This window comes from Scleropages formosus, chromosome 13 (genome assembly GCF_900964775.1).
Source record: "Scleropages formosus chromosome 13, fSclFor1.1, whole genome shotgun sequence".
NCBI lineage: Eukaryota > Metazoa > Chordata > Actinopteri > Osteoglossiformes > Osteoglossidae > Scleropages > Scleropages formosus.
This window is the reverse complement of record NC_041818.1, coordinates 21438809-21494484: the sequence shown is the minus strand read 5'-3', so window position 1 is coordinate 21494484 and position 55676 is coordinate 21438809. Positions and strand designations below refer to the sequence as shown.

The following is a 55676-nucleotide window of genomic DNA, read 5'->3' as shown; positions in this document are numbered from 1 at the left end:
AATGAAGGACATGTAACCACAAAACAGTCAAATACAGTAACTTAAAATTCAGGGAGCAAACCTGAGGATAGAATGTTCCTGCCTAGTACAGTGAGAAGTACATCAACAGCAAATACAGAGCTCTTGAAAAGTATCGTTGATGATGACACAATTTCTGGTGAGGATACAAGCGAGAGAATTGAGCAACTTTAGAAAACTCATCTTTCACAGTGTTTACACCAACAGGCTTTACTAAGAGCACTGTATTCACAAATTCAGAAGAAATGCATGATGCTGACTCAGAGAGAACTACTGGAGTTTCAACAACTACAGAAACCACACCTGATCCATCACAGAGAGGAGCCTTAGAAAACATTCAGCCTATGACCTTAATCAATATAACTACAGAAAGTTCATTTGCAAGTGATAGAACAGTTTCCACCACATCAACAAACACACACAATGGGCTCACATCATCGCAACAGCCCAGCATGATAACCTCAAGTCCAGAAAACACAAATGAGTGGAAAATATGCAACACTGAACTAACACCTCCAACAGCCACTGCATTATCACCAACTTTGAATTCCAGCATTAGTGCTTCTGTGGTATCACTTGAAACACCCCCAGAAGTCACCACACTGACCGACCCAATATATTCTTTCTCAGAAAAAGCTACCACCTCTCTAGGGGCAGCGTCAACTGGCACCAATGTTGAATACACATCTACAGAAGCACCAGATGAGACAACTTATCTACCAATGAGTGCAACAGAGAATACAAAGTCAACAACAAGACTAACAAATAGCACCTTTGTTTTTCAAAGTCCAATTGTCACATCAACAGACACTACTGGGCTCTCGAAAACCACTGCTGCAGAGCCCGTGAAAGCATACAAGCTACAAGCTACAAGCATAGCCCCTGAAATTACCACAGACCTCTCCATGTCCACCACTCCAAGGAATGCTTCTGCAGAAACAACAGTTACAATGTCGACGATTGTGACTGACAGACAGGTGAATTTAGAGGAATCCACTGTTAAAAACTATCCACCAACTGCTGGAGAAACACCAACATTTACAGAACCTTCAGCTGTGATATTGTCTCAACCATCGAATACAACGGAGGACACAATGACAACAGCTGGATTTACTGCTAACACAGCTCTTCCACAAACTATCACTCATTCATCAACTACTGAGCTTTCCAAAATGACTAATTCAGACAACACAAGTTCTACAACCGCCCAAAGTTCTACCAGTTTTACATCAACAATTATCACTCAAAGACCTGTTTCCAGGAAAGGGTCAACAACTAGTAGTGCAAGCTCAATTACTGCAATCTCTGTTATGACCAACAGTACTAATACTACTACCATCACAAGGATGACTCCCACTCCTAAAGTTTCACCACCCTGTCATAACAATGGCAATTTGGAAAATGGTGTCTGTAAATGTGCTCCAAATTTTGAAGGGGAACGATGTCAGGTATATCAGCCTTCTCTGTCATTTGGTAAGTAATCAGACAACAAAAATAAAAAAAAAAACAAAGATGATACTTCCAGCTCATGTGAATTAATACAAATGTGATCAATTTGAAAAGAATAATAGTGGAAATTTAACTGCAGTAGAAAAAAATACTACATTTAATTATATTACTTAAATTTCATTGTTAGTAGAGTAACATTTCTAAAAATTTACAATAACTGCTTTTTACATACTTAGTAAATCCACATGGTTAAATGACTTAGTTAAAACTTGTATTTGTTTATTTACTGAACCAGTTCAATAATGCTTTAATAATAGTGAGTAACAGCAGACTTTTAGGGTTAAGTTCTACTTCATTTACCAAGGTAAGGCTCCAGATTGAATTTTATTCAGCTGAGTCTACACAGTACTGTAATGCTTTTGTGCTATGGTGATTGAAACAAAACTATAAATTAGGAAGAACTAAGATTTACATGTTTTTTATCAATACAGACAGTATTCTAATAACATCAGAGGTCATCATCAAAATTAATGAATCATTTAAGGAGGAATATGAAAATCCAGAGTCAGAGGACTACAAAGACTTTGTTATTAAATTCACCAAAAAGGTATGACATGTAGTTTCATGTAGAAAAATCACAAATATATATCTGTAAATTGCATGTATGTAAATAATGTGAAAACTAAAATGTTAACCTGAATACAGACTGCAATACATTAATAACTGTATTAATAAAAATTAAGTGCTGTTGAGTTGATGTTGACTCTTGCCAGTCACAACAGCTATACTCAGGAATGTTATGCCCTCCACTTGTGTCCTTAGAGTGAAAAGGTGTGTGCTTGTTATTGTTTTCATGGAGTCAATCCATCTAGCTGCTAGTCATCCTTCATCTTTTCCTTCATCTTTACCAAAAATTTTTATGTTTTTCTGAGAATTTGATCTTCACATTATGTGTAGAAAAAGTAAAATAATCAGTCTCCTCATTTGTGCTTCTAATAAGAGTTCTGGTGAAATTTGGCCCTAGATTCATCTGTTTGTTTTCCTGGCTGTTCAGAGTATGCTTAAAAGCCGCATCCAACAGCATACTTTTCATATTCTACCTCTCCTGTTTTTTTTTAATTTTAATTCTAGCCCTCACACGCATGCGGTGTTACAGAAAATTGTGCTGGTTGAACAAATCTAAATCTTTCTTGTGGATTCATCAGCACGTTTGAGAACCATTTCCAGATGTTGTGTAATTGTAATCCACAACTCTTAACTTCTAGACACCTTGATTTTGATTATTGATTAAAGAGACTTAAGTTGTCAACACTAAAGTTGCCTGCTGTTCCAGCAGTCACTGTGCTGTATTAGTTAATTCAGATTCAGTCAGTCCCATTTTCTGCCATCTATTTTAATAGGATTGAACAAAAATTAACAAAATTAAAAAAAAAAAAAATTGTCTACGTTCTTCAGTCAAATTAATAACATGTACAGAGTTGTTTGCTTTGAAATCTGACATACTAGTTGCACGGTGCATTACTTTTATATGTCTTGAATGCTTATTGAGAATATTTTGAAATTCTCAAGCAAGTAGGAAATGAAGGTATAAAATGAATGGGGCCATCTTAATGAACAAATGAGTTTGAATATTTGTACTCATAAATTATCCATCTGCGTTTAGATTCTTCAGACTGGATATTCATTTGCGGAATTTAGTTTTAGCAATGCAAATTTTATAACACAAAGTCAGGTTAGCATATAGAATATACACACACACACACATTTTCTGAACCGCCTGTCCCAGACGGGGTCACGGGGAACCGGAGCCTACTCGGCAACACAGGGCGTAAGGCCGGAGAGGGAGGGGACACACCCAGGACGGGACGCCAGTCCGCCGCAAGGCACCCCCAGCGGGACTCAAACCCCAAACTCACCGGAGAGCAGGACCCGGTCCAACCCACTGCACCACCGCGCCCCCCCATATAGAATATATTTAATTTTTATTTAGCGTTTACTGGTTTATATAGCTACAAAGAAGGAAACTCTTGTTAAGTATGCAGATACAGAAGTTGAGTCCTCTCTTGTCTTTCAGATGGAACCAGTATATCGAGACACAGTTGAAAATTACGTGGGACTGAATATCATAAAAATCAGGTAAGTAAAGGCCCAAAGAAAGAACAGGAAAGCTCAGTGCTTAATTAATTCTGAAATAATTCCACTTTTACAGAGTGCTCCAAAATTTTAACAGTACTGGACATTTTGACTTTTTGTCTGTCCATCATCTACACCACCACTTCTGATTGACACCACAGGCAAGGCAGTGTGGTGGTGGACCATGAGGTGATACTGAACATATCAAATGGACAAAATACATCAGAAATGGTCATTCAGGCTCCTAAGCAGATTGAAGAGGCTTTGAATAAGGCAAAGAACTGCACAGAAGGTGAGCTACATGATATGAATGAACAGACACATGAAATTTTGTCAAACAAATAGTAAATTAAAATAACTGCTAGCATATGACTATAACACTTCCCATTTCTGTGGTTTTTTCAGGCTCGGGTGAATGTCTTGCAATTGTTGGAGAACCTGTTGTTGAAAAACTAAAATTTTCCCCAGGAAGTGAGTTAATCAGTGAATGTGGAGAAACTGCACCCAAGAGAGGGAAAGATGGAAAAGTAACTTGAAGGCTAAGAGAGTTCTTCAGTTTTACCAAAATACTCAAGATTACAATCTTAATAATTATTTTACTGAAAGTGACAAGATTAGGGCATATGATGGCTGACATTATCCAAGTTTGTCAAATTAGCACTTTTAGACAGAAGAAAATGAACAAAGAAGGTTTATTCTTTTTTTCTTGCAATTCCAGTGGTCTGTGACCAGTATATCGCCAGTGATTTTAGGAGGTACTACATTGCAGTCCAGCTGCAGGACAGAATCACCTGTGTCTCTCAGTGCAATGACTTTCACAGCAATGCAAAGAATTGCAACACAGGCACCTGTCACATCTTGATTACTGGCCCAACCTGCGAGTGAGTCTAAATATCAGTTTTACTCATACTTGGAGCGCAGGAAAAAACCTTCATTTCAGCTGATGACTGCTCATTTTTTTAATTCAAAACCACTGAAAGCTTTGTAAAAAAAATTGCAAGGGGTTGTGACACCACACAAAGAGCACGGGTACGATTAAATAGAGAATGTTATACACCAGGGTTTGTCTGATTCAATAAGTGACCAGGCCTGAGGTGGTAATGGCTTAACTTTTTTTTCTACACCAGAAAAAATAAAATAAACAAAGTAAAAGTCATAAACACCAGAAAAAAAGCACATATCCAACATGAAATACGCCATTTTCAAAAGTTGTTATGAGGGTCAATGCCAGCACCTGGCACTTATTTCCCTCTAATAAGCTCTCTCTTTGCTTTTGGTTTAGGAGATTGGCTATGGCCTGGACTACAGTTTAAATACTATGATAAATAAATAGCTATTTTTCAACTTGAACATATTGTGACCACTGTGTCCTTAGTGGACACAATCATTCATTATTAAAAATGTTAACCACTTCATGACATTAATAAATAATCCTTTCTACTAAATGAAAAATTACACTGTTCCCAACTTGAAATTTTCCTTATAGTTAAAGTGTTTGAGAAACATACATTTCCAAGATAGAACTAACAATGTTGTGTTTAATATTTTATGGTACTTCAGTACTTGCGTAATATGAAACTTTTTTTTTTGTTTTTTTACATTTTCTGCTGCAGATGTAAAAAAGGTTACTGGTACTCTGGAGCTGATTGTTATGGGGCCATCCAGAAGAACGCTGTTTTTGCTGCAGTCGGGATTCTAGCTGTGGCCCTGGTGACCTGCCTGGTGACTCTGACTGTATTCCTTGTCTGGCAAAAACAAAATGTTAAAAGGCAAGATACTACATATAACAACACTTTACACTGTGCAGAGAATATTCAAAGCAGACACTGATGTAGCAGTGACTAGGGCCACCTTGGCCAATTTTAAGTAAACCAGCCCCAATAAATTGTTAATATTTGTACAATTTTGAAAAGATCCCATCATCCAGGCTTCATTTGTCTTAACTGCCACATGTGCTCACAGGTTATGTGCATACAATGAAAATGAACAATGTGCCATTCTCTTTTTCCACTTACTGCACCCCACCTTAGGAGGAAGGACTGTAAAAATGATCAGGTGAAGGAAAGGTTAGAGGATGACTTTGAATGGCCTTCCCCTGAGAAGCACCACCCTCCGGCAGGTAATATCTGCTAGTAGATTTTAACTGGCAATGGTTAGATTGTTATTTTACAAGATTTTTGATTTGCTCCACATTTCTGGGTTCGGATGGAAACTTTTTATTTTTTCTTTTTCACTCTCCAGAAAGTGATTTTGCCATTACTAATGGTGGATATATACAGCTAGATGATTTCATAACCAACCCGGTACATTCAGGCACACAGCCTTCCTTTTATGGTTCCATGCATCACCTTTCTAACCAAAGAAATGGCTTCAAACTCTACGACGAGTATGGCAAGCAGGAATGCACATTCCAGAAGGCCAACAGTATGAACAGGCAACATGCAAGTAAGTTGCCAAAACTTGGAACAGTGAAATAGTGAAACCACCCTTGAACCCTTACCATAAACAGTGAGTCAAGATTCAAGCATGAAAATATGATTGTGAAAAATAGCAAAAACGGTAACGATTAGAGGTTGGTTGTTAGTCTGGATTTATGTACAGAAATTGAAAGTGGGAAGATTTGACACTTGGTAATCCAGTCTCTTTGTTGTTGTTTCTCCTCATTCACTTCTCTGTGTTTCTGTTTTAGTTTCTCAGGCCAAAGTTCCAGTCCTCTTTTAACATTTAGCCATCTTTGCTCAACTTTTTCTGCACGTCTGCTGAAAACATTCTGGACAACATAATTTTCAACAGTCTTGTAACAGAACTGCACAACCCCAGGCTGGAAAGCATGGAATAAAATACAATAAAATGTAAAAACCAGATTTTCCAAAAATATTTCTAAAAGGACAGGTATTACTAGTTGCTTTGTGTTAGTATAAAGTGATAAACTGTGATGAGAATGCGCCAGTATTTGTGCTTTGACATTTTTAGCATCAGATGACTCATTTTTATTTTTGAACATTATTTAATTAAATATATGTATTGAAATGGTTGAAATGTGCATTTCATGTTGTCTTTTGAGGTGTTTTCAAAAATGTATAATAAAGACCACAGAGCAGCCATACCATTGACCAAAGACAATAAAGATCAGCAGTCTATCTACATCACTACATGATCTCACCATTATACCAGACTTATGAAAACAAGTACTTTAAGAAATTTGTCAGGTTGGTCTTAGGAGTAAAAATAGCATTGATCAATTGAAAGACAAGTAACACTAATAAAACCATATTTGAAATGCTGTACCTTTCAAATACTTGTTTTGCATTTATCTCTTCTCAGCAGGGGGGCGCAGTAGGTTGGACCGGGTCCTGCTCTCCAGTGGGTCTGGGGTTCGAGTCCTGCTTGGGGTGCCTTGTGATGGACTGGAGTCCCGTCCTGGGTGTGTCCCCTCCCCCTCCAGCCTTACGCCCTGTGTTGCCGGGTTAGGCTCCGGTTCCCCGCGACCCCCTATGGGACAAGCGGTCCTGAAAATGTGTGTCTTCTCAGCAGTGTTTTTCAAAATAGTCACAACTTGACACAATTTAGAACCAAATCATTTGTTTGGGATGGTTAGTTTTATATGATTATTGGAGGTAGTGGATTTTCATTTAAGAAACAAAACAATGTATGACTTATTTCAAAGAAAACTTGTCAAGATAATGTTCTCTAAAAACAACCTTGGTGTCTGTATAATTAGAACCTGCAGATAGGCCTTAAACACTTTCCATATTAATCTTCTAAATTTCACAGATAGAACAGATCGGAAGCCGTTACTCGATCTGGAGACCCCATATATATTTTCTGGCTTTTGTCCAAACAGAGATTTTTTAATTAGCATCGATTGTGCTTTGAATAGGGGGGTGCGGTGGGTTGGCCCGGGTCCTGCTCTCCGGAGGGTCTGGGGTTCAAGTCCCGCTTGGGGTGCCTTACGACGGACTGGCATCCCGTCCTGGGTGTGTCCCCTACCCCTCCAGCCTTGCGCCCTGTGCTGCCGGGTTGGGCTCTGGCTCACCGCAACCCTGTATGGGATAAGCGGTTCAGATGTGTGCTTTGAATTAATAAAATGATACAAGCAACGCAGAAGAAAATGTTTTGGTTGAGGACTGACTATGATTTGTTTTGGCTGTACAATACCTGAAATGAAAAACATAAATATGTTTTGTGTCAAAATAGAAATAGCAATGTTTACTATTTTGATTCATCACTTAAGTACACTGTAATCACAGCAGGTGGGATTTCACACAGAAATGCACAAACATACAAACAATAAGGCACCTGTTACAGTTCTAATGTCTTTAGTAAAAATTGTATTTCTTAGCACAGATTCAGTTTAACACAACTAAAACAGATTCCTCAAGTAACACATTATGTTGAATTTGACTTGTAGCATGTGCTGTATTCAGTGAAAAGCTCATAGAAGTCAATGTCACTAATGCAGCTGGAATGAATAGCAGGCATTGCACCAAATTCACAACACATTAAAGCCAAAAGTATGCACCGTATGAGCAAAATATAAAGACATACAGAAATTGTATTTTTTTTAATTGCATGGTTTTCTGAAAATCAATATTTCTGGCAAAAATTGTACAGAGGTTTAAAAGCAAGAGCTCTTTTATCATCTTTATCATATTCCTCTTTTATCAATTGTAATAAACTTGTACAAGAGCCAACTTATGCAATACACCATGACTCAGATATATATAAAGATGATCAACTTTTATTGCATTTTTTATTCTTATCCTATATGTGTTTATAATTGTGGGATTGGACTACTAAAACTACTTTAAATAGCACTCTGGGAAATTTTGATCATTTAAGGACACTCATTTCTAGAAATCTGACATGTAGAACTGTAATATTCTGTACACAGTAGTATACTATTCATAGTTTTTAAATAGTAAAAGAACTAAAGAATAAACCTCTCTCTAGGTGTTCTTTGCCATCATTCTTTTTACAAGCCCGTGCTCTTTAAATAACAAACAGTGGTTGTAATTTTCTAGTGGGAAATATGTTTAAAACACTAAAACTGACGCATGCAATATACTGACAATATATTTTTCATTACAACCACACCTGTTTCCACCCTAGGTATTACTACATGCTCTGTTGTGTCAACTTAACTTTGTTCAGAGATAAAGGACTTTCCTTTTAAATGTAATCTAATATGCCGCCGATGCATCACTGTACTCACAGCTGTATAAAGAATAAATACCTATGAAAACATAGGAGGCAGATTACTAACAGAATTCCAAAGTGTTAATATTTAAACTTGGGAATGTCTCATGGACTCTCCCAATCTACCCCACCTAGTGAGAGCATTGACAGAACACACCTGAAGACAGCCTGACAACCATGGGACAGTTGGGGGTACATAAGGTTGCTTTTCTGCTTTATTGGCTGACACTACAGGCACCAAGAGGTAACATAAAATGTATCTTCAATACTGAACTTGTCAGAATAAACTGTATATGCTGGATAAGCCCACAAGCAAGATACAATATTTAAACAATTTATCGGAAAAACTTTGTTTTATAAAAAAGCAGGGAACATGAAAGAACACCCAGTGTTTACACAGTTACATTTATGCATTTGGCAAATAATTTTGTTCAAAGTAAAATACCACTGACATACATATACACAGGTGTACAGTTCTACAACATAACTTCAATGGTTAAGTACCGCAAACAAGCTAATAATTACATATAACCAACTGTTAATTTTGGTGGGAATAATGAAAGTTTTGTTTATTAAAATTTCACACAAAGTACTTGACATTTTTCATATGGGCATATTACACTGCACTGTGAATAAAGCTGTAAAAGAATTTTCTCCTCCAAGAGCAGCTATTACTACCTTAAGCAGACCTCTGCTTGTTGCCACTGACTGTCTTATTCCCTCAAAAATATATTTTACTCTTCCTACGAAAACAAATATCTTATTTCCCACTCTGCCTAGCTGTTGTCTCAACAATGGTACTTTGGGAGAAGGATGTGCAAATGTCCTGCTAATCCAGAAGGAAAACACTGAATTCTACAAACCTACTGTGACCGCAAGTGGTTTGAAAAAAAAAAAAGGCCAGTACATACAGAAATAGGCCCGTTTACATTTCCTCAAATGAAATTCTGAAACCGATTCACTCACCCTTATATTTCTCACAAAGAAATTGTAACATAGATTTAACTGTCGGGGGGAAACTACTGCTTTAGGTTGGAAGAGAAGTAGAAAAACAATACATATGAAAAACAAAAGGTATTGCTGTGTTCCTTTAAATTTAAGTGATGTGCGAGCAGATCGTCCCAAAAGAATGCAGATGTCCACTGCAGTCCAAACATCAGACAAGATCATCTGTGCCTCTCAGCACGAAAGCATCCACAACACCACCAAGAATTGCAACACGGGAACCTGCCGAGTCATGAGCACCAGCACAATCTGCGAGCAAGTCTTATTGCCAATTGTAATCACTGCAGATGTTCAGTACTTCTATTTTATCATGGGACAGATCAACAAGACTGTGGACAAGCAAAGACAAAACAAGAAATTTTACTTTAATATGCAGGTGATAAAATATGCTTCCCTCACATTAAAACGAACACCTGCAGGTACAAGACAAGAGCTGCCCACCAAGAGCAATCCAGCAGTGGGGAGGAGTCGAATATAAAACTGTTTATAGTTTATAAAATCTGTATTGGTAACACCCATCACATTTTGAAGAATCTATTTCCACAAATCAGCATTGGCAGACACTAACACTTAATAAAAAAAAAAAAAATGCACTTAAAAGTTTAGTTGATAAAATACAAGAATCTACTGTACTAGTGTATTTATGGATATAGATGTATATGAATTTAAAAAGCCTATATACAGGTTTTCATGTGATGTATACTGGTTCATATGGTTGAATGTGACAAATTGACAATACTTTAGAATCACGTCTACATCCAAATCTCTCCTTCTGTTGATATAATGCACTCGATTTTTCTCTGAGATGTACATTGCTTTGGAGAAAAGCATCTGTTAAATGAATAAATGTGAATACACATGAATATCAACAGGTTTTTATATATACTATATATGAATATATACTCTATACATGAGTGAGAGCGTATAGAGCGCTATAGCATATGAGGGAAATGTCTGACTGTGCTTAAACTAGTGGGGTGTGACTGGCTCTTACCTCCGGGTACAAGTCTCCGTTGCCTTCATCTGTAGCATTTACCCTGTGAAAGGCCTCTATTGTTTATTCTCATTATTTCTTACTGCAATCAGAAAAGTCACCCAAACCCTGAGTTTTTTTTTAAAATATGTTTTCTTTTTCCTGCCTCGGTTGACAGATACAGTCATCTTTTAACATTTTGTCATCTCTGATCACAATCTTCAGTGGACAATTTAGACAACATTTAACAGAGCTACAAAGCCCAGCCCCATGGATGACAGTACTTTAGGCTACATCAGCGAGACCACACTGTGAGGAATTCGTCAATGTTTAATAATGAACACTTTAATTATCACCGTATCTCTTACAAAATAAAAACAGAACACTGGCAGCAGGTAACTTCTGAAAAAAAAACAAGAACCTTAGCAAGTCCTTTTCACGTCTGTGCAATACAGACCCACCTCCCATGTCGGTTTCATGTTCAGTCTGATGCGGCATCTACTGTCGGACATGCCAGCTGTGAGTCGTCTGCCACCACTGGGATCATGGCAGATCGTGCCAGTAGCTTTAGGGGGATCATGAAGGGGTTCAATGGGCACAGCCCCACAGTTGACCAGTCAGCCTTCTGTCCTGCTCCAGGGCCCAGAGAAGGTGAGGCCAAACTGCTTTCAGCATCAGCAAGATTCTGCATAGCCACAGTTTTATTACTAGAAAAAACACACTCTCCAGATTGGTTGACAATTGCAGCTGGTGCATTGGGGGACTCACTGGAGTTTAATTCCATGCTTTCGTCCCTTTGATTTGCTTCTGACAAATCAACACTTCCATCTTTGTCTCGGTCACCTGTATTGATCTGTTTCTCGAGTGAACAATCATCTCCATTCCCAAGATGGTGTATTGATCTGTTGTCTGCATCTTCAGATATGTCTGTTTGCCCACTGTCCAAATGGCTGGTAAGCTCTTGTTTTGGCACCTTAATCCCAGAAGGGGTGTGGCACAATGCAGGGCTAAGGGAACAAGGGCGCTGCTTGCCATGTGTGGCCTCCGCTGTTGCAGTGAGCCGCATGTATACCTGACGCAGGTGACTCTGCAGTGCCTGGCAGTCGAGTAGACGGAGTTCTTCAGGCAGAGATAGCAGCAGGTCCAGGACTACTGCACTTTCTAGAATGCAGAAAGGAGAGAAAAAAAAAAAAAAAAGTATACTGAACTGACTGCTTGTTTAGACTACTTTCTCACTTAGCTGGGTGAAAAACCCAAGCTATGACTATGAACTATATTTAGCTTATTAATGAAAAGCCAGAAGCCACTAAAAGCAAAAGTTCCACTTACCCATAGGAGTGAGAATGGGCTCCTTTGCCTTCTTGTTGAGTGCATTCAGAAAATGATAAATGTTTTCAAAATTCACTATGTAATCTTTTTCCTTCGGTTTGTTCTGCGATGGTTGCTGAGCTGATGCTGGAAGCTGACTGCTGGAGGTATCTCTTTGGGAAGGACCCTCAAAGCCTGTGTTAGTGCCCTCTTGAACAGGTGGGTCAGGCTGAGGACTACTGGAAGGTTTCTTTTTCAAATGATTCTGGTCTGCTGCAGGCTGGTTAGCATGTGCTGGACTTGGAGAAATTATGGATTCAGACTCTTCACTGGGGCCAGAAGAAACTAGTGTGGGGGACAACTGATGCGTGCTGGGTGTAACAGCTACAACTGCAGTCCCCTGAAGCGGATCTTTGGGTGGAGGTTCAGCTCCATTTGAAGGCCCCATAGTTCTCAACTTGTCATTAGAAGTGGATGTGATTTTGGGCTTCGGGAGAATGGTATGCAGACTGGACTCTGTGAGCTCGGAGATGCTGATGTGGTGAGGAGGGTCAGAGTGCAGGAGGCTGCAGGGTTCCGTGGCTCCAATTACCAGTACCTAGAAGTGAAACAAGATCTACTTTTATTTCCACATACTATATGTACCTTCTTCACAGTATGTTACAACTCCATCTGTTGAACACTCTAAATAAAATGACGACATCATGCCTAGTTTGTTTTAATTATAGTGTAACTATCAGATAAAGTCTAAAACCTAGGGCAAACAAGCAATCCTGAAGTAAACAAGACAAATTATTCCAATCAGGTATTCATACATTGAGCAAGGAATACTGTTCAACTAGCTACCTACAACACAAAACTGTTGCATGTAATCTTTGTGCACTGTTTTTATATTTATACATGTGTACCTAACCATTTATGGGTTTTATTTATACATACAGTATACATATAATATATATAGTATATATAAACAATATACAAAGTTAGACTCGTGCTGTGCTTTTAGCTCAGTTTGAAAACATCCAGTCTCTATATAAAATCTAATACATTAAAAATTAAATTTATCTCCACCTGCAGTTAAAAGCATAGTATGTACAAAGACATTACCCCAAAACATACATAGAAACATATACTTTGTTTATACACTATGCTCTTGAATGCAATTGTACTATAAAATACACAATAAATATAATTTAACACACAATGCTGTCTGAAACAGAGACAGCTGTAACCTACATACCAGGCTATCCTTGCCTTCATCCATGCACACCCACTGACCTGTGAAAAGGCTGAAGAAATGGCCTCTTCCAGCGACCCCACCATGGTTTTTGCCAGGTCTGACCACAACTGGATAGGAACTTTCTCCTTGCGCTCCTCTCGCTTCTGAGACCACACTCGATGGACCACACACCTACCCACACGACCTTTAAGGAACTCCAGGAAGCTGGAAATCTGAAACCAAACCATTGGGAAAAGCTCTGAAATAACCCTGAACTGCTGCATATACTGGTATATCATCAGACAATGTGAATTCAGCTGATAATTAATGCAACCTGGTTTCTTTACTGCAAAAAGTGCAGTGTCTCCTAGGACACAACCATGTTTGCATGTTCTTCCTGTGATTAGGTTTCCTTCCACACTCCAAAGTACAGTATGTGTGAAAAGAAGTAATCTAAACTGCATACAAACCCGCCGTTTGCATGAAAACCATGTAAATGGTCACACAAGTCGACTCAACAGCAATTACTTTAACCTTATCAAACATTGTGCCATCTTCAACGGTTGTGCATGAACTTCAGGATCATGAACAAGATCAAATGGGGCAAGAACTTGGACTCAAATCAGTTTTCTGAATTGGACGAGCTCTCCGGAACTCAAAATACTGAGCTCAGTAGCGTTTCGACCCATTCATACAAACCTCCTGCACTGAGCGCTTGGGTAGTTTCTTTTGCAGCGCATCAAGGTCCACTTCAGCTTTGCTGGACTGCCTCCTGAGCCCCGCCAGCAGGTGGCGCCGCTCGACTGCACGCCAGGTGCACCACACGCTTCGCATGCGCGGCGGCCGCTGGGACTCCGTCTGCTTGGTTTGAAAGCGCTGTGGTACAGCTCGCGGGCGGGAGGGCGGTTTCATCGCGGAAAACGCTGATTGGTGGAGACAGAAGAGAGTGGTGAACAAAACAACAGTGCTTCCAAGAAAGCCGGCGGTCAAGAAATGAGAGCGAAGAGGGAAACGCACGCGTTCCCAGATGTTGCCATTTTAAACACATGAACACGCACCTCGTTCACTTCCTCAGCCTGTGTCACAGGAGAACACAAACGTAGGCGTAATATAAGAAATGTATCGGAACGTAGCCGGTTAGCAGATCACTCAGACATAGGTTGGCGTGGGTGGAAAAGGCCTCATTTTAATAACCTACTACATCACAACTCATTCATTGTACTGAGTTCTGTTTGGTTCCATATTTCCTACTAATGAACAAGTAATACCATAATGATTCAGACATTTTGCATAGCGGACGGTCCCGGGGTAGTAGTAGCGTACGGTACGGTACCGATTCGAAGTCACGATGATCCAAATGATCCTATATGAGAACTTAAAATCAAATGACTTCTGATTCACTATCGATCGAGTCTTAGTTTCTCTTTTTTGGTTTTGTCGAGGTTTTACGTTTTTATTTTACAGATTACAAAACTCTTTTGGACTCTTAACTTAAGCTAATAATTATTACTAGCCTTTACCATTCCATTCGTCTAAGTAAATAAGATCCTCGTTAATTAATTCACTGCAATTTCATACAAGCCTGAGAAATTAATCAAGTAAACAGCATACCTACCCCGGCTACGAGTTTAGCCGGCAGAACCGAGTTGTCTAATGAATCGGTCGTGACGAGAATATCATTATCAATAACTAACTGTATATGTAATGTATGCTGATATCATATAGATTCTTAAAATAATGAAACCGTTCCACTTACAGTTTAGTAATCCAGTTTTCGTAGCAACTTTAGCCGGTCCCTCATAACGTCGTCGTTCACAAAACACACACTCGCAGCAATAACTAACGTACGGCTAGTCGAAGGGTCAAAACGAACGAACAATATAGGAATCGCGATTTTTTTGTTTCCGTCGAAATGTGAATTTAAAGCGTTTTAAATACAAGCAGTACACGTTATGTAATACAAGTCATACATAGAGGGCAATATCTGGTTAATATAAGCAAAATATTATTAATATTTAATTTTTCAAGGTTGCAATAAAAGCTACCTTGGCAGCGGTGGGATTCGAACCCACGCCCCCGAAGAGACTGGAGCCTTAATCCAGCGCCTTAGACCGCTCGGCCACGCTACCCACACGCAAACACGTTGTGGTATTTCTCTTCAAAAAGTTAGTGTACCTCCCCATTCACCCTTAAAATTTACAGCGCTTTAAAGGGTCCGTGCATTGTAGTATAGAGTTTGAGCATTTTTTCAGTACGTTAAAATTAGTGTAAAAGGAAAAATATTAACTATATCATTTAAATATTCAAAGGGGCTAAAAAGAGTCAATTACATTTGTATTTAGCACATAGGTCTTAATATTTTTAATAGATAGGTTATGGTGATGATGATGATCATGATGATGATGATTATTATTATTATTAATATTATTATTATTACACATGTAACCCTTTTTTGCTTCAGAAACCATTGCAGTTAAGAAGTCAAACACAACTATATGAGTTTTTAAGATTCTATTTACAAGACCTAATTGTATACTACAGTTATCTCACGCCAGCTAATATCAAACACAATGCTGTTACCCAGCGGTTTTCAGTTCAATTACTACACCGCTTGCACTTTGGCTCAATTTCAAACGAAGTTACTTGATACTTCAAAATTATTTATTTATTTGTTTAGTTCTTTATTTATTTAGATCTGACACTTTGTTTTCCTCAGGTAATTTTTCGAACAGTACTTTAACCTGTGTAATTTTCTTAAATAGTATTTTTATCCCAGTACTGTTCTTTTACTGCTCCACCCAGCTGCTCAAATGTACTAACACAGCAGTTCCAGATTGAGGTTTGTATTATTTTTCCACACAGCTGCTTATGGGTCTCTGCTATCTTCTGTGGAATTTAAAGAAAAAGGCATACGTCACGTGCATACATCTCTTAGGGCAATAACATAATGAGTTAAAAAATTCTAGCAGATTTGCAGTGCTCATTTGGCTTGACAACTGTTCACTCTTATGTGTCCACTCAAGGTCATCAGCAGCTTCCATAAACAGATGCTCCTTTCCATAAGGACACTAAAGACTATGTTAAGGAAAAATATATTACAGACATATCAGAAAATTTTCCCAAAATTTGGAGCTAAATGCTAAAACTGTGAACACACAATAATGGAAAGTGTGTATGCAGAAAATATAGTGATTCAGTACAGCCCTTGTCTTACTGTACACTTCGGTCTCTGCCACAGGCAATACTTACAGTGTATTAGCTTCTGGTGTACTGGTGGCCCAAAAGATATTAGTAATAATACTTTGAGGAGATACACAGAAATTTAGGTGACAAATATTATGTTCTTCATGAGTGTCCAACCTCCTTTGTTGTTCCAATGGCTAAGATGGATAACATCAAGTGTCACATATACTCATACACTTTTACACGCACACATGCAAATAAAACATAGTTTGAGTAAACAGTGGAAATGTACACCTGGTAGCAGACATTCAAACTGGACATCTGAGCTCTAAGGAAAATAGGCCACCTTAACATTAAATATTTCATAAACCTATCACCCTAAGTTCAACAACCGAAAACACTGACACTGACTGTGGGAGATCACTTGCTGGTCTTCTACAACTTGAAATTCAACAGAAAATCTTCAAAACAAAGTCATAGTCTATAAATAGTAACAGTTCCAGTTAGGGCGTGATTTTTTTCTTGGAGGGAGATTATTAAAATGCAAAGCTCCAGAGACAGAGATTAACAGAATAATTCTGTATATTCATGTAATACCTACAGCTGTGATACTCACAAGGAATAAGTAGAGTCGTCAAACCATGAGAAGGGACCACTCATATTCATCACTTTCTTACCATCTGTTTTCTTGTTTCAGATTTCAGAATATTATTCAGAAGATGGTCTTGGATGATTAGTCAATAAATGTCTTACATTCGTAGTTGATCTGACTCAGAAAAATGTTTTGACCTGAAAGAGCATACATACTGGTAAATATTGGGGCAGCAGGTTATGTACTGGCTAGAGCCAATGTCTTTGTACTGGGGCAGCTGCATAATGTTGAGAGCTACTGCTTTTGAACCCAAAGGTTGCAAGTTTGAATCACACTTCTAGCTGTAATGCCCTTGAGCAAGGTACTTATCCTGAATTGGTCCAGTAAAAATTACCTAGCTGCCTATCTTAACATTGTAAGTTGCTTTAGAGAAACGCTTCAGCTAAATGGATAAATGTAAGTGTACTCAATGGACACAGATTCAAACCCCACCACCCTTAAGCAAGGCGTATATCCTAAATTACTCCAGTAAAAATGTCCAGATGTGTAAGTGGGTAAATCAGTGTAAAAACCTCACCACTGTATGTAACTGTGGAGAAAAAACATCAGCTAAATGAAAAAAATGTAAATGTTATTAGAAACCTCAAGTTTTTCACATACTGCATACAACTTTGGAGAAAAGTGTAATCAAAGTGAATAAATGTAGATATGGAAACAGCATGTCGTTCTAAAGCTGTAGTCCTACCCTCGTACAGTTCAACTGTTTTTCTTTCTGTGGGTGTAAGAAGAGAATGCTGGGGATTCAGCACTGACTTGGTAGACAGCTCCTGTTGCACTTCCTGAAGGATATAATTCACTGAAGGTTTACTGTAATCATAGATCAATACTGAATTCAACATCACTGGTCATGGATGCATTTGAAAAACCCAGTCCTGTTCATGTGTGCTTGAGAGGAAGACACTTGAAACAATCCTATAGGGGGTGAGATCTTAACTGTATGGTCTGTGGCTTTTCTGCTAGAACAACGGAGGGCATTTGTGTGAAATAGCTATTTATTTGCCATGGTATTCTTAATATAAAACGCTGTTCAGTTTCAGAGCCTGCCCTGGGGAAGAGGAGCACAGGTCTCGAAGTAGGAGTTGCAAAAAGCTAGAAGGGAGTGTAGGCACCATGGAGGAATGGAGGTGTAGATGGATGGCTTAAACAGTGAAGACCTTTCTGAGAGCCTGACTAATTACAATACCCCATACTGATCTGTGCCCTTGAGATTACATAGTGCAAAGCAGGAAGGCTGAAATGGTGAAAAGAATATAGTAGCAGCCTTTGCAGCAATGATCACGTGGCAATGCAGGTGCTACTTGTCTCTGTCCAAGAGTCCTTCATCTTCCCAGGTACCATACAAGAAGGAGAGAAAGGTCGTGAGGGGAACATGGAGAGAGGGTGAAAAATGGGTTTTGGGTCATGAGCGCGTGATGTGGTTGTGGTGCGGGGGGGGAAGGGGGGGTGACTGCTGCGATCACGTGTAGTGGTGCACTCTCATGGTGGTGGTAGGGGGCGGGGGGACGATGGATGTAGGAGGGGCAGAGAAATAATCTCTTATATGGAAAGACTGAGCCGGCAGCCGACTGAATTCGAGCTTTAACTGTCGTTCCCGGTCGCGCAGCCTCCCCACCGCACGAGCGCCCACCTGCCCACCGGCCGCACCGCCACGAGCACCAGCAGCTTCCGCGCGCGAACGGTGAGTGATTTTTGTACAGTCAACACTGTAATCATAGCCTCGCAATTCTCTGTTTTACCGACCAGTGCAGCTACTATTCGGATTTGTTCTAAAAATTACGTGTCAGATGCATCATTCTTATTTGTGATTTTTTTTGTTAATCCCCCCTTAAAAATTATTAGCGAAACCCGTGTATTCGTTATTGAGCTTGTCTTACATTATGATATCTATGGTCAGTGCTCGACGATGTCATTCCTTTCTTTTTCTCATTTTTCCTCAAGTCATCTCATCCCCCCCATGCCCACCCCCAGTCCGATCCCATCCCCCTCCAGCTGTCTCTCTCCTATCGGCCATTTTGTCTGGTCCAAATTAAGAAATTTGCACCAAAAGCCGGTAAAGGATGTGCTGAAGCTCAGCATCCCTGCTCGTGCGTCACTGTTCGCGTGTGCGCGCTTCAGCAGGACCGCATGGATAGCACAAATAATTTCGGTTTTATTTTGCATTTGTATACCGTGTTTGAAATAATAAATAAACATGTATAGTGTTTTCGGCATACGCTAACATCGAAGACCTACACGAATCTGTGTGTGTTTATATTGAATTACAAAAAAAGGTTATCTGTAAAACCGTTTTTTTTTTTGTAATTTGTAAAAATTTTAACAAAAATCCATTGCATATTGTATTTTTATGACTTTCACATAGGAGCAGAATTCCAAGAGTCAACGCTTTTCAGTTATTCAGTAGCGTTACTCTTATCTGTAAAGCCAGAAATTAGACACATGAACATTTTATACTCCATCTTAAAGTAAGAGACACACGGCGTGCATGCATCTTGATTATATTTGCTGTGGTAGATGAGTAGAAATGTTTAATTTTTTTTAAAAGAAATCCTAATATCTAACTCTTGAATGATGCTGCGCTAAGCACCAGGCGACAATTAATGGTGTGTCTTACAAATTCTTCATATATGAAGAGAACGCTTTTATGTCGATATGCATCGACTATTTGGTTACAATCAGAAGCGACTCGCTGCACGTGGGAATTTGTTTCTGCTTGGTTTTATGGCGCGATTGTGTGTAGAGTTTCTAACAAAAAATAAACGAATTCTGCCTGGGGGGTTGGAATTTAGGGCTGTTGAATAGGCGCTCCTGTGTACACACAATTAATCGCATCAAGAAGTATCATTAGTAAGAAAAATATGAGAAAAAAAATCTGAAAGGTGCCCATTCTGCTTGTCCTTCCCAGTCACCCACCCACCATCCGTCCTGTTTCTTATACTGTAATTTTACACTGTTGCACTCCCGTCTGAATCACATTTCAGTATTTCATTACTCCACCATTTGTACTCTTCACACGATTTCCTTCTGAAAGAAACTATAATACTGAGTCATAAGTACATGGTATAGTTATTATCTCAGGTAAGCGTCCTTTAAATCTTCTAACTATTGACTGCAAGACTGCTGCAATTAGGTTGGTGTGCCTGTGACATTGCTTTGCATCAGTTCTCTTATTAAAGTGTCCTGCTTTGACGCATCTCTGGGTGCCGCAAAGTCATTTAGAGAAGGAGGTGAGATTTGTGGCACCCATTTGTGTTAACCGTTCTGCTGTCCTGCTGCAGTCGGGTTGAAGGACACGTTGAAACACATGATAAGGTTCACCCAGCTCTAGCCCCAGCTTTATCTGTTATGTCACACACTCATTAAGCAGGAGATCATATGTTACATCATAATAACTGGATCACATGGAATATTTAATGTTCAATGTTAAGTCCTCCATTGACTAAGCATTGACCAGTGGGTCCTGGCAAATTGTAAAACTGAGATGCCAAATGAGAACATTTCTGTGACCTTTAATCTAGATTGAAAGACTTTTTAAAGAGCAACATCCGTTGAGCTTTACAAGAGCTCATGAAAAGGAGAACCCTTCTGTGGACAGTTGTTTTCAGGTCTTTGAAATATCATCTGAATTTCAGTTTTGCATGTATAACAATTCTGATTTGGTTCCTCATGTTAAATCATGCCCCCAGACACAAGCAATACCATCTGTTGTCCATCCATCCATTGTCGGTAACTGTTTATCTTGCTCAGGCCCGAGAGTGTCCAGAGCCTAACCTGGAATCACTGCGCCCAAGAACACTAGTCCATCACAGTATAGCCGCACACACACACACACACACACACACACACACACACACACACACACACACGCTCACTCACCCATTCACACACTACAGGCAATTTAGGGTCACCAGCACTGGGAATCCACTGCTTTATTTTTCATATATGTAAAATGGATATATTTAGACTTACTCTGAAATGCTTTTTAGTGCACATGTTCATATGGTTTCTATTGCCATTGGAGGAAAGTAAGGTAACAAAAGAAAATTAAGATTAATTGAGGTATGTGGTCAGCAGATGCATTTTTGTTGATATTTTAGGAAGCGGTCAGCAAAGGCAAAACATTTAGGTAAATTTTTGATGTGATACTGACTGTAATGTCAGTAGGAACTGCACCACTAAAATATCAGTAATAATTAAGTACAATGATGTCCAGGGCATTATTGGATATAAGATCTCTGCACAACGCTAAGAGGTCTGAATGTCTACCTCTACCTTATAATTGCACCTTATCATTTGTCAAGGACGTTCATTTATCAGCTCTACTTGGAATTAGCAGAAAGGGTCATACTAATTACACAGCAGAAGGGTTTGGTGTGAAAAGAGAAACCTTAAGGGAAAGGTATATTTACATTTATTTAGCTGATGCTTTTCTCAAAAATTACATATAATGTTAAGCTCCTTATAATGAGCAGGGGGTTGTGGTGGTGCAGTGGTGCACTGGGTTGGACGGGGTCCTGCTCTTCAGTAGGTCTGGGGTTTGAGACCCCCTTGGGATGCCTTGTGATGGACTGGTGTCCCATCCTGGCTGTGTCCCCTCCCCCTCTAGCCTTTCATCCTGTGTTGCTGGGTTAGGCCCTGTACGGGGCAAGTGGTTTCAGACAGTGTGTGTATGTACTCATAATGATTTATTTATCTGGGTAACTTTTACTAGAGTAATTTAGGGTAAATATATTTGCTTAAGGATTCTACAGCAGATTCAAACCTCAGTCCTTTGAGTGTAAGGCAGCTGTAGCCTCTCTGCTACCTGCTGGTTCCCTAACAATAAAAACAATGGATGGTTTATGCAGTGTGAGTCACTCAGCTGTCCTCTTTTCTCCTACATATGAGCACAATTCTCTTGTCTATGGGAAAAAACAAGAACTCTGGACTGCGGATGGAATTTAACATTGAAAAGGTCCTGATAGAAACAATTTGATACACTGTGTTTAGAGACCCTATAAAGCAGTCATTTTGAAAATGTATCTAAACCTTTAAGCCCAGTGACTTCAGATGAGCTACAGCAACACTCCGAAGGGGTTCAGTTATTTTTGTTCATGCAGACGTTTCAGAACCACATTATACCAGATAAAGAATAATCTCAGTAAAGTGTAATTAGCAAAGCACTGTGTGTCATGACAGGTGTGGACAAAATTTATGTGGCCAGTAGAGACTGGGTGTAATAGCCTGCCATGAAAATACACCTTCACCAAAACCTTCATAATTATAATTTTTCGGTTTTATATCCTTTCTATGAACTACACAAGAAAAAAGATAACAGATAACATCTGTCACAGCATCCTCTAAATTACATAAAGTGAATACCACGCACTGGTATTGAGTAATGAATTATCAGCTGTAAAGAGCTGATAATGTGTTCCCTGTTGCCCCAGTTATAGCGTCATCATAGTATTAATAGTGAAAATCATCCTCTTTGCACTCATTTCTTACTCATCGTTATCAACAGCATCATCATCAGCAGCTGCATAACTATGAGTGCCACTGATGTGCATATGTGCCTGAGTGTGTGTGTGTGGTTTTGATCCTGCATTAATACAGCAGTGGTGGGTCTGAGTATGTTACACAATAAATACCATGCTACTGAAGTATTTGGAATTAATGTAACTTTACATAGGGGATGCGGTGGTGCAGTGGGTTGGACCGCAGTCCTGCTGTCCGGTGGGTCTGGGGTTCAAGTCCCGCTTGGGGTGCCCTGCGGTGGACTGGCGTCCCGTCCTGGGTGTGTCCCCTCCCCCTCTGGCCTTACGCCCTGTGTTGCCGGGTAGGCTCCGGTGACCCCCTATGGGACAAGCGGTTCTGAAAATGTGTGTGTGTGTAACTTTACATAGCCAAGAGGGATGTAGTGGCACAGCGGGTTGGACTGGGTCCTGCTCTCCCGTGGGTCCAGGGTTCGAGTCCTGCTTGGGGTGCCCTGTGACGGACTGGCATCTTGTCCTGGGTGTGTCCTCTCCCCCTCCAGCCTTTTTCCCTTTGTTGCCGGGTTAGGCTCCAGCTCCCCGCGACCCCATATGGGACAAGCGGTTCAGAGAGTGTGTGTGTGTGTGTGTGTGTAACTTTACATATGATGGATTGTGAAAAAGATAATTAGAAAATTATGCCATACATGATTCAAACAGAAAAGAAAAATATAACAACAAAGTTCTCCCTGTTTTAGCCCAATTATTTCTTCATGTTAAGAAATGTTCTGTATTTCTTGGTTTGTTGATATTTACTTTCAGTGTTAACCAAGGCAAATGATAGGAATGTGATGAGAGCCACAACAAACAGAAATAAAAATATGTCATCTAGAAATGGCCGAGGGAGCCAGACAAGCATTGATCTGGTCTAATGGTGGTTTCGTTCAGAAACTGATTGTCCAATACAGAAAGACAAAGAAATGTGTGCATGTTTAAGAAAACTTTCATATGAAATAGTTATGATCATTTTGGACGTTCATGGACATCCTTTTTCAAGGCAAAAGAAAGCAGTAGAATGCGAACAAATGGGAATGAGAAAGCTAATACCTATTGATGGAAAAACATCAGACAAGCATGCATATTAGTGGCTGTGGTCCATAGTCACAGACTCAAAAGCCCCTATGCCTTCAGTGCCTCAACACCCAGTACACCTACCATGCATGGGTGGCTTTATTTTCGCTCCCTGCACCCCCGGGCCTATCTAAGAATTTGTTTCTCTGTACTCCCCCAGCCCAAATGAGGGTTTGTGTCCCTATTCTATCCCAGGCGGAATGTGTTTGTTTTCCATGGGAGCTGGGCAGGATAGCCCTGGGGGCAATACTGAGGGATTAGGCCTGGCAGCCAGACCCAGAGGGCTGGGAAAAGCAGCCAGTGGGACTGAATCAGGATGGCAGAGAGCTGGGGAAGGGACCAGAAGGGTAGGGAAAAGACTTAAAACTGACCAGGGAAAGGTGAATAAACCTTGAGTGGCCATGGAAGGGAGCCAGCGGAATGGAACAGCTTTCCCAGCAGCCATTGCATCACAGGACCATGCTTTGTTCATCTTATGGCATTATTTTTAAGCAGGCTTCCTAATCCTTAAGGACTTACATGTCTGACAAAAGTTCTAATTTGCAGTTGGATATAACACCACTGCTCCTCCTGGCACTGCAGCTGCAAACTTCAGTCATCAGGGCAGATCCTTAACCAGCTGTCTCTTTACTGGCCCTTTCTGGAATTAAAATAGGAACGAGCAAACTTTTGTTCCGCCAGTTTCTTGTGCTTCAAGTATGTATCTGTATTTTGCTTTTCTGAGGTTCTGGCAGGGGATCTAGGTCAGTGTCAGTTATAAATTCATTGTTTTCTCAATTGTGCATTTAAACATCTTGAAACTACTGCATGATCAAAACACATCCTTATGTAGTAAGGTTTCGTTATTAAAGTCAATTTTGGGAAAACCAAGGTAATTCTGGTATAGCTGGTGTAATAAAATCCGCAATGGATGACAGCTGCAATGCCAGCTATTGTGGCAAGCCAACTACTAAACCAGTGCAGAAGAGTACACTAGAGCAGCTATGCGCTACAGACTGTTAATAAGATTAAGCCAATACTTCTTTACCAATATCAATGCCCTTTGTAATTCCAGATCACCTGTCTGATTTCTGGCTATAAAATAGCTTCGTAATGTGAAAAACCACATAAAACAGTATTGTTCCCAGATTACATCAGAACAAGCAAAACTCACAAATAACAGTTATTTGTGGCGGTCAAACAATAGTGTTACTCCTGAGTTTTTGGAACTCATTCCATGTTGGGTGTGTGTGAGATTGTGGAGAAGATGTGAGGGATGGGTGGATTGCTGATTAGGATGCATGATCTTCATCCATATTTGTACCTTGGACAACTGCTTTTGTTCTCCTCAGACCTTATGGTCCTCAAGAGACTTTCATCCCATAGCTAAATCAGTTGCTCCTGTTCACCTCTTCAACAGCCCACACGATGAAGATCGACAATGGCTTGCCATGCCTCACTCTCCCCGAGTCGCTGCCCCAGATGGGGCTGCAGTTTACCATGGCGACAGAGGAAGACTTCGATGATATCATGGCTATGAGCCAAGACATCTACGGCGGTTTGGACTACCTACCCACTCGCTACAGCACTTGGCTGCAGGAACCCCACCGCATGGTCATTTTGGCAAGGAAGCAAGGCAAAGTGGTAAATGGAATACATTCTTAGTAGCTTTGGAAATTTATCAGAAGGTTATTCTGACATTCAGTCTGACTGTTGTGTAATGTGCAACATCTATTTTTTGATTTGTCTTTGAATTCTTCCCAGCCTTAGTCATTGCCATATGTGACTCAGCTCTGTCCAATGTCCCATTACATATAGCATCTAGATCCTTACCGTCCTTGCATCTCCATATATGAAGTCAGTACTGCCATTATTAGATAGCTGTTTTTATGTAAGCCTTTTCCATCTCTCCTCCTTCAGATCGCCTTGGAGTCCGTTTGTGTGATTGATGATGGTGAAACTGTTCTGGTGGAGGGGCTGCGTGTTGCCCCCCAGGAGCGTGGAAAGGGTGTAGCTGGCGTGCTTCTGCGCTTCTGCTCCCAGGTAGTCAAAACCAGATACCCCGAGGTCAAGGTGAGCCGTCTGACTCGTGATGATCAACTGGGACCCAAGGACTTTCAGAAGTATCGCCTCATCACTAAGCAGGTAGAGAGACTGTATTCACCACGCTAGACTACAGAAAAGTCATACCACAAATTTATTTTATTTAAATCATGTTAATACATTTATAAATATAAGTACATTAGCTGGGAAATTATTAGATTATATATTTTTTGCTATGTTAAGAATAGCTAAACAGAAGTAGTTGAGATACATCATCAAATGCTTGTGTAATTGCTAATGTTGTTAATGTAAATATATAATCTTAAGGCACGTTTTTCACTTTCAATAAAAAATAAAGTATTTAAAAGGAAATATTTTTGCAATTATATTACCTATTTCTTGATTCTTTGTGAGCTGGATGGGAACAGGCTGATACTAACAGGAAGAACACAACGCTAACTGTTCTTCTAGGGCATCCTGCTGGTTCGTTTCAGAGCTGAAGATATGAAGCTGCGTCTGGCAGAGATGGGTGTAACTGAAAGGGGCCCTGAAGTAGCACTGCTAGACCCCAGTGATGCCCACAGGCTCTTCCTGACCTCGGGTGTGACACGAAACGTCCTGCCGAATGCCACCATCGTGCAGGATTGGCAGCCATTCAAGCCACTCGCCAGCAACATGGCCATCCTGGCAAAGAAGGCCATCGACTGGATGGTGGATGATGCCAGGTCCCCCACAGTGGCCAGCCTCTGCACCTTCCCCTTCCGCGTCCCCATCGGAGACGACTGGTACTACCTTAACATTGATGTTTTCGGGAAGGACCTGGTGCTGGTGCAGAAGCAGTTCCTGTCGCACCTGCAGCGCCACACTGCCACCCTGAAGGGCCACGTCATGTGCCAGGTCTTCCTGGATCCGGCCCTCTGGGAGCCGCTGGCCGACTTCTGTCGCAACACACTGGGTGTGGAGCTAGTGAAGGGCTACACTGAGCAGTGTGTGGTGGAGTCTGACCTGGTGTAGCAGTAAAAGAGTGACGGAATATGGTATCCCAGATCCCCCCTGAAGAGCATCTCCCCCTTGAAAGCCCTCCCCTCAGAGAAACATCCCAGTGAAAGAGGAAGTTTGAGTTTAGACTACCGTCTGTTACCTTCTACACATCTCAGTGTAGTACCCTGAGAAGGCTAATGTACAAAATCTCAAACTGAGTTTAAATATGAACAACTTAACTATTCAACTATTTAAGAAACTATTTCAAAAACCTGGAATTATAAATATTATAAATGTAAAATAGAGTTGAAATCAGCTTAAAAATATAAAAATGTAATTCTGTTGTAAGACAATACAAGACAAGAAAATAGAAGATACTCTGAAAAAAATATCTTAGTGTGCTAAATTTTAATTTAATCAAATTCACATAAATTATTATTTTTATTTGTTTTGAATACATATGGTACATACACAGGCTGAAGAGCAAACAGGTCTGCACAACTCTCAAGGCACTTTATGATTAATGTGTAACTAGTTAGTAATTAATATGTGGCCCAGTGACATTAGGTTAGGGTAGGTCAGTTAATTGTCGCTTTATAGAATTTTCCCAGAAAGCACTTTTAACTCCTCTCTTCACTATGTTGATTTCTGCAGAGAAACTGGTATAACCAAGCACAACATAGCAAAGGCCCATGATAATTCTATCAAACTTTCAGGAGAAAAAGCACTGGTTACAAAAGTGTTTTGAGTATTAAAACACATGAAACTTACAACTCGAACCCTCTCACCTCATGCATGCGAGGGCATAAAAGCTGTTGCGTTTAATTAGTTTTTTGTAATTAAGGGGCTTGCATGCCGCTGATCCATTTATTAGTCTGGTTTTCACATTTGATGCCTTACCAAAAACAAAATAACTGAACACTAAAGTAAAACACAAAGTTGTCTAGAGTCCTGAGTTAGAAGGAGGAAAGGAATAACAACTATAAAAGGCAACATAAACATGCAATACATGTATTGCAATAGTTAAACATCATCTAAAAAATGCTAAAACCCGCAGCATTATGACACCAATAATAACTTTACATTTTGTTAAGATAAGGTAATGACAATAATAACCATCTTGTCTACGTATAAGACTAATATTTTCTTAAAGTATTAGTTATCGGAAATAGCTCAGAAAATATATTTTTTCACTTTTTCATTAAATGCGAATGCTACCCATCTTGAAGTGGGGGAAAGAATTTTACAAAGACTCTTGGGTGTTGCTGCAACTTGAAAGTGAGGAATTGAGGAGTGCAAGTGGACAGACTGAACTGAAATAGAAAAAAGTGCCCGTTACCACCTTCTCCCTGTGTTTCCCTAAAGACTGATGGACCACATGGAGTCAGTGTCAGGACTGAGCAGCCAGCAGGCCTGAGGCATATGAGAAAGAGACAGAGAAAAATCCCACAATGACGTCACTAAATGTTTAACCTGGAATGAGCTTACCCCCGAGTGCTTTCGTCAGAGGGTTGGGTCAGCTTTGGAGCAGAACTGAAATCAGGACAGAAAGCAGGTCAAACACTTAACCTGATGTCTCCTTTAAAGCATCCTCTATCTTTACACAATCATCTGCCCCACTGGGCATAGGCAAGACCTTGATTAGCAGATTTGACCCATTCTAATATGCTTTAAAGAACCGGTGGTGACCAACCAGTCCAGCCCTTACTCCCTAAGACTCCACAAAATCTTTTTTTCTTTTTTAAATAAAATGTTGTAGCTGGAGAGATTTTTTTTTTTAAATTTTAAAAAATCATAGAAAAGGAGAAGCTGACAGGACACTAGACAAGGCCTTTAGTCTCTTATGACAAAGGGAAGACCTGAATGGGCTACATGGATATAAGAACTTTACCTCCAGTCTCCAACTCATCGCAGACGCCTGTCTCCCAACCTACACTGTTTTAGCCTAGATAAGCCACAAAAAAATCAAATGAGAAACGTTACCCTGAACCTAAAAAAATCCTACCTCCAAATTAAGGTTTGTCTGAACAACTGGGTTAAGCTCTAAATCTGAATGTCACGGATCAGACTTAATCTATTTTTCATCTTTCTGTATCCCAGCAGACCGACCTTGTGGAGTAACCCATCAGTCACTGTGTTTCAAAAATGCATTAAGGGTAGCAAATTCCCAGTTTGGAATCCATACTGGCCAGGTGAGTTTTAAAAGAGATGACATTTATGAAGTCAGCTGTGACTCACGTCTGGTACATGGTCATATTCAAGCCATTGTCTGTAGAACTGTTTCCTGCTGACAGTCCCAACAGTGTATAGACTGAAGTATTGATTTGGTAAATTATATGCTGTGGCATTCAGAATCACAGATTTTAAGTATGTCATTAAAATTAAATATCCCTGTAGTTGGCAAAATAAAACATAACATTTGGAAATTTTGCTGTATTGATTCATAAAAATGGAAAAGTAAAATACATTGTGGGAGACAGCTGAGAATGCATCATCATCACACACTGATACATTACTGATATGTATCTTTGTGTACTAAATTCCATTTTTTAGTGTTTTGGTGCATTTGAGAGCATTAATCTCATGGCCAGAATGGATTACCATACTCTTAGCAGTTCCAGAAGATGAAAAACCTAACCCTCACTGAGTCCCCCTTCTACCCTCTCCTATTCCCATACCCTACTCTCCCATGCAATCCTCATTCAAATGGTTATGTCAACAAATTCATTTGAAACAGTGCCATGGGGTAACATTTCATGCCATGCATTGCACTTTAAAAACTGCTAATCACACAGGAAGCAGGATTCAGCTCAACCCATCGTACTCTTGAAATGGACTCAGTTGTTGCTGTCTTTCTTTTTTCTTGAAAAAATGCCAAGACACAATATTCCTATTGCTATGTGGACCTAAACCCTAAACAAAGCAGCATATAAACTAAAACGGTCTATAAAAATCCACATTTAAATGTTAAACAATAGTGATGTCTGTCACTGTTCACTATTGACTCAATAGCATCTAAATACTATACCATCTAACTGTTAAAGTATGATATATGGCTGAAGAAAAGATTCAGAGGTCAGTGCTGCATGTTGTGGGTTTGATCCCATCAACAATGGCCATGTTTCCTTTGGGCTTGGTTTGCTGCAATAGAAAATGATAGAACATCACAACTAAGATGTATTATTGCTGCCTTGCAATGTTGTTTGATAATGTTGGGAAATACTTTGTAGGACTTATTAAAGATTCATGGTTCCTTGAGGACAAAACAGCTAAAAAAGAATGTTGAGAAAAATGACTTTAGAAACCATTTTTGATGTAGTCGCATTGGTCAATCACTACACTAGAGGAACAATAGCTCCAATGGATGGATGAGCTGTACATTTAATTAACATTCAGTTATGATGTGGTACATTGATGATAACATGAACATGTACAGTTATGAAATGTTTATTCATGTTTGAATGTCAGACTTTTTGGTCTCCCTTTTGATTACTGACATAACTCACATATTTGGCAGGTGTCATGATGTGTTATGTTCTGCATTTTAGTTTGTGGTTTTGGTTGAGTCAGCCTCAGTCTTCAGATTTCCTCCCCTCCCACTTCAACGATCTGATGCTAAATTAATGTTGTGGACTTATCATTAATGAGGATTTGTTGTTGAGAAAAATCCTTGCAGAATATGTTTCACAGGGCATCAAAGACTACCCTTGCATCCAAATTTTTACAGTTTAGCAATAATAATTTTATTATTGCTATTTGAGTTAAACTTTACTTTAGTCACACTGCCTGGAAATATAAACAACAGTGTACTTATACCTTTTGTGTAGGCTGACTGATTCAAATCTAACAAACTTGATTCCTGGCAAAACTCTTGTGAAAATGTAGAGTGACTTTACTTTGTTTTTCTGTTTTCTGTTTTTTGTTTATGTTTCCTTCTTTTAGTCCTTCCATTTTGCCTTTTGCTTGTCTTCTTTTTTTACATCCCTAAACATCTTTTATATTTAGTGCATTTCTTTGTCTTATTTTGTCATTTCATTTTATTGCCAGGGTTCTCATGAGCCATGTTTTAAGAGAACGGAGGAGCACAGAAAGCCGTAGCATTTTGTGCCATTTGAGTGACAGAAGTGACATGGTCATTCAGAGAACTTTAGACAGTTATGAAGTCATGAGGTAAAAGTGCAAGGCGAGGAGTTGAAGGACTGGTCCCAAAGTGACACGTAAACTGAGCCTGCTTCCTTCACCTAAGGGATAGATTTTCACTTTCTTTTCTGAGACTGTAAATAAAGATGGGAGTTAGGCAGGTGGAAAAGAAGAAGAGGAGCCAAGTAGGGTCATAGATCTAGTCTAAGTTCAGCAGCAGGAGTTTACTTCCCTCTGATTGTATTACCTTTCGGCAGTGGGTTGGGCTTGGTGTGGCTGTGTGTCCCCAGCACTGGACGTATATGTTCAACCATCCTCTCCCAGAAGCTGCAACAGGTCCAGACCCAGGAGCTGAGGCTCCACATGAGTGCAACAATGAAGTACTTTGCTTAGTCAGCGACATTCCACCACTGGGAGAATTGTATGTACTTTAGGAAGTACTGATTTGTTTAAAAAACATTATAATATTTGGTGGCTTTTATACTGCAAACTGTTTCTTTGACCTTAAGAAGTGGGTTATAGTGAGAAATGGGAAAGGGGTTAAGATAATTCATACTGGAGACCAGTCATATTTAAGGACACTTGACGGACCAATGATCCCTGCATGTTGTAAATGTAAGATGCAAAATTATATCAAGTAAGCACCCATTTTTGGCCTTCTTAACATCTATAATTGGTATAACCCTCAACAGTATCAGGGGATTTTTTAGCAAAGCAATGCCCTACCATGTTCAAAATGCTAGTTATTTAATTTTTCATCACAATAGTTAAATTATCAAATAAAAGAACAGAATTGAACAGAATAGAACAGAATTGATTTTTGAATGAAACAGACAATGCCATTCTTCACATCAGTACTACTTTTGTGCAGGTGGCTATATATTCACAGTGCTACATCACCACAGAAAATGAGTAGAAATTAGTATTTGACCCTTATTATGCATATAGATAACCAAAGCATTTTTCTCTGCCAAAGTACAAAATTTATTGATACAAATTCAGTGTTTTTTATTCTCTCTGTGAACAGGTTTATTGGTGCAATTCAGTAAAAATGAAAGACTCCCTCTTGGTTTGCAGAAGTCACTGTTTCCATTGTAGCCAGGAAATGTTTATTTCCTCAACAGCATTCTCATCATGAGTGTAGAGGTGTGTGTATGTTTGCTGGAGAGACAACACAGTTTTCAGTAATGCTGCAATGAAAACTCTGAGGCAAGCTTGTGAGCCGGTTTCTGTTGTATGGGCGTTCCTGCCTGTGAAAGGTCAGGTGTTTTTTTCCAATGTGTGCGAGAATGCGGGTTTATGTATGCAAGCTTGCGATAGGTTTACCCTGTTGTCTGCAGTGTGTGTAGGAAATGCAGCTGAAGGGAGTTTGATGGTGGCTTGCTGGGATTGTTGGGCCTGCGACGTGTCCTTTGAACTAAATTAATGTTGCACTTGCTCCCCTATGGGGACCTGAATATATAAAAATATTTATATGCACAGCACACTGGATTGAGTCAAGATCCGTGGGTGCTTGATTTAGTATTACGCTTCTAACAGATGCACACAGGCAGCCACTGCCATTGGAACCCATCGCTGAGGCCAGAGAGACTGAGAAACACTGTGGTGGAGTTTCAGTTTCGGGCCTTACCTTAGCATGAAACCCACACCAGCAGCATTCAGCCAGTGTCTGCTTGCAGCGAAATTAGGCAACCGAGGTATGCTGGGACAGCACTCTGGTCACTGTAGTGTGATTGACAGGATTGTGATCGCTCATTGTCTTCCGCTGGAAAACCGTGCAGGGTGGTCCTGTAATGACATGAGACCAACTTATCCAATTTAGTCCAGAACTGGAGTCCACAGTCAAACATACTAATTAAACCTGTGTTGTACTTCAAGTTTATATTTTATATGAACATGTTCCAAGACTGGTCATGGATAATGTTTTCTGAGTTTTTTTGTTTGATCTTCACTGGATGAGACATTTTTTTGTTCTGCTATTTGACAGTACTTTTTGATTGACAGTTATCCAGTTTAGGGTAAGGCATTGAGAGATCTCTGCCTCTTGCAGTTGTGAAATTCAAAATATCTAGTTGCTCTTTTATTACACTCAACATCACTGTAAATAAATACCTCTTTTAGATACTTAATTGAATACATTTTAACGATACATATTTTAATTTTCAATTTTAGGGGACATCTTTTCTTTGTTTCCATAATTCCATCATTTTTATTTATTCAGATATATTTATTTCCTGGTTTTCAACTTTTTTCCTCTTCTTTTTCCAGATGAAAAAGTTGTATATGCATGTTTGTTTTTTTTGACCTAATTGCTTTCTGAAGAGTCAGAACTGTAAAGAGAATTGATTAAGGAATTAAAGGAAAAAAGACAGGTTTAAATCCCCGAAAAGGCACAATTAGTGTACAAATCCATTAATTAAATTTTCCGCTGATGTTTATGAACATATTTTGATTTATACATATTACATATACAGTGTACCTGAAATTGGCCAACGTAGACAAAATTGCACACCACAATTCGACTTTATGATAAATGATAAAAGAGTATGTATGGATGTAATAATGTATGGAAATAATTAATTGCTAACATACAATTTTAAAGTCCTACCTGAAATCTGAAATTTAGGTTTTACCAACACAAACTTGACATTTGAACCTACTTTTATATTTGAAGTATTAGAACCTGTCTTTTTACTTTTTTGTTAAATTCTTTTCAAATAATGTTCAGAAAGACATGTCATCGTTCTAGGGTTGTTTTTATGCAAACTTTAAAAGCCATTTTGCTTTGTTATTGTACCTAATCAAATAACTCATGTGATGGTTTTGTGTACATAATGGCATTGAGAAGGAAACGCAACTGGATATTCTGCATGAGACAATACATATGGTTTGTGAGTTTTGCCATGTGTGTTGTCAGATCCATATAGGATTGTCATGTGTATTTTGCCTTATACCTTTCATATAACCTCAAGCTTCTCAATGGCAGTACATAGTATACTGTATATTCCACAGAGTGTTAGAGCTCTTAAATGCTGTTTGCACTTTGAAAAGGAATCTCCAGTTGTGTCTTGTGGCCAAGGTATAGGCAGAAATGATGGGAAGGTATCGGTGTGACTTTCCGTATCTCTGCTGCACCAGACACAGCCACTGAAAGGGGTTTCAGAGCTAATGAACAAATGGCCCACTGTAACACATCCCTCAGGTGGCGCTGAGGTACACCTAAAAATGGACACATTGTTAGCGATGGTCTCCTGGGTGCTGTGGCGGCAGTGACTGTCCAGTCTCACCAAAAACACCGCAGTGGTCTCCTCCAAACTCTAGTTTCTTGTTTCAAGCACTGAGGGATTAATTCTTAGCATCCTATGCTCTTCCACCTTGTTTGCAGTTAAGGTTTTAACACTACTGTGTTGGAACTAGCAAAAGCCCACCCGCTAATGTCCTGTTAATATTATGGGCTACTTCAAGAACAAGAATAGCAATGGGTTCAGAGTATTGGAATGATCGTGGTTAATTTCCAACCCAAATTTTATTGTAGAAAAAGAGGATTTGCTGTGAAGTTATTCTTAGTCAGTGCCCTTACAATAACTTAGACATTACCTGGCTGGGAAACAGTGTCATTTGCACGTACATGACTACTGGATATTTTAACTGTGGCAGCATATTCGTCTTGCAACCCAGCTGAGTGGGCAAGCTGTGAAAGTCATTTTCTAGACATGGGTGAGTGGGAACAGTCCAGTCCGCAACAGCACACAAACAAAGGCCCTCGCGGCAGCATGCTGTTACATTTGATGGTGTCTCACATTGGGCCAGAATTCCTGTTGCCCATTCTCTGATGGCAGCCTTAGCCGTTGAGTTCCACAAAGAGTCTCAGATATACTCTGAAGCCATGTTGTGTAAATGCCTTTATGTATTTGAATTAAAATGAATGATACTGCATTTTTTTAATCAGGCCAATGTGCACTATTAATCTCTGTCAAGACAGGAGTCAAAGATGAGACTTCTTTAAAGAACTCAGTTCATTGCCTGTTATAAAAGAGATTATTATAATGAGTTTAATGCCGTTCTAAGATGGTTTAGTTTTGTTAAAAAATGTTTTGCTTTTCCTTTCTTTTTTAGAAACATTTTTATACCCAACCTCCATTGCTTATTCTGAAGCAATGATCTGAAAATTTATATAGTACAATTTTGTTATTTTTATTTATTGTTTTTCAAATTGTGAAAGATGCATAACCATTTTAAATACAGTAATTTAAAAAAAACACCACAGTCCTTGAGAAGTGTATGGGATGTGTTCTTTTATTTCCACTGCAGTATGTTGTGTGAATGAGGGGGGTGGGATGGAAAACAAGGGCATGGCTAGGTTTACAACAGGTAGAAGGAACCCATGCGTGAAAGGTTCAGTACGTTATAATTTCATTGGCCATTTTCTTTGTCTTATTTACTGCTGAGGCTGATACAGAGATAAGAGTCCTGAGAAGTCAAGTCTGAGTAACAGAAAGTTAGGTGAGTTACAAAGGAAGAACAAGTACAAGGAGAAAACAGAGGGTCTTGTTGTAAACCTAGCCAAAAATAAGTTGTGTAATATAAACCAGATGGCTGTTCTACAAGGATAGAAAGACTGGTATCTATGCCACTTATTCCTTGGTTTATTATATTTTGTTTGCGCTTTGTTAATATTGTGATAGTACTGTGTTGTGTGACTTTTAACATACCTCGTTTTCTTTACAGATTAAGTAGCCTAGAAATAATCCTTTAAAAAATACTAATATTTAAATATAATGTATGCAAGAGTAAGAATTGTTAAAAATTGTGTGAAGGCTAATCTTTAAAAACAAAACTAGGATAAAATGTGTGTAACTAGTGTACTGTGAAGTCAATCTAATATTACGTTTATTATGTATATTCTGTAGTTGTGTTTTCATAGAATTAACTAAACAAGGCAAAGGCAGATAAAAAAATGTTAGATTCAAAACTCAGCATTCAGACTCTGACAAGTGTTTTTAGAAGTTCTTCAATGATTGTTGGTTTTTTCCTTCCTCTTTTCAATCTGTCTGTTTAGAGTTTTTATTTTGTTAAGAGTCTTAAGCAGGAAACAAACAAGAAAAGTGCATGCAATACTGTCTGGCTGTTCTATATTATCAAGAACGCGTTGTGTTAGACTTACAGGAAAAAAAAAAACAGAAAAAAAGAAAAATAATAAAATGTGGGATGGCCATACTTTTATTTTAAGAAATAAGTTAAAATGCCACAGAAATATGGGTGTTTTAAAATCATAATCATTCAAGAAAACACACAATTCTTATGCAGATTAAAAAAGTACACATAAATGGGCAGAAAAGAAAACCATTTTGGACCCATAATGGAAATTTCTGCATAATTACTGAGTTGTGTTAAATGAAAAAATTGCTGGAAAAGTGCCCTTGCAATATCACATGATGTTGGGGTAGCACCAATGATCCAGCACAACTGGTGGAACAATATTACAGACAAACTGCAAGAGTGTCACACATTTTGTTGAGGGATTGTTCACAGGACTGATTAGGATGGAAATAAAATATTAGGCACTAAACTCTCAAAACCGCTATAGCTCCACATAAACACTGACATCTAGTAAGCAAGCAGCCTTGAATTTATAAAGTAATGACTTTTACAGACATGCACCGCTCAGAATGGGTGCTATACTGTAGACCAGGAACATGGATTGTTTGGCAAGCGATTCATACAAAGGAGGTCATACTTTGTCCTCTTCTCCTCTTTCCTATTGCCTTTAGGCAGAAAGATCAACAGACGTGTGTCTGTAACTAATGGATTGTGGAGTTTTGTATTTGTAGTTAATATACAGTATATTTCTTGTCTGTTAACTAGGAACTGGTTCATAGGATGGGGTCTATATAGAGAGAATAGACTCTGTGTGTATTAATTTGTGTTTTGCCCTGCACCACCTAATAAACCAAGGGAAAAAAGAAAAATTCCACCAAAAAAACTCAACAATTTTTTTTTTATTCTGGTTGATGACTGATAAAAGTAGCGGATGAGTGAGTGGATTGACCTCATCTGCTGACTACACTATATCTGCTGGCCTTGCCCTGTTATTCCAACCTGCTGTTAATGCACTTTCTCATTTCATTTCCCTGAGGTTGTTCCTTCCTGTTTGTGTTAAATGTGGAAACACCCACTCAAATTTTCATAACTATATAACTAAGAGAGATGAACTGAACAGTATGGTTCAGTGTCAGAGCTCTCTGCACTGTAAATATTCTCAGAATGAATAGAACAACTGATTCTGAGAATATTAACAATATGATTTATACTCTATTAAGTTAATCTAGGACACATTCTTTTTAGCAGGACTTGTTTCTTCCATTTTCATGTGTCTGCATGAAACCAGCAGCTAATCGCTGATGCAGCAATTACACCTTCTAATAGATCTGATAACTATTTTTTATTATATCAGAAATATTAATAATTGAAGCTGACTATATTTTCTGAGCTTTAACTTTTATTCAAATTTACTCAAACATTGTTCCAGATTGCCCTTTGAGTTTTGGTAGCGAGTCACCTGAGAACAGTATGTAAATAGGACAGGTGAGTCACCTGAGAGTTGTGTTTTGGAGGGGGCTGGGTGTAGGGGGGTTCACAGGTGTTGCACTAGCACTGGGGAATGCGAGACGCATACAGGTGGCAGAGCGCGTGACACCAGGTGCGTTTGACGAGGGAGATGATGGGAGCAAGGAGAGAGATGGGCGCAGGGATTTTATTTATTTATTCATTTATTTATTTATTTTTATTTTTTTAGAGAGCACTCTTCTCACGCAGTGACACAGAGCGCTTTAACACAGGCATACAGCAAGAAAAACTGATACAAACAAAGAAGAGAGTCAACTAATGGTTACCATAATGAAGAACTTATTATAGAGCTATAAGTATACCTACTGGCCACCGGGGAAAGGAAGAAAAACTCCCAACTGAAGGTTGAGGGAGAAAGTTAGTAAACAGGGATACATATGTTTAACTGCAGCTTCAGGAAGGATGGATAGCACTTTACCTTAGAAATACAGCTGAGCTCTGAGACTAAACACAAGGTTTTACAATGTTGAGCAACTTACTGTAATTTTAACCAGTACAGCAATGTAATTTTTACTGGAGCAATTTAAGACAAGTACCTTGTAGCTGGTAGCGTAGTGGTTAGAGCTGCCTTTGGACCAAAAGGTTGTATGTTTGAATCCTTACTATAGCTGTAGTACCCTTGAACAAGGTACATGCCCTAAATTGTGCCAATGAATATTACCCTGCTGTATAAATGGATAAATCATTGTAAGCTGCTTTGGAGAAAAGCATCAGGTAAATGAATAAATATAAGTGTTGAAGAATACTACAACAGGATGGGGATTCAAAACTGGGTCCTTTATACGCAAAGGCAATGGCTCTACCCACTATATGCCCTGCTTTTGCTTCTTCATGTATGGCACCAAAACAGTTCAAATATATCGCTTTAAGGCTGTATGAACTGAATGCAGCCATCAAAAGAAGTCTAGACAGTCTCGATGGCTTTGATGAACTAATAAATTAGTTAACAATTATAAATATGAAATGAAGGCTAAGCAATATTGTCATTTCAATACATACCTAAAAAGTAAAATTTATTTATTGCAAGAAATTACCACAAACATCTGTGCTGCCCTTGTACATGTTAGCAAGGGAAAAAATACTGCTAATCAAAAGCAACTTACACGGCTTAGAGTACTGGATGGCGTAAACAGACTGTCTACTTATAATTTACAATGCTGTGTGTGGTGGAAAAAGCTGCTGGCTCCAGTGTTTTGGAATGAGCTCTCAGAACTGCTGATTCCTTCATCATTCAAGAAGGGTCTCAGCCCCTCTCTCTACAAATTTAGCTGCCACTTCTCTGTAAGTGACATACAATGTTAAATTACTTAAATTATCTACCTATTTATACAGCTGGCAATTTTACTGGAGCAGTTTAAGTAAGTACCTTTCCCAAGAGTACTACAGCTGGAGGTAGGAATCAAACCTGCAACCTTTGGGTTCAAAAGCAGCAGCTTTTAACCAGTGTTTCCCCACATGATTTATGTAGGCATAATTTCTGTCCACTGATACCTTTTGAGCATGAAAAATAGACACACAGAGGTTTCTCAGGGTCAGAGTGCACCCTCTGTTGTATGGGTCGCGCTACACAGACCCATAAACAACAATCGCTTTACCTCTACAAACACGTCAACACACATAAAATCAGATATCAGCAGTCCTGCGCTGTCCTGCAAGTTGCATTCTGCGAATTTCATGATAAGCCACATACTGTACACGACAAACTTCCTCATCTGCTCAGGCAAGACTACATTTCATGTTTCTGACCCACATTTGGAATTGTCTGAAAAACACTACAAATTTCTACATTTGTCAACATTGTGGGGCAGCAAACAGCAAACCGATTAGAGCAGTCACCTTCTAATCAAAGGAGCTGGGTTAGAATTCCTGCTCCCGCTGCAGTATCCCTGAGCAAGGTACTTTTCCCTGAACTGCTCCGTTTTAACTTCCTTTTGAGAAAAGTCAAATAAGACATTTCATAATGTCTTGTTTTTATATTCGAAAACCCGTCTTGATGAGATTTTTTTGATGTCTGTTGATGTAGGTTACTGCATATGGCATTTGATCACACCATATGGCATTTTACTGCTATTTTTGAAGTGATTCTTTTATAGCTTGATGGTTCCAGCAGCATCCAAAAAGTCAATCCAAAGTTATACCTAAACTGATAATCATGCTGATAATCATTGTGCACACAATCTGGGGCAATTAAGTAGGTATTCATTAGCACACTGTTTCTGCAAAGCTCATTCCAGGATCTAGGAAGGACAACGGAGCCACTGAAATCTCAGTGGAATTTTCCTCTCTCTTGCCCCCCATCACTGCATCCTGAGGGAGGTTTGACTGGGGGAGGGGAGCGAAGGGGAAGCCAGCTGGCAGCTCTGTCGGTGCCCCAGGCAGCCATGCCAACCACATGCCAACACATCTGAGAGCGAGAGAGGAGATGCCACCCGACAGGGGCTTACATAACTGTCCTCCTGCTCCCAGAGCTCTGTGCAGACATAAGATAGAAGAACCGACATGAGTACAGACAGCTGGACGGACAGGAGCCCCATTGGCAACGGAAACTAGATGCAGGGCTGGCAACAGTATATATGAGCAAACAGACAGCAGTAGGGATAGCAGCATGGACTGTGTGAGGCAGGGATTTCCAGTCTAACCAAGAAATGTGTAACTGGAAAAGGATACACAGACAGTAACTTTCATATAAAGCAAAATCTCAGCTTTATCACAGGATATGATAATACATATTAATCAGGGAAATTCACTCAATCATACCAAGGTGCTACCAGATAATGTCCCTTACCTGTCAAGCTCCAACACCTGCAGACCATGACTAAGATGTGCCGTGTCTAATTAATAATACAAATGCAAATACAGGACTCTGAATTACCCTGTATTACAGTGGGATCAGAATTGCTTTAAATCATGTTTGTGTGTCTGAACTGGCATGTGTGCATGTGACCTAAAGGGTGTAATAGGGAAATATGGCATCCATTGAGCTGAAATGATTCCTGGGATTCAGTGCAGAACCATTACAGATGCCAGGGGTCACCGACTTGGAAAATACAATAACACTGGGGGAGGAGAAGAGGGGGCAGACAATGAGACTGGAGAAGAGGGAAGCATAATGGAAAACAAAGTGGAAATGGGAGAAGCTGGTGAAGGGACATCTAAGATAAGATGGTGATTATCAGAGGTAAAACATTCAAAATGGATTAATTGTTATTCAATTAAACCTCAGAAAATATTAATTCATGAATCCATTCATTCTCCTGAGGCCCTGATGTTATTTTCTGTCTACTCCAGAGGACATATGTTTTTCATTTTATGCCTCAAACTGTCAATGTCACAAATTAGGATTTCTAATGCACCTTACGGAGAACATTCTATGCCTTTAAATGATACCATGTATATTGGGCTGGGGCTCAGAAAACTTTGTATAAATATACTTCTAAAAGCCTTTTTTGCTGGATCTGCAAAGGATGAGAAAAGAACAGGATCAGGCTATTGTTCAAGGGTTTACTGCATCTCTGAAGATGCTCAGAGTCAGATGCACACCTCTCCTTGGCCCCCCCCCCCCCAGGGCCTGCACCATCACTAGGGCCTCCATGGTTGAAGTCCACAATGGGAGGTGAAGGCTCCTGTGGCAGCAGAAAGCATGGTCACAGAATTCCTTGGATTTACACAGAAAAAAAACTTGTCCAGCACAGCCCCCCACAAAGATTCTTTCACAATAAACCCACTCCGTTGAAGGACTCCAGTTTCATAACCTTGACATTAACATTCCCCAGCTGTGGCCGCGCTGAATATACAAAACAGATACACGAGCACACACATTTTGATTGAACTTAACAATGTACTGCAATTTCATCAAGATCAATGTGGAACAAGAGCAAAAAGTAGGTCATGTCAGCACAATGTGCGTAGGCATCTGCAGCACCATGCTAAAAATAATCTCACTGTATTTCTACTGATGCTCCCAATTCCCGCGTGATACTGAGAGCTGGCCGCCTTGTGGTGATTTGGGGTACTGCAGTCCTGTGTCTCAGCACAAGACAAGAAACATTACATTTATTCGCATTTATAACAGATGCTTTTCTCCAAAGTGACATAAAACTCAACAAAAGTAAAATTAAACAAAAGAGCATTTCACAAGAGAGAAATGCACTTACAGCTAAGTTATTCTTGAAGTAGATTTGATTAGTGCAACACTACCTTTTTGCCTGCATTCATTACACGAGTGACTGCATATAGAATTGGTAGGGAGTACTTTTTTACTCTAATTATGCAGTGCATTGGCAGTGCTTAGAGGCCAAAGACAGAGGCCAGTGATCCTGAGCGATGTCCTGCTGACTGATTTTACATCTGTTTGCATATTAATACCTTTCATATTGTATGTCTTTTTGTTGCATTACACTCATGCATTATAGAGCATGCTGCATTTACATTCATACACTCACTGTCTCTCATACACACAGACACATATGCAAGCTGTATAAATTACAAGTAGCAAAATTAGTCTATGCACGTGTGGTCTTGATTAAAAGGGTGAGTGTAAATCTGTGTATTTGTGTGTATTTGTATGTGTGTGTGCTCGTACTGAACATGAGAACCTCTGTGTCTATTTGAGTGTGTGAACGTGTGCCTGCACCAGTGTAATTGTGAACGTCTATGAGCCTGCCTGTGTGTATGTGTGTGTGTGTCTCTGTGTATCTGATTGTAGGTGAAAGTCTCAGTGAGTCCATGCGTCAGTGTGACGGTGAGCGTGTATGTACCGGTACAAGTGGTTTTTTCTGAACTTGCAAGCACAGTGGAAACTATTGCTGAATCAAGAGAAAAAAAACCACAGCACAACCCTGACTTCCTCTCTACGACAAAGAGAAATAAGGATGTATGTAAACCGAGTGTCTGTCATAGGACTGCAGAACGTAATGCTGTGAGGGTGCTGGGTCGGGGAGGAGTTTTAATCCATCAGGAAAGACATTTAGAGGTGGGGGAGACAACAGGATTGAAAAGGTAGGGAAAAAGAAGGCAGGAGAACTTTCCAGGCAGTGGAGGCGACAAACAAGGTGGAGGCACCCTGAGGCCCTGCGGCAGCAATGGGAAAGTATTCTGCCTGCGCCATGCTCATCCTGGCCTTCCTGCAGACAGGTAAGCCCAAAACCTGCTTCTTCCTGACTTTTCTCACCATTACGGAGCATGACTGAGTACCATCTGACACGGAACCGCTTTCAGTAGCAATGAAAGTAAAACATACACGTTACATTTAACCAACACCTACAATGACTTACACTTCTATACAGCTGCATACATTCGCTAGAGGAATTCGAGGTAGGGATCTTGATAAAAGGTATAACAGCCAGAAGCGGGATTTCAATCTGTAACTGCTGAATCTGAAGGCAGCAACGCTAACCACCACACCACCTGCAACTTTTTGGAACTCAACCCACACACACACTGACTGAAGCCGCTCTCCCCAAGTGGGGTCGTGGCGAGCTGGAGCCTAACCCGACAACGCAACGCGCGAGGCTGGAGGGGGAGGGGACACACCCAGGATGGGACGCCAGTCCATCACTGGTGCCCCAAGCGGGACTCAAACCCCAGACCCACCAGAGAGCAGGCACAGGCCAAACCTGCTGCACCACCGCACCCCCCTGAACTCAACCCAGACTTGTTAATAAACTCACTCCACAGACTGCATGTCTATCCTGCAACCAGAAACAGCAAACCTGTCACAGAAAGGATTAGTGCAACCTTAGAACACACACAACCAGGTGCGGTGGTTGAGAGCTCACAGTACCTGGGCAACTATAGCCTCCAGCAAGATCAATTTCCCCTTAGTCCTGAAGATTTTGCAATATGAATTCGCTAACTTACACATCAGTAAGCACAGCTCAGCTAACAGCCAGCCGATGGGGAAGGCATGGGTCAGTTATATTTTTTTGCAGCCAGAAAGGGATTGTTATGGAAAAGACTTTGTCAAGACAAAATGTATTTTATGTAACGGTTGTTTAGTAACTTTGTTGACCAACTGTAGGAAAATGGTGTTGGGTTTGTTTGATTGTGGATTTTAATGTATTATTTTGGTTGTGTATTATTTAACTTTATTAAATAAAGTTTGGGAAAAAAAAAAAAAAAACAGCCAGCCGATGGAGTGCGGAGGAAGCAGCTAGTGTCACGCTTGAGTGTCTGCCATTGCCCTCAGCCTCTGTCTTTTCCTCACACAGGCAGAAGCAACAACAGGATCGCCATCTTTCAAAAGCGAGGGCACAGCATGCTGACTGTTTCCTGCGACCTTCTTGGGGATGAAACTGTGTCCCAGATCAACTGGGAGAGGAGGAGCGGCACCAACCTCACCACATTAGGCATCTTCAACCCAAAGCATGGCACTTACATTTCCCAGGAGCTCAAGGACAAGGTGAACATAGACACCAAAGCCAACTCCCGCAGCACCTCTATCATCCTGAAGGAGGCAGACTTCAGCAATGACACCTGGTTTTGCTGCACTTTCATTGCCTTTCCTTCGGGGACAATGAAGGGCTGTGCAGAAATCACCAGTCTCACTACTGCAGGTAAATAACCTTATAATCACCATCATGCCTCAGGCCTCACTCTGACTTCCGAATGATAGTTGGCAATTTGGAGTTATTCTTGCTCTTGTCTTTACTAATTTTCAGTTTATTACTAATAACACTAATAGGTACCAGTGTAAATACATTCAAGATTCAAGAGATTATTTTCATGTGTACAGTAAACAGTTCGTTACACCATACAATGAAATTCTTACTCTGTGAATCCTCTCAGCAGCCTATGACATGAATTGCAAGGACATAAGGAAAGAAAAACACAAGGCGTAAATCACAAATTTACAAAAATTACTATTAGTGCAAAAATCCAAGAAACAAAGTTATATACATATATAAAGTGTGCAGTGTGCAATGTAAACATGGAAGACGTACATGTGCAAGGTCCTGCAGAGGTAGATTGGGTCTATTCACAGTTAAATAGCAGGATTACTGCAGCTTTGATGGCTGCGTGCCTGTATCTGAAGCCCTTAATTCATTGATACAGGTGGTCGGAGCCATCACCTTGCCATGGAAGGACACAGCTTTGAGTCCTTGCTTCTGTTGTAGTATCCTAGAGCAATGCATTTACTCCGAATTACTCCAGTAAACATTGTGTGTAAATCATTGCAAGTAGTTTAGCAAGCAAAAATAGCATCATGAGTGGATTTGGAGAAAGGTTCCAGTTAAATAAATAATAATGATAGATTGCAGGTTAAATGAATTGTAAGCTACTTTGGGGAAATACCTTTGCAAATGAATAAATGTATTTATCTTTTCATATGGTAAACACTGGCTAAGTAATTCTTCCCAAGTTCTGACCACTTTCACCCTTACACCCTTACTGTAGCCCACCGTTTAACTGATGTACAGCTGTACTAAACTGAATTTACTGTCTGGGTGACTATTCCTGTGCTTTGTTGTTATGTGCACCATCCATTTGTCTTCATGTGTTACATACGCACACTTGTCGTGTGATGCATGTGTAAATAACTTGCGTGCATGTGTTATTGGTGTGATGTGTGTTTTATCTGTTTATAACAGCAGAAAAACACAGCTCTCCTGTACAGGCAGAAACTCTGCTACTGGTGGTCTTCATAATCCCGATCGTCATCCTTACAGCTATGCTTTACCTCACCTGGCAACATTTCCTCAACAGGTATGACATGCACTGCCTAGTACACACACACACACACACACACACACACACACACACATACACACAGTGTTATGCAGAAGCAACGGTATAGATCATGCAGACTGCAGCTCTTTTCTCCCTGTTAAATTCATTGTGCACAATAAACGGTAATAATTTAGCCACTCATAAAAATAGAGTGGTATTGCTCTCGTGATAGGGCAAAGAACAGACTGGATAATGATTGGTGGAGTTGTTTTTATTGCGTGATTTCCTTTAACGTATTGCTTCTGCTGACAAAATAAGTAAAGATCTAACTTCATTATTTGCACAAAGTGCCAACACAAGCACCAGCTCTAGAGTTTGTCACTTTGTAATAGGTAATGACTATTGGACATTTTTCTGATATCTTTCACGAAAATTTGTTCGCTGTAACATATAATAATCCTAGAATGTGTTTAAGACTTTAGAAGGACATGTTTGTTTTAACTTTGAAAACATTTGAAAAGCAGTGAAAATTGTTTTACTTTTTTGTTCCTGCTGAACACTTACGGAAAGCGAATACATTTGACATAAATGCAGTACATAGCATAATAAATGCAGCATTTGCCGCGGTTTCATGTGCTGACTGCCATATTTCATAAAATGAGAGTTTCAACATTATTTATATTTTTAGACGGCAAGTGTATGAAGTAGAGAGGATGAGCATAACAGAGACACAGATGGACACAGAGGTGAGATGATAAAACTTCTACTCAAGAGAACATGTCCCCAAATTTTTCACCCTACAGTATTAAACAAGTTGGTCACCTGAGCAACAACAGCAGCTTGTCTAACACTAATATTAATACTAATACTCATACTAATACTGTTAGCAATGTTGCATGGAAGCATCTCTGAACACATTTTAAGATTATCTGATAATTTAAAATAAATTCAGTTAGTGTATCACAGTAATAAAATGGTCACTGGTAGCAGTCCCTTAATATAGAATGGGATCACATTTGAGCAATACAAGACAGAAGGATAATGTTAAATGTTATAATTAACAATTTTTATACTTTTAAAAGATATTTTGTCAGCAGAAAACATTTAGGTGAACAATGCGTTCACTTTTAGATTAAACAAAAATTTCCTTTGTGTTGAGACAGTAGACAGGGCTCTGATTTTTTTTTTTTTCCACATTCTGCTAAACAAATAACAAATGCAGTTTCTATACACGGTGAAGATGCGATTTCCTGAAGATAATATCACTGTTTCGCGTATAAGTGAAAAAAAAATAATTGGTACAGGAAATGACACACCAAATCTGTCAAATGTCAAGTTTGCCCATGGAGCATTAAGACCAGCTCCCTCATGTTGTAGTCCTTCTCCCCATAGTTGTTTTAGCCATTACTTTTGCCATCAGGAGCCTACAGGAGGGACGTCGCAGTCACTCTCCCAAGCAGAGCAAGCCCAGGCTGTGGATCTCTCAAAATTATATGCCCAGATACAGATCGACCGATACTATGAAAGGTTGTGGAAGGCATACCAGGCTGCAAGGCATGGTTGGTCGCCCCTGGCCCAGACTGCACCCCGCCAGATCTACTACCTCCTAGGGGAGCACAGAGTGCCACAAAAAGATGACGAAGAGCTCCTGCAAACCTGAAGTCACTCCCTTAGTTAACCGGGTTCAAGGGGGTCTGTTGGCATGGGCTATGGCAGACTTTGTGGACAGGTTTAATATATAAGAATTTTCTCTTCCATTCACATAAAATGTATATGTTTTTAGAACTGCTGAGTCTATAAAGATATGTATAGAGATACCTGGATAATATTGCCTTTTTTGGTATTCCAGAAAAAAAGACCTAACTGTACTAAACATGTTTTTGTGTTCTCATAACAGTTCATAGAAATAATTGTATTTATTATTTGTACTTCCTTGAAAATGCAAAAAATAAAGAAATGAAGTCTAATCCCAGCAGAAATACCATGCACTGCAAAAAACAGGAAGGTAATGCGAAGCAGTGGGAGTTACTGCGGGAGTGACGTAGGAGAGTGAAATATAAATGTTGTCAACAAGATTCACTGTGAACGTTGGTTGACCAAAGGCATCGTTTTTCATCTTTGCATCTGTTCTTAGAACCAAACACCTAGATAATTTTATGCATTCTGAATTCTGAATTCTCAATTTGTATTCTGTCCAAAACATAACAGAACGAGGTAAGGAAAGTATTTTATTTCTCAGAACTGCTTTATGTGTTGTCCTTAACCCATGATAATAACTTGGCATGTGTCACAGAGACAAACTTAATTGTTTTCTGAGGCATAAACATCTCTGCTGGACATGAGAGCAGAAATTTTACACACATCCGAGCACTTGCACATTCTCACAGTTCAAAGAGAAGCGGTTTCCTGTGTTTCAGGAAGTTAAGGCTTTTTTTTACAAGTATGACTGTCCAGGCAAATCTCACATGCTCTGCTTAGGTAGATGTTTTCCACCAGACAACACAAGCATGAAGAAGATCTCATGTATAGCAATCTCCTACTTTCTCACAGGTTTATGCCCTTCGACCATCTCAGTAAAAACCCTAGCAGTAGATCAAAAGTGCGTATATGTAGTCTGACTTACAATGTCCCATTAGCCTTATTTGTATTGTTTTCGTGTCTCCACGTTTTGTTATAACGTCTAACAGTAACTGATAACATCTGCAGGCCATGTGCAATCACACACTGTTTTTGTGATTACCCTGCTGTACATAGCTAGTGTCTCATTCAGGGTGTACCCTGCCTTGTGCCGTATGATGCTGCCACTCCCCATATAGTCTGTTTTTCCGACGATGGACTCTAACAACAACAACAACAACAACAACAATAATAATGATAATAATAATAATAAACCATGCCACAGGTGGCGCATAAATAGTACAGGATACTCTTTCATGCAATACTTCGAATACCCTTCGTCTGGCTAAAAAATTTGCCCCAGCGCCTCAAAGAGAAAAATTAAGACCGTGCAACAGCTGGAAAGGTTAAAGTCCTGTAATAAAGAATCCTTATAAACTCTTCTCAGTTGCTGTCTCAAAAACCTTTGGCAAGAATGTTAATAAAACAGAAGAAACAATATTTTCGCCATAAACAGTCATAGTACCATAGGATGGGCCAGCCCTAACTTTTGCTCAGGCTCGGTCACCAGCAGGTCTCTTAGGACAGTCAACCCCTCAGTCGGGTTCCTCACGGCTCACGGGTCGGTCCGGCAGAAGAGAAGGTCGTGATCCCAGACGAAGCCCCCAGAAACTGTGGTAGGAAGAAAAGACTCAGTTTGCCAAGACACTCAGTTTGCAGAAAAGTTAATTTATTCTTGCGCACACGGGTGAACCTTCTAAAGAGAGTCACACAGCAACTAAGCAAGCAGATTTACACATTCTTGGGCGGATCTTCGCAAGCATAGGTAAGATATACATTTTGTTTCAACATTTCAGGCATGTCACAGTGACAGTGCCCTTTAATTTCTCATCCTCTCGTAAACCACTTCCAACAGTCACCAGTTTATCTCCTTCTCCTTTTTTGCAAAAATCAGTTCTCTGGGTTTTACGTAAATCTGCATTCCTCAGATATCTCACTGACACCAAAAAGGGGCAAACAGGCACCAAACTGCTGCCTGGATGTAGCACTTTATAGGCTGTTCAGCAGTTAAACATTCTTAAACATTATAGCAGCATGTAGGCATAGCAAAGCTTTATAAAATCAGATTTTCATTCCACAATACCTAGATCTTTATTTCCGTGTCTTTGGGTTTTTCACATGTTGCGCATTTAAATTTTGTAGAAAATGGGGAAATGTACTGTTTTTTTTCTGTATACCGTGTTTACTGTTTTACCTTCAAAGGTAATATTTAGCAATGGAGAAGAGCAAAGTGGGAGAAAGAGGAGGGCTGACGTTTTGGCTGGCACAACCAGAGGATTATGATGAAGTCATGGCCATTTCAGACAACATATATCAAGGCATGGACTACTTACCCTATCGTTACAAGAACTGGATGACTGAGCCAAATAGAGTGGTGATTATAGCCAGGAAAGAAGGGAACGTGGTAAGTGAGCTCACAGGGGGTTATTACTGTGACATTATGAACTTGCAGAAGTGAAAACAAAAAGTACAAGGAAAAGAAGGAAAAGAACTCATAAGCAAAGAGGGCAGGCGGTAGCACAATGGTTAGAGCAGCTCCCTTCAGACCCAAAGATTGCAGGTTTAAATCTTACCTCCAAATGCAGTACACTTGAGTAAGGTACATACCCTAAATTATTCGTGTAAAATAACCTGGCTATAAAACGAGTAAAAAACTATGTATACATTAACGCTGTAAGTCACTTTGGAGAAAAGCATCACATAAAGGTAAACAACTTCACAGCAACTTACGAAGGGTCCCTGTTATACACTAGTTCCTTGAGTTGTGTCTGCTGAATCAAATCAAGTAAACTAAGTTTAAAAAAAGACTAATAGTTTTTGACTGTGCTCCCAAGTTGAGCAACCAATGTATGCTCTTTTGCACAAATGTCGCTCCTTATTTGTCTCAATATATGAAATTTTACCCTACATGTGCATCTGTTGTTATTTGCCACCGTGTCTTGCTACACTTCTCCAGAGATATGTTACTGGACCAACAGAGGGATCATATTACAAACTGGTATTCATGTGAAACCTATGCCCAAGGTGACTTACAATCCTAGAAATACTGTGCTGAAGTGCCTACACTCATTCATCTTTTTGTACCATGGAATGATGCATCACACATATTGTTAATTTGCACACATACACAGGCTCATCCTAAGAACAGTTTAGAGTCACCAGAAGCGGACCCCCTGTACTGTTTTATTAGGGTGGGAAGAGGGGTTTTCATTACCGGTTTCTGCCATATTGATGATGATGAAGATAACATAAGTGATGTTCTCTTAGGTGGCATTACAGTCAGGGATACTTGCTGATGAGGGCCAAACGATAGTGTTGGAGGGGCTGCGAGTGTCACCAAGTGAGAGAGGAAGGGGCATCGCGGGAATTATGCAGAGATTCATGGACGACTACATCCGTCAAATCTATCCCAGTGTCAGGGTGAAAAGGATCACCCGAAAGGATGCTCTGGGACCTGAGATACTGGCCAAGTTCTCATTTTTGGCAAGACGGGTAAGTCTGATAGGCAGATGGATCATCTGAGGGTTATGAGGATGTAGGGGTTTAACTGTTGAGTGCTGTAAATAATCCATATTGTAAGTAATATAAAGGCATATTACCATTCTTTTACCATCTTTCTACTTTCCTCACATAGCCTACCATAAAAAATACAAAAAAAGAGAAAAACATTAATATTTTAAAGGCCTTTGCTGTGTCTTACATACACTTCTCATTTTCATCATCACCACCTTCTTCCAGGCTGTCCTCTTTCTGAAAGCTGAGGCCGAGAGCTTTGATGCCATCATCTCTGCCCTGAAAGCTAAACTGAGTACTGAAACAGGGGCAGGAGATGCTACCTTGGAGCAGAAGCCCATATTGGTGGAGCTAGATAGAGAGCAAGTGAAAAAGGTGCTGCTGGATCCTGACATTGCCTCTCAACTTGACCTTCCTGGGGGTGTGATCATTCAGGACTGGCAGCCTTTGAAGCCAGTGGAAAGTAACTTGGAGATCCTAGGGAGGAAAAGTCTCACGTGGCTGGCTGACAGGCTGTATCAGCCCAGCTTTCTCAGTTTTCACACCCCGCCGTACCCAGTCCCTTACAAAGGAGGGTCCCTCAACTTTAACATTGACATGTATGGGAGAAACCTGGATCTTGCCTGTTGGGCTTTATTGATCCATTTGCAGAGGGTGAAGTATGAGTTAATGGGTACTGTGGTTGTGCGGGTGTACATGCACCATTCACTGAGGGAGGGGCTGAATGTATTCTGTCAGTGCCCTGGTTTGCAGAAGGACTGGGAGAAATGGGAGCAGTTTCTGCTGGAGCAGAATCTCTAACTGGAGGAAGCTTTGTAGCATGGAGACATGAAGAGAGAAGCTTGTCCAGGGCCATATTTTGCATTACATATATAGCCCATACACCTTGTCTATTGTACAACTCAAGCATACATTAAACATTTCTAATCAGACAAAACATTGTTGAATACATTGTTTCAAAAAGGGACATTTCAAACAGGAAGAGAAATCATTACGACTAAATAAAATTCCAGGGGGGTTGGTGGCACAGTGGGTTAGACCAGACCCTGCTCTCCTGTGGATGCAGGGTTCAAGTCCCACCTGGGATGCCTTGTGACAGACCAGCATCCCATCCTGGGTGCATCCCATCCCCCTCCAGCCCCAGTCCCTGCACCGCTGGGCCAGGCTCCAGCTCCCCATGACCCCCATATGGGACAAGCAACCTCCAACAATGTGTGTGTCCAAGTGACAGAGGGCAAATCTTGGAATGGATTGTACAGAGAATCATTGATCAGCACATCAAACAGCTTTACTCAAATGTTATTGTGAACAGAGGTGTGAGAGAATAATTTATGCTGCCTGTCACAGACTACGAAGGTCACATACAAGATGTTCTAGCTCCATCTTGTCTTTCAGTCTATGCCCCTGTTCCATACAAGATGTTCATGTTTTGTTGCTTTGTCTTCTTTCTGTACCCAGAAATATGCCATGTCCTCATCCAAATACCATGTTTTGCAAATTGTTAGCTTTGTTTTAATAACTAAATTCATGTTATGTTAACATATGATCTGACTAATGAGAAATTGTTAGTAGCTGACACCCACTCTAATTGTATTTGAAGAGTGTATTGTCTTGGTAGAGGAGCCTTGCCTCCCCAGCACTGGTTTGAGCACTGAACTGCTGCTCAATGATCTGCTGAATAAAACTTTATTACTTTTATTTGCTGAATGGTGTTAAGTGTTAATAGAATTCCCTTCCCCAGGCTCAAATCATGGGGAAATGTCAAGATCTAGTAACACCCTATTTATCTGCTCCCCTTCATGGACAGAAAGCAGCATAAACCTTGCACAGAAGTGCACAATGTTTCATGTAAACACAATTGTTTTCCAATCTGTTAATTTGCCTGAACACTTTATACCCCCATATTTGGTCTCTGGGTACCTTGGGACAGAGTCCTTATACTGATGTGAGTGGCAAATTTCAGGTATTTAAGTAAATGTCTATATTTACTGGGGAAGGTTACGCCATTTTTTTTCTGTCTTGAATTGAAGAAAACCTCATGTTGTGCAATTTTCAAAAGATCTGGGAAACATTTATCAGATAATTGCCATAGGTAGTACATAATGGATCCTGGTCAAGAGGATGATTACCTTGTTGAGTCAAGTGCTGATATCACTCAAGTTTTACTTGACTACACTTCACCAAAAAAGTTGTCTAGTCCAGTACCGACAAATCATTTTGCTGTGTTGATAAACTGGTTTATGTCACCAGCACAGGAGTAGATATTAACTACAATTCTCTATATTCTCGTAAGTGAAAATACTCTCAGCCCAAACGTGGAAATGTGTATTAAACAACCAGCATCAACAATAGCGCAGAATTAGCAGAATAGGGCAGCAAAGGGTGGATTTACAGAAGATCTATTTCTTCAAGTTTAGAATACTGCAACACAAGGCAATTCTGTTTTGCCCAAAATAAAGTAAATGGCTTTTTGGCTCAACACAGGAAAACTACCACTGACTAAACATGAGAACACCCAGGACCTGCTGATAAGATGTGTGATTCATGTGAATTTTTAGACAGTTTAGTAAGACTGGGATGTGGCAGATGGGAAAGTGTTGTTTCAGACAATAATTCTAATCCTCAAATGGCTAGAATATTTTCATGATATGGACTATCTCACTGTTTGTGACATAGGAGACTTAGCCTTGAATTTTGGTGTTGCTTTACGCATGTTCTCTGGTATTCTAAAAAGTGCACACATCTTTGAAGTTTAATTTGTAACTTTACTCTGAGAATACATATTGTTTCATACTAAAATTACAGCAAAGCAATGTTACCCATTTTATCTGTACTGCAGATTAGCAGAGTTGTGAGTTGAATCAGATGAATTACTTCAAAATACTAATTCGTTTATGTATTTCTTGTGATTTAGGAATGGAAAAAAGAGATTATAGCTTGAGATGCATTTTATGAAATTATGACATGTCAACTCAGATATCCCATTACGATTTATCGATGACTACGCTGATTCTTTGGCATACAAAAGTTTCAGTTATAAGTTATTCAGAATTCAACAAAAGAGCTGCGGATGTGTCCAAGTGAGAGAGGAAGGGGCATTACAGAGATTACAGTGAGATTCACAGACCAGTATATCCAACAGATTTACCCCAATGAGAATCACAAAATCTCATCAGCCTGGCATCGCAATTCGAACCACTTTCTCTCTGGTGGTGAGACAGGTGAGTTGAGGGAGTGGAATGTTATGCATTTGTGTTGGACTCCAACCCATTACCTGTACTTTCAACAATAATGTGACAATATGACAGGAAAAAGCATTGATATCAAAAACAAAAGTTGGTTACTGACACCACTGACGCGTCAAACAAGTGCTGTTTAAAAGTCTTGCACACAGTCTGATCTCCTCTATTCCTCCAACTCAGTATTTCCTTTTGCTTTTTCTGTCCCTCAATCCCTTCTCCCCTCCACTCCACCAATCATTTACTCACAATTACCAACTTCCAAGCTGTCATCTCCCTGGAAGGTGAGACAGAGACCTTTGATGCCATTATCTCCACCCTGAAGCCTACACTGAGTACTGAATTAGTGGTAGGAAAGGCCACAGTGGAGGAGCTCAGATTGGTGGTCCTAGAGGTGGAGTAGCTGAAAAACGTGCTGCTAGATCCTGATGTTGTCCTACGACTTGGGCTTCCCGGGGGTGTGATCATTCAGGACTGGCAGTCCTTGAGGCAAATGGAGTGTAACCTGAACTTGCTTTGAAGATGGAGCCTCACGTGGTTGGCTGAAAGGCCAGAGCAGCCTGGTGTCCTCAGCATTCACTCCCTACCATATCCAGTTCCATAAAAAGGAGGGTCCATCTGCTTTAACATTAACATGTTTGGAATGAGCCTGGCTCTTGCCTGCAGGACTTTTCTGGGCCACTTGGTGATGATGAGGCATGAGTTTAAGGGCTCTGTACTGGTACATGCACACATACACCAGTCACTGCAGGAGGAATTCTGAGTGCTCTGTGAAAAAGTCTAATGGGGCGCAGCAGGGAGAGAAATACTGAGAGCAACTTCACCTGAGTTTTTAGATGAACTCAGGAGGTGGTGATGTTTAAGGGAGCAGTACACTGAATCAGGGAGAGACAGGCCTGTCCAAGAAAAAGTATTTTACATCAAAATTACAAGTATAAAAATCACACAGCAAATTTTCTGACATGCTGCTTATAATGTATTATATTATGTATTATATGAAAAAGCAGCATTTGTCCTTCAATATTATTTCAAAATGGGACATTTCAAAAGAAATAGACAATTTGATACGGTACAGCTGACGAAAGAATATACCTTATAAGACTTGAGATTGGATTTTTCTTTTTTTTGTTTTCTTTAGTTATGATTAAAAAATACAATGTGATGTTACTGTCTGTAAGTGGATCTTTGTAATTTGACCCACAATTGCTGCTATCATGTAAGCTTAAAGCACTGGAGTGATGAGATAAGTCATCCCTGGATGCGTTTGTCTCAGGGATGGGATGTTAGCTGTATAACCCTAGATGGACTAAAAATATTTTTGTTCAAGGGAATTATTAGAAATGCTTTAGTTCTCCTACCTTATAATAATGTTTAATAGTATATAACAGGAAAAATTCTAATCACTGGAGAAATGGTTCATTCTTAGTGTGCCCTTTGGTGTTGCTGAAAACTGCACAATATTCAATGACAACTGTATATATTTAAAAACAGCCAGACCAAAGCAAGTGGGAGCAGAAGGTAAGAAAGTAGTTCTAGCCATTGCCTTGTGACCAAAGGATGCAGGTTCAAATCCCAAAAACTGCTGCAGCAGACCTGAGCCTACCTTGAATTGTAAGTTTTCCCATTTAAACTGCAAAAACCATTATTATGACAGTTGGTAGCATAGTGGTTAGCACTGGTGCTTTTGGACCCAAAAGTTGCAGGTTTGATCCTTACCTCTGGGTGTAGTACCAATGAGCAATGTATTTACCCTAAAAAATTGCTCCAGTAATATTACCCACCTGTAGAAATGAGTTAATAAGTGTAGGTAGACTAATATTGTAAGTTACCTGGGAAAAAAGTGTTGAGTAAATTAGAAGTATACAAATTTTAATACTGTAAATCAGCTTGGTGAAAGGTGTGAGCTATATAATAGTTAATAACATTCATACTGCATTGATATTAAACTGAATTGTGAAAATGTCAACTTACTAAACTGGGAAAGAAGTCATTTCTGGAAATTGAGAACTTTCTGTCAGTTTAATATTGCTGTCACCACTTTCTTTATCTCACATACCCCTGAAATTAGACTGTTGTTCAGAACTGTTTC

At 39.8% G+C, this 55676-nt stretch overlaps 4 protein-coding genes and 1 non-coding gene across 7 annotated transcripts; 3 read left to right on the top strand and 2 right to left on the bottom strand.

The window, feature by feature from the left end:
* Positions 1-10755: 10755 nt before the first annotated feature.
* Positions 10756-15220, bottom strand: snapc2 (small nuclear RNA activating complex, polypeptide 2). Of its 3 annotated transcripts, XM_018733454.2 has the most exons (5): positions 15061-15220; positions 14004-14227; positions 13364-13537; positions 12107-12683; positions 10756-11938 (listed from the first exon to the last, which is right to left on the bottom strand). In XM_018733454.2, the coding sequence occupies exons 2-5, from the start codon at positions 14214-14216 to the stop codon at positions 11259-11261; spliced, it is 1644 nt and encodes a 547-aa protein (XP_018588970.1). In that variant the 5' UTR covers positions 14217-14227; positions 15061-15220; the 3' UTR covers positions 10756-11258. The 3 variants fall into 3 exon arrangements, with proteins under 3 accessions (XP_018588970.1, XP_018588968.1, XP_018588969.1); XM_018733453.2 differs by lacking the exons at positions 14004-14227; positions 15061-15220 and having other exon boundaries at positions 10761-10841; positions 11239-11938; positions 13364-13786; XM_018733452.2 differs by lacking the exons at positions 14004-14227; positions 15061-15220 and having other exon boundaries at positions 13364-13786.
* A 131-nt stretch (positions 15221-15351) lies between these two features.
* trnal-aag (transfer RNA leucine (anticodon AAG)) lies at positions 15352-15433 on the bottom strand. Its single transcript has one exon. It is a non-coding gene; the product is annotated as a tRNA-Leu (tRNA).
* A 3185-nt stretch (positions 15434-18618) lies between these two features.
* Positions 18619-28463, top strand: nat16 (N-acetyltransferase 16). Its single transcript, XM_018733805.1, has 4 exons — positions 18619-18817; positions 25120-25343; positions 25620-25844; positions 26214-28463. The coding sequence occupies exons 2-4, from the start codon at positions 25128-25130 to the stop codon at positions 26754-26756; spliced, it is 984 nt and encodes a 327-aa protein (XP_018589321.1). The 5' UTR covers positions 18619-18817; positions 25120-25127; the 3' UTR covers positions 26757-28463.
* Positions 28464-42357: 13894 nt separating this feature from the next.
* LOC108922882 (transmembrane protein PVRIG) lies at positions 42358-47016 on the top strand. Its single transcript, XM_018733294.1, has 5 exons — positions 42358-42623; positions 43700-44044; positions 45080-45194; positions 45847-45904; positions 46579-47016. Exons 1-5 carry the CDS (start codon positions 42572-42574, stop codon positions 46816-46818), a joined length of 810 nt encoding a protein of 269 aa, XP_018588810.1. The 5' UTR covers positions 42358-42571; the 3' UTR covers positions 46819-47016.
* Positions 47017-49017: 2001 nt separating this feature from the next.
* On the top strand, positions 49018-51422 carry nat16l (N-acetyltransferase 16, like). Its single transcript, XM_018733510.2, has 3 exons — positions 49018-49239; positions 50103-50327; positions 50574-51422. The coding sequence occupies exons 1-3, from the start codon at positions 49051-49053 to the stop codon at positions 51147-51149; spliced, it is 990 nt and encodes a 329-aa protein (XP_018589026.1). The 5' UTR covers positions 49018-49050; the 3' UTR covers positions 51150-51422.
* Positions 51423-55676: the final 4254 nt, after the last annotated feature.

What these genes read in the sequence shown, in the direction of transcription:
- nat16 (XM_018733805.1), top strand. Translation starts at nt 25,128, where the DNA reads ATGAAGATCGACAATGGCTTGCCATGCCTCACTCTCCCCGAGTCGCTG. An exon ending in CAAGGAAGCAAGGCAAAGTG is followed by an intron (nt 25,344 to 25,619) that starts GTAAATGGAATA and finishes CTCCTCCTTCAG; the next exon opens with ATCGCCTTGGAGTCCGTTTG. An exon ending in ATCGCCTCATCACTAAGCAG is followed by an intron (nt 25,845 to 26,213) that starts GTAGAGAGACTG and finishes CTGTTCTTCTAG; the next exon opens with GGCATCCTGCTGGTTCGTTT.
- snapc2 (XM_018733452.2), bottom strand. Translation starts at nt 13,768, where the DNA reads ATGCAGTTTAGATTACTTCTTTTCACACATACTGTACTTTGGAGTGTG. An exon ending in TTTCTTCAGCCTTTTCACAG is followed by an intron (nt 12,684 to 13,363) that starts GTCAGTGGGTGT and finishes TTTCACTTCTAG; the next exon opens with GTACTGGTAATTGGAGCCAC. An exon ending in GCCCATTCTCACTCCTATGG is followed by an intron (nt 11,939 to 12,106) that starts GTAAGTGGAACT and finishes TCTGCATTCTAG; the next exon opens with AAAGTGCAGTAGTCCTGGAC.
- nat16l (XM_018733510.2), top strand. Translation starts at nt 49,051, where the DNA reads ATGGAGAAGAGCAAAGTGGGAGAAAGAGGAGGGCTGACGTTTTGGCTG. An exon ending in CCAGGAAAGAAGGGAACGTG is followed by an intron (nt 49,240 to 50,102) that starts GTAAGTGAGCTC and finishes ATGTTCTCTTAG; the next exon opens with GTGGCATTACAGTCAGGGAT. An exon ending in TCTCATTTTTGGCAAGACGG is followed by an intron (nt 50,328 to 50,573) that starts GTAAGTCTGATA and finishes ACCTTCTTCCAG; the next exon opens with GCTGTCCTCTTTCTGAAAGC.
- LOC108922882 (XM_018733294.1), top strand. Translation starts at nt 42,572, where the DNA reads ATGGGAAAGTATTCTGCCTGCGCCATGCTCATCCTGGCCTTCCTGCAG. An exon ending in CACCAGTCTCACTACTGCAG is followed by an intron (nt 44,045 to 45,079) that starts GTAAATAACCTT and finishes TGTTTATAACAG; the next exon opens with CAGAAAAACACAGCTCTCCT. An exon ending in TGGCAACATTTCCTCAACAG is followed by an intron (nt 45,195 to 45,846) that starts GTATGACATGCA and finishes TTATATTTTTAG; the next exon opens with ACGGCAAGTGTATGAAGTAG.